Raw genomic sequence first — 71,206 nt, 5'->3', positions numbered from 1 at the left:
ATCCAAATAGGGCTTACTTTCAAAATGTAAGCCCCCACAAGACCTTTGAACCCCCTGGGTTGCATTATTGGGGATGCTCATACTTAGTAGTATAGGAGAATCATCGAGAAGCATTAAGTGAGCCAGCTTTGCAACCGAAGTGCCACTGGTTCAATGGTGTTCATTTTGCCCTCGATGACTATCCTACCCCTTTAAATTTTCTTATCATTGGCATGTTTTGTAACTTTTTTTCAAGCAATAGAGAATCGCAATCTTTTTGCCAAACTTTGTATTTTACTTATCTTTGTTTTGTCGCAATCCAAAACAGGTGCATCACTTGTGAAGTGAATGGCTAACTTAACTTTGCAACTTGAAAGTTGAGTGCTTTGCAGTCTATGTCCAGACGATCTCTCTAATTTAAATCCCTCTCTTATTTGAACTTTTCACAATGATAAACTATTCAGTAAAATAGATCGCTCCTAATTGATTGTCCTCAACTCAACATGGATCACTCGAAGAAGGTATTAGACATTTACACTATGATTTAAGCTCCTATGCTGTTTCAGTACAAGTAGATAATCTCCCAGCAATGGGCATAAAAAAGCTCTCCTCAAATTTAGTAGTAAATAAGCTCATTAAGAAACGTAGAACTCTCAAATAATTAATCTTTAATCTCTCTTGAGTTCTCTGCCTTAATCTGACCCCTGGTATCATTTAATAAGTGTAACAAAACATCCTTGATTCGTTCTAGGAGAATCCCAAAAGAAATTATTTGAAATAGCTTTGAAATTTTTATCTTTGATTAACCTGTTGGATGCACACCCAACCTATAGAATTGAAAGCATGTTGTTTTGACTTAATTTATCTTTTGTACATCAATCTTCTTTGCACGAGCATTCTTCCACAGGTTATTTGTCTTAATCTAATATTAAAATAAGATTGCATAATATATTTTTTAAAAATATTTTATTACCTCTTAATAGATCTATTTTACTTAAAATGACAAAAAACAATGAAATTATGAAACACAAGGCACAATTAAACACCACAATTTTAATGTGAAAAAACCTTTCAACAAGGGTAAAAAATCACGGATCTCTTCTATGAGATCAAACCAAGCACTATAAAAATAACGGTTACAAAACACTTATAACCCGATTGTTATTTCCAACAATACTCTTGATGATATTTTGCTTTACTCCTCCTCAATACACTGCTTTTCATGCTTGATACCCAATCTTGATGACTCTTAAGATTGTTGGCTTGCCTCTATAATCCTTGAGATAATGTCGAATTGAATCTTCAATATAGTAGAATTCCAACAAGATCAACTCCCCCTTTGAATGATCTCTAAAGAGATTTTTTTGTCTTTAGGAGTTCTGCATTTTTCTTCAAGACTTTTCCTTTTATAGCCCCCAAAAGGTATACTTTTCAGACTAAAAAGGTGAACATTTCCCGACACGTTCGAACAGGTTTGAACAAACCCATTGAAAGCTACTTTAAATGACTTATAAAGCTTAGGCAAATCTTGTTCGAAGTTTGTTCGAACAATTTCGAACAATTAAAGTTTGTTCAAACAACTTTAAACAAACATCTCAACATTATTTCTCTACAAACAATCGAAGTTTGCTCGAACAAACTTTAAACAAAATAAATACTTAGTTTTATCTTCTAGAGCTCTCGAGTAAGATTTGTTGGAAGTCGTTCGAACTTCAAACAGATTTCAAACAAGCTTCAAACGACCTTCAAATGAACTTCAATCTTTACCGCACTAGCTCCATTTATCTTCCAAACTTCATAGGGTGTTATGCCACAGCTCATATAATAAAAATTAAAGAGTACAATATGACTAACTTTGTCTAATCACCAATTTGCCAATTACAAAATCTAACATTTTTAAATGTTTCATGTCTATGAACTTACCATTACATAAATTTGCACTTACATTTCTATGGAGCAGATTCACCATGGTGAAGAGAAGGCTCGCTAGGAGACTCTTTTGCATGATATTTATTTCTTTACGCAACAGCATTTTCCCTCTACTTAGGATTTTCTTTTTGACAATTTTAGACAAAGATGGGGAAGTAGTTTGGTTGCATTTTGAACTTATTGATTGTGCACTTCATGCTGTCCTATATTGCTACATGTAGTGTGAAATCTATATTTGAGATGCTTATTATGCCTACATGCTTGACTATATTCATATGCATGTCTTGGTTTTAGTATATTACAACATCATTGGATTTATCACATCTTCCATTCTTATGTGGACTTGATATAGAATGTCTATGTTTCATATTCTACATGTTTTTTTGAAGAATATCATTAGGCTCAGCTCTATTAAGGGAATGTATTATTAGAAATTATTATTTTTAAGAAAATTTTGATTTTTGTTACAAAATTGTCAAAATGGAGCTTGTGAGTCATGACGTAATTTTACTTAATTTACTATATATGAGCTGTGACATAATTTTCTATAGAGAATGAAAAATATAAGTAGTTACGACAAAGATTGAAGGAAGCTTCTGACCTTAGAAGTTGTTCAAATGAACTTTGAAAGTTCAAAGCTTGTTTGGACATCTTTGAACAACTTTCTCCGGTATGCCCCAAATTAAATTCAAGACAGCATTGTTCGAACAAATTTGAACGACTTTCTCCCTAGTGTACTTCAAATTTAATTAAGACAACATGAGAAGATCAGGTTTAGAAGCATGGGCAAAAGTTGCCCTTTTCTAGTCCGAGTAGTTTTCACATTAAGGTTTTTATAGCCTACCGTTTTAGGACCGTAAAAGGGAAGTCTTGATGTAAATAGAGCACCACTCCCAGTCTGACAGAGGAGGTGGAGGAAAGTACCGACGAAGATGAAGGTGAAGGAGGGGCAGAGCGACGTACCGATAGAGTTGGAGGCGTAAGAGGGCCGGAGTCAAAGGAGAAATCGATGACGAGGCTTGGCCTAGGCGGCTTGTCTCCACACCCACGCACCTGGCCGCACAAGGGCTGGCAAGCCTTGAGACCAGCGAGGAAGGGGAGAAGAAGAAGAAGAAGAAGAAGAAGAAGAAGAAGAAGAGCCCCTCCCCTCTCCTAGCACCCGGCTAGAGGAGGGGAGGGAGTGAAGGCCGATTTGAAAACCCCTCTCTCGAGGGGGAGAAGGCGGCAATCAAACCCTAGCAGAGAGCTAGGGCCGACGCCGAGGAAAAAAAAACCTTAAAGAAAATGTCAAATAACTGTTATCGGGCATAGGTAACGACGTGATTGCTAGTTTTGGATAATTGGCAATTTACTAGCCTGCCAAATAACTAATTAAGAGTTACTGTTTTTATTTTATTTTTTTCTATTTTTTTAACAGCGGGGTATGATTGCAGAGCCCATTGGTGTTTCACAAGTTAAAAAGATTACCTTGCTGAAGGTCAACTCCCGATTCTGTTGGCTGGAGCCGTAAGAATTGGATTAAGCGTGGCAAATAACAATCAGCTGGCATGGGTGCCAACTTGTCATTTCAATAGCTTTTGAGGTCCAATCTTGCAAATAAATAAATAATATTCACTTATCATCACCAATCGATGATGCTTGCATATCATTAATCATCAATCGACGTAGTTGACTAATTTTTCTTCAACCACCTTAAGTGTTTGGTACCATCGTTTGTCTCTCTTCTGATCACCCTGTCTTTCTGATTCTCTCTTTTTGGTTTCAGTTTGCGCTCGCCGGGAAGAAGATGGAGTTTGTTGCTGTGTTTGCACCTTTTGTCGTGAAGGAGTTGGCGAATAGAGCTCGCTCCTTTCTCGGAGGGCAGCACGAGCTGCGGTCTGATGTCAAAGACAAGCTGAAAACGTTGTCGAAATTTCTCCTAAAACTCCAATGCGTTGTCGAAGTAACTGAGGGAAAGACAAATGAAAGCCAATTTATGGTTCAATGGCTGAAGGAGTTCAAGAAGTTGGTGTACGAGGTGGAAGATCTCCTCGACACCTTTGCATACCGAGAGCTTGAACGCAAATCTTCTTCCACAATAAAGAGAGGTCTTCGTAAGGTTAGCAATGTTGTGAGACACAAACCCGGGGAGCTCAGTGATCTGAGTAGTTATATTAAGAAGTTAGAACGACTTGATGCTGATGTGAGGGATCTCGTTGACATAATAAAGTTAAATGGAAAGTCCAAGAAGCTTAGTCTCAATTGCGAGCTTCCCACTGGCACACCAAAGAAGAACAAACAAAGTTTTGTTGGGCGGGAGGAGGAGAAGGAAGCGATCATCAACTTCTTGCTGAATACGGAATCGTACGGTACCGCAAATGTACCCATCCTTCCAATTCTCGGTGCCGGAGGCATCGGGAAGACTGCTCTTGCCCAGGAAGTCTACAATGACGAGAAGGTGAAGAGACACTTCTCCCTCAGGATGTGGGTATGTGTCTCTAATAACTTTAATGTAGGCAGGCTTATAAGAGAAATGTTAGATCATTTGCACTGTCATGACGATCACATTGATGTCGAAGATTTAGATGAATTACAAGAAATTCTAAAGAAGAAGCTAAGCTTAGAGAAATTATTACTCGTGCTCGACAATGTATGGAAGGAGACTCTTAGAAAAGTATGCGATATGCTTGAAGATTGCGCTCCACTATGCCATCGAAATGAAGGAAGCAAGATCTTGTTAACCAGCAGGCTAGAGCGTGCTGCAGAGTGGATGAAAATTAAGCACCCTATCAAATTGAAGGGTTTACCAGAGCATGACTATCAATCCTTTTTCTCTAAGTGTGCATTTGGTGATGCAGACCCCGACAGACATCAGAGACTAGCAGAAATTGGGCAAGAAATAGCTTTCAAGTTGAAGGGGTCACCGTTGGCTGCGATGACCGTGGGTGAATTGTTGAAAGATAAGCTAAAAGAGGATCACTGGGAAAGCATTCTTAATAGTGACATATGGGAACAAGAGCAGGGCCATCATGACATAATGCCAGCTCTCACACTGAGTTACCTCCATTTACCCTGCCATCTAAAGCAGTGCTTTTCATATTTAAGTGTAACTCCTAAAGTTTGGGAGTTGTTCTATAATAAAGTGATCGGTATGTGGATGGCACATGGTATGTACTATCATCATGACAGGGAGAAGAGAATCGAGGATATTGTAAAAGGCTACTTTGATGCATTGATATCCAAGTCATTCTTCCAGTCGACTATGAAGGAGGATGTATATAGTTTACATGATCTACTGCATGATTTGGCGGAAAATACTTACAAGAGTTGCAGTCTCAGAATAGAACATGATGAGGTCAAAGAAATCCCAAGTACTGTGCAGCATTTATCTATATCAACTAATACTCTCGTCGGACTTCAGAAGAATGCATCTGTGCTGAAAAATCTACGCACCTTGCTTTTTCTTCACACTTACAGTGTCAATTTTGATGATGCTAATCTCCACGATGTCCTCAAACAGCTACGAAGCGTCCGGGTGCTCAGTTTAAGTTACTGTCGCATGGAAAAGCTACCCGGCAACCTGAGTGACCTTATTCATCTACGCTACTTGGATCTCTCACAAAGTGGTATTAAAGAATTGTCAGACGGAGTAACCAAGCTTTACCATCTACAAATATTAAATCTTTCCCAGCTGGAGTTTGATCAGGTACCTGCAAAGATGAACAGACTGATTAATTTGCGAAGCTTGATTTGTTCCGCTGGAGTATTTTCAAAGGTAAGAGGGATAGCGAAAATGAATCAGCTTCAGGAATTAATGTGCCCTTTCTCCGTGCAAAATGATCCTGAATTTGATATTGGACAGTTAGGAGACTTGAAAGAGCTTCGAGGATGTCTTTGTATCAGGAATCTTGAAAATGTGGATAGTAAAAAACAAGCTGGAGAAGCTAGATTATGTGAGAAAGATAAACTTGTCGAGCTGGTATTACATTGGGAGTATGTTGAATGGGACACCAAACTTGAGGTGGAGAATGAAATATTAGACGGCCTCAAACCACATGGAGAACTTAAAAAGCTCTGTATCGATGGTTATAAAGGTAATATTTCTCCAAGTTGGATGGTTTGTAATTATGGACTCGATAATTTGGTAAGTCTTAAGCTAATTGATTGCAAAGCTTGGGAAAACCTTCCACCTCTTGGACAGCTTCTCCAACTTCAGGTTCTTGAAGTAAGTGGGATGCATGCAATAAAAGAAGTTGGGTGTGGATTCCATGGTTCTAGCTCTGTAAAGGGGTTTCCTTCGTTGCGAGAGTTGATATTTGATCGATTACCTGAGTGGAAAATGTGGTCTGCAGATGATATTGAAGTCGACTTGTTTCCTCGCCTCCAGAATCTCCGAATATCAGAGTGCCCCAAACTAACAACAATTCCTCCACTCCCTGCTACTCTCCAAAGACTTCAACTTTTCAATTTGGGATTGATTGAGTTCCCAAAATTGCTGGCAAGGACGTCATCCTCCTCATTATCATCATCTTTAGCCATTTTGACCATCAAAGGGTGTCAACAGCTGCAGTATCCTAGTAAATGGTTAATAGAACAGCATGAGTGTTTAAGAAACTTAAAAGAGTTGACTGTTTTTCCCTGCAATAAGCTTGATGGTTCTTTGGTGAAAAACAGTAATAAGTTCAGTGGTCTTAAGAAACTGTGCTTGGTGCATCAGTCGTCTATGGAGGAGGAAAATTGCCCCAGCTTGAATACTAAAAAATATGAAAATCTCTAGTTGTGGTTGTTACAGACAAAATATTCTTGAAGCATCTCCAAGGCTTTTCCTTTTATTCTATCATTGAAGGTGGACAGTTGCCCATCTATGTGGACCCTTCGATTGCACAGGAGCAGCAACATTTGACAACCCTTTTCACTGCTCTTTTTCTATTTATGCCAGTACGCAAGTAAATACAATCTCAATTTCAGTGCTCTGTTTCCTGTCTGCTTGTGTAGTGTTTGCTATTTGCAGTACTTCTCAGTTTCATCTATTGTTGATTTACCTTGTAGGATGCGTCGAAACCCATATTGTTTAAAACCTTTCATTTTGAAATTGTTGCAATTGACTGTAGCCTTGAATACTGCAGAGATTGTTCATTGCTTTGTTTTACTCTTAGATATTAATTTTGCATGCAAAGAAAGATATACCCCTCCATTATATTTCAGGCTAAAATGGATGTGATGCAGCAATTTTCTGAGTTATTTCAAGTGGGGATGAGATGCCGAACTTACCACACAAAAAAAAGAACTTGACAATACTATATTGGACATGCTGATAATGCCTTGTTTGATGCTATGATATTGGGCAAGAGCATTGAAGCCCTCGTGCAGGAACTGTGGGAGGACACCATCGGAGGGGTCTTGCCGTTGCCGGTGACACCTCTCCCTCCCCTGCTACGGGTGGGGAGAGAGGTCTTCTCCCCTCGTGGTTTTTTTCCCTTTCTTCCTTCTTCCATCTTGTTTTCATCTCTTTTTCCTTTTCTTCCCCTTCTTCATCGTTGGGGTTGGGCTCATTTTGTACTTGGGGCAACCAACGTGTCGTCATACCAATTCTATTTTTCATTTTGGGCCCTATAATTTGCTAAATTAAATATTCTTGAGTTGGTAGTAATGCAATCACCCTAGAACTAGCAGACTAGATTTAGGGTATGACCTCCTTGTTACCAAAAAAATTAGCGATTATGAGGCAAGTGGGCTATCCCCTTTATTCGAGGCAAGTGGGTAGGGATGTCAAAATAAACGAGCAGCTCGAGCTCGGGCTCGGCTCGTCTTAAGCCGGGCCGAGTCTGAGCCTAAATTTTAGGCTTGAAATTCATTTCGAACCGAGCCTGAGTTTGAGTCGGCTCACTCAGGCTCAACACAATAGGCTCGATATAAAACCCAACTGTAAATCCCTAAACCTTTCCCCAGATTCTCAAAATCTCAATTCTCATAGTCGCTCTCCTCAAATCACTAGCAAGCCTCCTCCGATCCTTCTCCTCCATCGGCCTCCTTCGGTTCTCCTCCTCCATCGACTTCCTCTAGTCCTCCTCCTCCATTGACCTTCTTTGATCCTCCTCCAACTGTTGGCAAGCCTCCTCCTCCACCGTCGGCAGGCTCGGCCTCCTCCGGTCCTCCTTCTCCTCCAACCGTCGGCAAGCCTTCTACTCTTCCTTCTCCATTATTGGCAAGCTCGACCTCCTTCGGTCCTTCTCCTCCTCCTCATCCTCCACAGTCAGCAAGCTCGCCTCCTCCTCCTCCTCCAACCATCGGCAAGCTCAGCAAGCCTTCTCCTCCTCCTTCTCCACCATCGTCGGCAAGCTTGGCCTCCGGTCCTCCTCCTCCGCCAATCGTCGATAAGCCTCCTCCATTGGAACCCTTAATTTGATTGGCTTTTGTTCTAATTACATGGGTTAAAATGTTAAACGTCAACATAATATGTTGTGGCTCGGCTCGGACTTGATTCACATGGCTCAGCTTGAATACAGCTCGATAATAGGCTCATTTCATGCTTGGGCTAGGTCTGGCTCGGCTCTGATACGATCTCCCATTTAGGCTAAGGTTCGATCTCTCCCAATTTTCAGATTTGACACGAAACTTTTGATATGTTGCAGCCCCGAAAAAGAGATTTCCAACAAATTAAGTTTCAGGCGAATCAGATGGTGGGATCTCGAGATATCGTCCGATTAGTAGACAAACGTCTAGGGTCCATCTTAGGATCCGTGGATGGAGGCACGAGATCCTTGGTGTTGGTAAAGGTTGGTGGGCCGGCGCTAATGGGGTGGCACCGGTGAGTTCGTGGAGATGGAAGGGTTATGGGTGATGGAAGGGTTAGGGCAAAGTGATAGATAGATTGGAAGAAGGGGGACTAAGGAACTAGGGTGATTGGCCAGTCATGAGAGGCTAGAAGCGGCGACGCTGGGAAACGAGAGAACGGGAGAGAAGAAGACGAAGGAGACAAGGCAAAACTCAATTCATTCAATAATGATTCCATGGTTGTCAACCACACCTTTAGAGGCTAATCAAATAATTCAAAAATGGCAATTATTAACCCTAAAACAGTAGATTTGCGCCGACTATGTTCGAACGCTCCTGATCATGTTTGAATGCAGATTTTGCGTTCTCTATATATTGGAACGCGATACAGGCGTTCGCAGGCACATTCGAACGTGGCATTAGAACATAGATTTTGCACTCTCTAGATGTGTGAACCTAATACATGCGTTCACAAATGCATTTGAACGCACTCCATCAGCGTTCAAACGCGAAATACAGAAAACTTATTTTTTTAAGAGTTAAATACTAAAACAAAAAATAAAGACACCCCTAAAGTGTATCCATGCTCGAGACGACACCGGTGAAGTCTGAATCGTATCAGGCTCGAGTTGAACTGAGCCAAGCCTGATTACAATTAGAAGGCTCGAAATTAATTTTGAGCCGAGCCTGAGCTAGAGCCAGCTTGCTCAGGCTCGGCTCAAATACACCCCTTCAAGTGGGCTATCCCCCTTACTAATAATTAATAATAAAGTGCGGCAACAAAAGTACATTAGTAAGAATCCTAGGTACCGTATGGTAGAATTATCTAGTGGCATAGAATGTTTCTACAATAACGTACATAATTATACTATGATCATGATATCTTTAGTGTGGGTGTTAATTGTCATGTGATGCGACCGGATTAGCTCGGATCACATCAAGAGGATATTGGACTCGATGGATTGAGTCTATTTATTTTATCTGCTTTTATAGTTTAATTAGAGTCTTAATAAGTTAGAATTTATTTAAGGAATAATTCCCTTTTCACCCCTTGAATTATCATTATTTTCTATCAATGGCTCCCTGAACTTTTTTTCTACATAATGACCGCCTAAACTTTTATTTTTAGTATATAATAACCCCCTAATGGAAGGGGTCAAGTGATGTATTTTTTGATAGTTCAGGGGGTCATTATGTACCAAAAAGAGTTCAAGGGTCGCTATGGGAAAATGTGAAAGTTCAGGGGTGAAAATGAAATTATCCCTTTATTTAATTAGCTAAGTTCAGTTTAATTAAATTTTGCATAATTTTGGGAAATAATCTGCAGATATTCATCAGTCTTTCAAATATTATGAAACAACTTGGAAAATATCGGTGATGTCATGTTCATATTCAGTGTTTCCTCCAATTCGGACTCTATCTGTGGTAGAATGAAAAACTAATTTGAGCTAGATAAGGAAGACTGATTTGCTGATTCATATTTATCTCTAATGTAAGCTCTTAAGGTAAATTCTAGTTTGAGTCAATTTAGAACTAGCATCTATCTATATGTAGAGTGCAGGCCTAATTTAATCAATGAATGCATGAATTAATGAATAATTAATTGGCTTGTCGCCCCCTATCTTCTCTCTCCTTCTCTTGGCTGCTAGCCACAAATCTCTACACCTCCAACCGAGCGACCTTCAACCATTGGCAAGATTCTTGACGAGCTTCTAAACCCCTTCTTCCCTTCTTAATCTCCTCTTCAATCTCTACTCTCTAAAATGCAATCAAGAGCACTTCAAATTCCACCATCCACATTCATCCCATCTCTGCTGACCTACGGTCGTTGTATCCATTATATCTTTTGATCTACCTATCGATCGACAATAATTCAGTTGCATCAGATTCCTTACTTCTCAAAGAACAATATATCTAAATCTCAATCTATTCCAACGGTTAGATCAACTAGAATTGCCTTCAAAAGTTTCTTGTCCAGAACCATTATAAATCGAGTCAAGCTGGTTCATAACATCATGTTAATACATTGCTTATATAGCATGTTTACAATACAATATATAATTATTTTAGGATGATGATGCCCCTTCGGTGTGGATAGTAATTGTTATGTTCATCTGTTGCTTATATAGCATGTTTACAATCATTATTCTATGATGATGATCTCCCCTAAGTGTGGGTGTCAATTGTTATGTTAATACATTACTTGTATAGCATGTTTACAATTCAACACCTTATTATGTGATGATGATGTCCCCCAGTGTGGTGTTAATTGTCATGTTAATATTTTACTTTTATAGCATGTTTATAATACAACACCTAATTATTTTATGATGATGATGTTCTCAATTATGCTTGTCGATTATGGTGTTGATATTTGGCTTACATAAAAGTATGCCACTAACACATATGTACTACTTGAGAGATATGATTCATTCATCTCAATAGCACCCCACACCTTCTCAACTAGAGTAAAGGGCGAGGGGAATTATACTAAAGTATTATATAGTAATGCCTACACTTAAGGTCTGAGTCTATGAATCCCATATGATCAAGTTGTCGATTGTTTGGCGATGAGCAATTATACTATAGAATGATAAGGGTAAAACCCCTTAGAATATTAAGGTGGCACTAGGAAAGTAGGATGGTGTGGGCCTAGCGATACCCGATATCATTGGGTCAAGATGTTCTTATGCGGCGACTCATAATTTCTACACAGGTAGTGCAATGATGTTGAGTCAAGGGCTTGGGTAGGTTAGCATCAAGACGTGGTGTTGATTGTGATAGTGGGCCTACGATTGAGCTCTTTAATTTGCAGTGGTAGAAAATCAATTAATTGTTCACTAGGTAATAAGTAGATGATCTTATCGCTAGGGTTTATCCTTCCTCTTAAGAACGTTTATTTGGGGCTAGTAAATGTGCCAGCCGATAGGCCTAGTGTTGACTGCAGTGCAGGGGTTAGTCGATAGGCTTAATTATATGGTCAGTCAAGTGGAGTGGTGAGTTTAGTGAATGTTAGCATGTGCAGGAATTGAATCGTGCTAACTAGTATAACTTAATATTTGTCTTATGTCGTACATAGAAATGATTAAAGATGAAATTTAGATTGCTTGACATTATATTTTCTTTGATTATTAATATATTTATTATGTTAGGTGTAAATGTATAAACTTTGTCATGTTATGAAATTTCTTATTTATTATTATGCTGGCAATAATGTCACTTATGGATTATTATACTCATCCATATTTGGCATGTGATAAATATTGACTACAATCATTGCGGGAGCTTTTGTAGCAACTACTTTGTAGGCTATTACGATTCTTTTTTGCTTAATTTATAGTAGCATTATAAAAGGGTGTTAGGTTTTATTTGTACTAATGTAATTGGGAAATTATGTTTAAAAATATTTTTTTTATATTTTGTAATGTTATGACAAGTTATGAGATGTTTGAAGTAGAAGATTGAATTTAAAGTCAAAGTATTCAAAACGGTTTTGGAATCGTCATTGAAGTGCTCAAACGGTGTCATGATGGTTAAAGTAGTATAAAAAGATACCCAAAGGCACATGAACAACAACGCTGCATTCAACAGTCTGCTCAGCCATTCGAACGAACAATCAGGCGTTTGAACGTGTTTTCCCAAGAAAGAAGAAAATAATAGAAATTTGAGCCAGTTCGAATGGGCCTCGTGAGCGTTCGAACGACCTTAGCTAATTTGACTTAGATTTAGGTCTAACTCTATTTATCTTATCTCTAAAAAAATCTATGAAGAATATTTGAAGAGATATTTATCTCATATCTAAGAGATACTTATCTTATCTCTAAGATATATGTATTTTATCTCTAAGAAAGATAATAAGAAATATTTATCTTATCTTTAAAAGATATTTACCTTATCTCTAAGAATATAAAATGGTTTAACCTAAACTTCGAAGGGAGAACAAGTATTAAATTGGAGATAATCTTTTAGAGGCCATTGAAAATCAATTCTCAATTTTAGATAGAAGTGTTGAATCGTTCTCAACTTTATGCATCTACATCATATCTAGAAAAACTACATCTCAAGGGTCGCTGAGACGGAAGGATCAACCTCGAGGGTTACTCTTATTTTTAACTTTTAGATTTTTTTTTTGGATTGGTTGATAATTTGTGCGTTTTAGGATTTTTTTTTTGTCTATGGTTTCTCAGTTTTGTTTTTATCTTGGATTATAGTTGGCTTTTTTTCTAAAAACAAACAAATTAAAAAATTTGATGCACTTATTGAATATGAGTGACTCTTATGACATGAAGTAGTCCTATTATAGTCACTTATGTTAACATTTGGTATATTATCACTGAGTGTATTATTTACTCTTGGATATTCTTTATCATATTATATGCACATCTATTGTAGTTATTATGATTTAATCTTTATATGAGCATTATCTCATACGGTGTTCTTTAGATATCTTACGCATTAAAGTGATATTGAATGTTTGACCTTTTTGATTTAGTTTTACCCTCCTAATATTTCTTCTTATTAAGAGATCAATGAAAAGAGTTACCATGTGATTAGTGTCAAAGTCATCTTGAAAGTGTCCACGTGCAACTCTATATCATTCATGAGTTATCTTTATTTTTTAATATGGCGCATCGTAAGAAAAGGGCTACCTAACTCGTGTATAAAAGCCGTTATTGCACCAAAATGGTTATTTGATATGAAAAAATGAGAGAAAAAGTGAAAAGTGAAAAAAAAAATATTGTTCTTAAATTGAAAGGGGGAGAATGTGAACTAAGTTTGGTTTGGCTTCAATTTAGTGTTTTCTTTTGATGTTTGATGTCTTAGAATTGCCATATATTTTTGTACTTTACTAGAGTGATCAAACTGCTTAGTTTCTAATATGCTAATATAAACATTTATGCATCTATTACCTCTTGACTTTATAATGAGTCTGACTTTTTTCATATTTCAATTTGAAATTCTTGAGTGCATCAAGCAAAAAATACTTGAATATGATGTGTAAACTCAAATGTTAACTCTTTTAATTTGTGAATCATTTTTGACTTTAAATATTTGAAAATTGGATTTGAGACTTATAATATTTTCAAGGAAATATGATTGCATTCTTCGTCAATAGCTATATAATGGAGTTAGTCATTTCGGTTTGGTTTGCTACGAATTGCTTAATTTATTTTTATAGTCTCACATGCATTTCACTTGGTATGAATATTGAAGTTGTGCAGGATTTTTGATAGCAAATAAAACTTGCTCGATGTATAGATTGTTATGGGTAGACATTTTGTATTTAGGAAATTATATTTTATCACAAATTGCCAAAGGGGGATTGTTAGGTTTTATTTGTACTAATGTGATTGTGTTTCAAAATATAATTTTTATTTTATATAATATGTTTAGATTTTTTCTGTATGAGCATATGCACAAGTTATGAGGTTTGAAGTGGAACTATTCAAAACGGTTTTGAAATCGTATAGTATAAAAAAAGAATATCTAAAGGCACATGAACAACAACTCTGCATTCAATAGTCTGGAGTCATAGTGGTCAAAGTAGTATAAAAAAATACCCAAGGGCACATAAACAACAACTCTGCATTCAACATCAGCTTAGCCGTTCGAACACGTTTTCCCGAGAAAGAAGAAAATAATAGACATTCGAGCCCGTTCGAATGGGTCTTGCGGTACTTAGCTAATTTGACTTAGATTTTGGTCTATCTCTATATATCTTATCTCTAAGAAAATATATAGAGAATATTTGAAGAGATACGTAGAAATATATCTCTAAGAGATATTATCTTATATCTAATAATATAAAATGGTTTAATCTAAATCTTGACCAGAGAATTATCAAGTATTAAATTGGAGATCATCGTTTGGAGACAAATCAATTCTCAACTTTAGATAAAAGTGTTGAATCGTTCTTGACTTTATGTATCTATATCAAATCTGGAAGAACTATATCTCGAGGGTCACTAAGACGGAATGATCAACCTCGAGGGTCGCTGAGGTTTGGAAACCTATCACGGATCGGGAAGTGATGAATCGTGGGTTCTAGCGAGCAAGATTAAGACAAACAAAGTTGTGGGAATCGACAGGTTGTTTGTTAAGTCATCTTGTAACTGTTACAAGTTTAGTAATTAGTTTTTATCCGAGTTTGGATCCGTAATTTTTTAGCCGGTTTTGGGTTTTTCTACGTAAAAACTTTTGTGTTTGTGATTTTCTTTTTCACGCTTTATTTTCCCATATTATTATTGATAGCATGTGATAGATCTTATCTCCTAGGGTATTTCTTACGTTTTTCAATAGATATAATAGTATATCTAAATATTCACATAAGTTTCAATTTTTTTTTCAAAGGGTATGATCTCCTCTTATTGTGGATTAATTCATCATGTACTCATGTATTTGGTTCTGCTTTATTATCATTTTCACTATTTTAGTTTTATTCGATAATGATGCATACGTTGCTAGTTTTTTTTAACCGGCACATGCACTTACAAAGGCAGGGCAACCTCGTGCGAGGGCATACGGCGGGTCGGGATGTTTCAAAACTGACATAAGGGGGTGTTTATTATAAATCCATAGTTTACAGATGACATTATAATGAACAAAAATTCAGAAATATTTGTGAAATATGACAACAGTTTATCAAGTGTAAGTATAATTAACTATTAACAAATTTGTGATGAGTCTACAAGTCAATTTCTAAGGAGATAGAAAGGATAAGGAGGTGGACTTTTTTTACAAATGTCATTGGTCAAACATTTCTACTAAAATTTAATTGAGGTCATGGATTTAGAACAAGATCCAGATCTGCACTTAGGCTTTGACCATCCATTTCGGGGCTTGGATAAAGCTATGCTTGCTCGTTTGTAGCAGTACCCATCAAGCTAAATTTAAATAATTCAAGTCAACTTCACAATTCTAAGCTTCACATTTAAATAAATTGAGATCCCCAGGGCTATCAACCTCCTCATGCTTCTTCCTCCTATGGGATTATTTGGGGCAGTTGTCATCTTACTGCTATGCACAACTGCAGCATCTGCAGGTAGATCTCAATCATTTCCTCCATCTATCACTAGTTTTCTAGTAATGCAAAGTTTAGAATATCATAATCATACCAACATTCTTCATGGTCCAATCATAGAGGAATAGAAAGATAGTGCCACCCCTTTTGCTTGCATTTGTCAAAAGTACCACCTAAAATTTAAACTTAAATAGTATTCATTTAAACCTTTGTATCTTTTTGGTGGCATTTTTGATAGATATATCAGAGTTTCTTGGAGAAATGTATACTGTTATTTGAAACCAGAAATCACAAGATCATTTAAAATTTTCAGTACATGCAGCTGTGTTACAGAATGGAGATTTTGAATCCCCACCATCAAACATAAAACCGAACTCCACCGCTCCAATCCTGCTATCTAAGAACAACACCATCCCTGGCTGGAGCTTCAATGGAACAGTGTACTATCTCACTGGAGGCCCTAACATCTCATTGCCAGGAAAAGGCCATGGCATTCTTTTAGGACAAAATGGAGTTATAAGACAGACCATCAAAGCTACTTCATGGTATGCAGAGTACATCCTGACCTTCACAATTGCTCCAATGGGGGATAATTGCAGTGCCTCGACAGCAGTTAATGTGTCAATTCTACAACCACGGCAACCCACTTGCTCGGTATTGCTTGTCGGAAGGCGGAAGACGGAATCTTGGGAGACCCATGCTTGCTTCCTTGGAACTTGGTTAGACGACGACAAGCCAGTAGTCCTCGAGATCCGTAGCGAACCAGCAAAAACTGACCCTAATGTCACCTGCGGACCTATCTTGGATACATTAATTCTTAAGAGGATTGGCATGCCTAGATATTACGGTATGATATTTCTCTGTCCTTCATCATTTTCTTATCAAATCAAAAGAACAACCATATGGTTTTAGGACTGTTAAATGATGTACTTTCAAATATAAATTGGATAGGGCAAAAATAACTATGTTAGAAACTAATTTGAACAGGTAAACAATTTAAGAAATCACAAGTTTGTTATACCATGAAGCAAGTCTTGTATTTCTGTTCAGAAAGAGAGAATTGGAAAGACTGACTGCAGTATAGGATTCAGAGATTCAGAAAAACACTTTAGGAATTTGTGATAACTCTTCCAACTCCTGAATGTTTTATTATATATCGTATATGGAGAAGAATTGAAATCTAAATTCATATAAGTACTTCTGATCATGGCATGCAATGCTTATAACTTCCACTAGTTATTTCAATTCTAGAGGAGTTCATCACTAGAAGCAGCCTTTTCTTGCTGATGTATTAGGTTGAATTACAAAGAAAATTGTACTGCTTAACATCATTTGAAATACTGTTTGCAACTTATTACATGAATCTGCCAATGTGATGGTGTTCAGATGATTAAAAGGCCTTACAGAGTATGAATGTACCTGGATTTAAATCTCAGCAGCACCATTAAATTTCCACTTCTCTCAGAAAAAGAAAAAGAAAGAATTTATTACATGGATCTACTTGTGTTGTAAAGTTTTGCTTCTCTCCACTTAATTTGATCGCCTGTATCTTGGATTGAAGCCAACAACATGCTTTCAAATGGCGGCTTCGAGACTGGACCAGCCTTCGTGAGCAACTCTTCTTCTGGAGTCATACTTGAACAAATTTATAATCCAAGTGACCATTTTCCAAATTCACCCCTCCAGGAATGGAATCCTACAGGCATAGTGAACTACATAGATGCCAAGCACTTCTATGTTCCTGAAGGTAATGCTGCAACTGAGCTCATCTCCGACTTCGCCGGGATTGAAATGAAGCTTGTATTGCGAGAAGGTCCAACGTATCATTTGACATTCGTCGCAGGCGATGCTAATAATTCATGCATTGGAGAATTTATTTTAGCAGGCTATGCAGGATCAAAAACTCAAAACTTCACTTTTCATAGCCATGGCAATGGATCTGCTCACAATTTCTCAATGAACTTCAAGGCAGATCCAGATTTTATATCCAACTTCTATCCAGTTACATCCGTTGGTTTTATCAGCTATAAAGGCAGTCAGGCAGAAGATGGCACGAGCTGCGGTCCGATGATCGATAATGTGGTCATGCTCGACTCTTCCCGTGGATTGAAAGCAAGGTTGCAGACGGGGATTATGTTCTCTTCTCTGGCTCTCCTGGCAGTGCTTCTCAACAATGTGAAGTAAACTCGATGTTTGAAGCTGATATTTCAATAACTATGGAGATTCTTTTGAATACAACTTACTTATCATAATATCTAGTTTGATTAATGTGACTACACATTTGTTACTTGCAAGTTTGTCTTATTTGTCTTTTAACTTCTTTTATTTTATTTTATTTTAGTGGGTTGGGTCATTTGTAGTAAAAATCATTTTAGTTTTCTAATAAGCAAAAATAGGCACCCGTTGCCTATTATCAAATTACAATTTCAAATTTTTTTACTGATTTAGCCCTAACACTGTCGGGTCTTAAAAAAATATCACGCATCACTTATATAATTTATACGTATCGCTTATATAAAATGTACACTCTAATTTTTAACAATATGCGTATTGAGATTTTAGAAAAAAGATCATACATCACTTATGTAATTTATATGTATTCTATATAAAATATACATTGCAATTTTTATGAAAAACAACATCACGCGTTACCTATATAATTTATACACATCGCCTATATAAAATATATGCTCTAATTTTTAATAATATGCACATTAAATTTTTTTTTTTAAAAAAAGCGTTACGCACTACCTATGAAATTTATATGCATCGCCTATACAAAATGTACACTCTAATTTTTAATAATATGCATATCAAGATTTTTAAAAAATATATATATCATGCATCACTTATATAATATATACACATCGTCTATGCAAAATGGACGCTGTAATTTTTAACAATATGAGCATTAAGATTAAAAAAAAAACAAAAAAACATCATACATCATCTATATAATTTATACGTATTACTTATACAAAAGATATACTCTAATTTTTAAACAATTTGGTTGGGTTAGAAAAAAATGTAAATTAGTCTAAATCAGTAAAAAAAAAATATCTAAATTTACAATTCAATAATAAGGAAGCCTATTTCTGCCAATTTAAAAGGTGAAATGATTTTTGCTACAAATTGTCTGTCTATAACTTCTTCAACAATAACAGTATTACAAGTTTGAGATAACTTGATTATAGATAATAATCATACATGTGAGCACTATTTCATTTAGCAAAAGTGCTCCCATAATCTACAACAGTGGGTATATATTCAGTAGATGCACAGTATATCACAACTGGTTTCATTTCCAGTAATCACACCAATGGACAATAAGCCATGTCAAAAATTATACAGCTTACACTAATTTAGATTTCGGCAAAAGAGCTAACTGTCTCGAATCCATGGTTTTGAGGGAGATTAGTACCTCAAAACCTGGAAATATAACAGGATACTTGTTTTACAAGAACATTAGCAAAACAATATAAGATTAACTTGCAGCACCTATTCTGACTTTAAAATGATCTTACAAGAACATGAATGGAAAGTACACATAATAAGGGAAATGTACTAAGTATCGGATAATAAATACTGCCGACTTTGTCTTCCTTCAGTTGAAAGCTAATTATAATAAAAGGGAATAACGGCAAATGCAAACCGAACAATTATCCAATATTTTCTTGGATTAATCGACTGAGTCTTGCACAGAGACTAGACTATATTGGTTTTGCACAAGGGAGATAGAGAACCAAAACCAAGAAAATATTGGGGAATGATAAGGCATTAAGAGATTGAATTTTCCGGTCAAATCATTGGGGAATGATATCGTTCTAACCCTATACTCTTTTCCTAGAAAACACTCTCCTACTCTCCACTTCAATCTCATGCCATCATCTTTCTTTCTCCTCTTCTTCTTTTTCTTCCTTCTTACCTCGTCAAAGTCATCATTATTGGATTTGGTCGTCGGAGCATCGCCGAAGCAATTTCTTAAAGTTACTACTCATCTTTATCGAGCCTTTAGCTTGCATTTACTATTTTTACTAGTTCGACTTTCGTCCGATCGACGACTTCGTGTCAATGCCGTACCAGTTCAGGAAGCTTCACGTCAATGGCTTCAAAACTAAACTTTCAGTTGTTATTCACCTCCCAAATAGAAGCTAGCGTACCCTTCTATAGAGAAAGTAGTAAACCCAAATAGATAAGGGCTAGGACTGTACATGATGGCAAAGCATCTATCTTAAATAAAAGGAAAATATTAAAATAGAATAGGAAATCAAAACATTGATTTGACTCAATCTTAATACTAAAATGAACCCAATAGATAAAAGGAATTAGATTAAAAGGAATCTTAACACTAAAATTATCCCAATAGGAAAGCACAAACCGCCGGTGATCTTCTACCCTCTCGAAGTTAATTTCATCTTTATCAAGCCATTAGCATGCTTTTAATATATTTACTTGTTGAGCTTCCTCGAAATAATTGGCCGACCAACGATTTCATAAGATGTTGCGCCAGTCTTAGCAGCTTCGTGTCAATGGCCTCACAAATAGATCGGTGTAACTCAGATCCAAAAAAATGACTTGATGAGATTCTAGTGGAGAAATTATCTCCGGCTAATAATGGAGGTCATTATTTTTAGATCATCATTATAAACCTTTCAGAGATATTTAACAAAATTATGATGGGTGATTAAGGATTGCAGATAACTAACTGTCAACTAAGATATTTATTGAATTCCAGATAAACACCATGGCGGACGTCCATCAGAGAGGTGTAGAGACACTTGCTATCAGCGATGAGTAATATGTGTGGCATTTGCCAAGGAAGAAGATGTAACAAGAGGGAGAGGCCATGGTAGAGGAAAATGTACATGATTATGATATTCTCCAATCATAGTTGATACAAGGTATCTTACATTATCTTACTTGTTATGCATTTACATATGTTAATTTTGCTACTCTTGATTGATATGTATAGCAGAGAGAGGGGCCGTGGGAGAGAGGGAGAGGACATGACACTTACATTCGTGTCATTTAAATCCTCTATAGTTCTAATCTATATACAATTACTTGATAATATATTAACTGAAATATAAATAAACCAAAAGATTGCTTTTGTTTTACAATAACTCTAAAAAAGAAAGTTAACTAGGACTTGAAAAATAAATCTGACTAGGACTTAGAAAATAAATCCGACTTGACAAAGTACTGCATCATATCCATTTTAACTTTTAACCTGGAATATCTCATTAATGGGGAGATGGTCCCCTTCTTTGCATGCAAAATCGATATCTAAGTAAAACAAAACAATAACGATTACTGCAGTATTCAAGGTTTACAGTCAACTGCAACAATTGCAAAATGAAAGGTTTTGAACAATTTGGGTGCCGAAGCATCCTACAAGTTAATTGTGCAAAAGAAAAAACTGACAAGCGCTGCAAATTGCAAACACTACCCAAGCAGAAAGAGGAAACAGAGCGTAGAAAATGAGATTGTAGATACTTGCATACTAGCGTAAAGAAAAAATGTTGTCCAATGTTGCTGCCCCTGTGCAATTGGAAGAGACAATAGATGGGCACCTGTCCAACTTCAATGGTAGGAAAAAAAGAAGGCCATGGAGATCCTTCAAGAATATTATTTTGTCTGCAACAACCACAGCTAGAGATTTCCAGGTTTTTCTAGGATTCAAGCAGGAGGCCGCCGTCATCCACAGAGAATTTCTTGAGACCAGTGAGCATGCCAATTGTTTCCACCAATTCAGGAGCAAACTCATCACAGTAATCAACAGTCAATTCTTCTAAGTTTCTTAAACTCTCATGCTGTTCTATTAACCATTCACTAGGATACTGCAGCTGTTGACACCCTTTGATAGTCAAAATAACTAAAGATGATGGTAATGAGGAGGAGGAAGGTAAATTCCATGCCTTTGTTAGCAATTTTGGGAACTTGCCCAATCCCACATTGAGAAGCTCAAGTCTTTGGAGGGTAGGAGGAAGTGGTGGAATTCTTCGTAGTTTTGGGCACCCTGAGATTCGGAGAATCTGGAGGCAAGGAAACAAATGGACTTCATCATCGGCAGACCATACTTTCCACTCAGGCAAGCTATCAAATATCAGTTCTTGCAACGATGGAAACCTCTTTAAGATGCTTGAACCATGGATTCCATGATGAATTTTTTTTATTGCATGCATCCTACTTATTTCAAGAACTTGAAGCTGGAGAAGCTGTCCAAGAGGTGGAAGGTTTTCCCAAGCTTTGCAATCAATTAGCTTAAGACTTACCAAATTAGTGAGTCCTTTGATATCAACCATCCAACTTGGCGACCGGGTACCTTTATAGCCATCGATACAGAGCTTTTTGAGTTCTCCAGGTGGTTTGAGGCCTTCTAATATTTCATTCTGCACCTCAGGGTTGGTGTTCCTTTCAACAGGTCCCCAATGTAACTCCAGCTCGACAAGATTCTTTTTCTTACATAATTTAGCTTCTTTGGCTTGTTTTCCACTGTCCACATTTTCAAGATTCCTGATAGAAAGACATCCTCGAAGTTCTTCTAGGTCTCCCAACTGTCCAATATCAAATCTAGGAACAACTTGCACGGAGAAAGGGCACTTCAATTCCTGAAGCCGAGCCATTTTTCCTATCCCTGCTACCATTGACAATATTTTTCCAGAACAAATCAAGCTTCGTAAATTAATCAGTTTGTTCATCTTTGCAGGTACCTGATCAAGGTCCAGTTGGGAAAGATCTAATATCTGTAGAAGGTAAAGCTTAGTTACTCCGTCTGGCAATTGTTTAATACCACTGTGTGACAGATCCAAGTAGCGCAGATGAATAAGGCCACTTAGATTGCCGCGTTTCCTTTCCATGCGACAGTAACTTAAACTGAGCACCCGAATGCTTTTTAGCTTGCTGAGGACATCATGGAGATTAGCATCATCAAGATTGACATTGTAATTGTGAAGAAAAAACAATGTGCGTAGATTATTCAGCACAGATGCATTCTCCTGAAGTATGACAAGACCATTAGTTGATACAGATAAATGCTGTACAGTCCTTGGGATTTGTTCGACCTCGTCATCTTCAATTCTAAAGCTGTAACCTTTGTAAGTATTTTCTGCCAAATCATGCAGTAGATCATGTAAAATATATACATCCTCTTTCGTAGTTTCCTGGAAGAATGACTTGGATATCAACATTTTAAAGTAATCCTCCCCAACATCCTCGACTCTCTTCCCATGATCATCATGATAGACCATACTATGTGCCATCCACATGCTTATCACTTTATTTTGGAACAACTTCCAGGCTTTAGGAGTTACACATAAGTACGAAAAACACTGCTTTAGTTGGAAGGGTAAGTATAGATAACTCAGTCTGAGAGCTGGCATTATGTCGTGATTGTCCTGTTTTTGTTCCAATATGTCACTATTAAGAATGTTTCTCCAGTGATCCTCTCTTAGCTTATCTTTCAACAATTCACCCACTGTCTTTGCAGCCAGCGGCGAGCCGTTCAGCTTGCAAGCTATTTGTTTTCCAATTGCTTCTAATTTCGGATGCTCGCTGAGGTTTGCATCGCCAAATGCACACTTCAAGAAAAAGGAGCGGTACTCATCATCTCGTAGACCCTTCAATTTAATAATCTCCTCATGTTTTGTCAGTCCCGCAATCTCCTCTTCCCTGCTGGTAAACAAGATCTTGCTCCCTTCATTTTGATGGCATAGTGGAGCGCATGCTCGAACCATATCGGATACTTCTATAAGAGTCTCGCTCCATACATTATCGAGCACGAGTAAAAATTTATCTGAGCTTAGCTGCATCTTTAGATTTTCTTTTAGTTTAACTAAATCATTAACATCAATATAATCACAAGAACAGTTTAACTGATTTAGCATTTCTCTTGTAAGCCTGCCTAGATCAAAGTTTTTAGAGACACATACCCACATCTTGAGGGAGAAGTGTCTCTTCACATTCTCGTCATTGTAGACTTCCTGGGCAAGAGCAGTCTTCCCGATGCCTCCAGCGCCGAGAATCGGAAGGATCGGAACATTTGTGGTACTGTGCGACTCCGTATTCAGCAAGAAGTTGATGATCTTTTCCTTCTCCTCCTTCCGCCCAACAAAACTATGTTCGTTATTCCTCGGTGTGCCAGTGGGAAGCTGGGGGGTGATGCTACGCTGCGGCGACTGCTGATGCAAAACTACCAATTCAACGAAATACTTCATCGGCGAATAAAGTTCTTCCAACTTATTCACGACTTTCTTCAGCTCACTGAACTCTAGTTTGGGCATCACAACATTTCCAATCTTACGAAGACCTTTTACCGTTCGGGAAGAAGACTTCCATTCAAGCTCTCGGTATTCGAAGGTGTCGAGGAGATTGTCTATCTGGTACGCCAACGTCTTGAACTCCTTCAGCCGTTGACCAATCGCTGGGTTTTGAATCCCCATTCCCTCGGTTACTTGGATAACACATTGAAGGTCTAGGAGAAGTTGCCCCAGCCTTTCCAGCTTGTCTTTGACATCAGAGTGCAGCTCGTGCTGCCCTCCGAGGAAGGAGCGAGCTTTCTTCACCAACTCGCTGATCAAAATATGTCCAACCATGCCTCCGATCGACTCCATATCCTTCCCGGCGAGCACAAAGTGAAACAAGAAAATCACAGAGAGAGAGAGAGAGAGAGAGAGAGAGAGAGAGAGAGAGAGAGAGAGATCAGAAGAGAAGCGGATGCATCCACGAGTCAACGATTGATGTTGGGAGTTTTTTTAAATGGCAATTTGGCAGCTATGCCAGCTAATAGATATTTTAAAAATGGCTTCCATGCTGGGTACAGATCCAATTCTCACCACTCATCAGCCACTCGAATCGGGAGTTCCGACTTCCTTCGCTTGCTTGGGCACGCCATAGTTGACCTTGACTAATGGAAATCATTTAAATTATCGAACACCAATTGGCTACCAAATCAAATCCATCTGTTAAAAAATATGAGTTTTTTTTTACATAATTACCGTCTTCTAAAAGCTTTCAATAAAAATTACCATTACATTCTTCAAAATAACATAATTGTTATTATTATTATTTTTATTTCATAGTTGTTATGGTTAGTTTTTTTATGAAATATTTCTAACATATTATTGTTACACTTAAAAAAAAAACTAAAAAACAAGGTCAAAATAGTGGCAGTTTAATATTTGATAATAAAATTATGAAATAAAAAATATAATTGTTCAATAACTATGCCTAATAAACTTACGAAACTTGTAAAAATATAAATATTCAATAACTACGAATTTCATAATAAAATCATAAAACAGAAATAAAAATGTTTCAATAACTATTAATTACGTAAAAAAAATATAAATATTTAATAACTACGAAATCCATAATAGAACTGTGCATTAGTTTTTTATTCAAAGTTATCAAGTGCGAATGCTTCAACTACTAGTTTCATCCCATCATAGTAAAAGAGTATTTTTGGAAAGAAAAATAGGAACAGGCTTCACTTAGAAAGGAAAATCAAAATAGGCTTAAGTGATAAAACTTAAGCGAGAGGGAGATACTCCACCTGGGACGTAACGTTTCTTTTGACCATTCACCACTAAGGACCAGTTCATGGTCCTTAGTGCATCTTGTATAAAAAAAAATAACTATTAATTATATATAGTGCATCTTGTATAAAAAAAAATAAGCGGATTCAATTTCAAGAGCTCAAATCTTGCTAATACCAAAACCTAAGAACTTTTCTGCAAAATAGCCTGCGATCAGAGATACTCCACCTGGATAAAAAAAAATCATATTCAGCAATTAAAAAATTGAGAAAGAAACAAATCTCTAATAATAGATTTGGCAGCCTACTGCAGAGAAAGGTTTAATATGATATAGATGGTATTTGTATATAAGCTTAGCATAGTTGTAGCAATTGTATATTTGTTTTATTATGTATTAGAAAAAATTCGATTATGATGGTGTACATAGGTTATTGTTCATATATTGTATAAGTTATAAACTTGATGATTTATTTTTTATCTCTGTGGGTTTTGTCAGATCTGATTTTTGTTTAGTATTGCTTTGATATATATATATATAGATGAGTACAAGTTTGTTAAAATGACTAATATCAACCTTAGTGGTCATGTGCATCATGTGTGTAGTATGGGCACGTGAATTACGAGTGGCTTAGGAGAGGGTGGCATTAGAGCCTAGGTTTATAAATGATCTAGCAAACAATAAGTTGTACATATCACATGTGTAGGATTTTGACATTTTGACAATATATAACAAGTTCTTAGAAATATTACATTCTTGATGATTGGATTTTAGTATATCCTAAATATCACAAAGATCTTATGTTGATTATTCAGCTAAGGAAAACTATGTAGAGAGCAGAGGAATCAATCTGCAAGCAACATAATGACGTTGGGTAGGGTTGTCAGGCTTGATGAGCAGCTCGGGCTCGGCTCGGGTGAAGCTCGAGTCCGACTCAGCTCGATCAGAGCTGAGCCGAGCCCGAGCCATCATAATAGACTCGAAATTAATATCGAGCTGAGCCTGAGCTGGAGCCGGCTCACTCAGGCTCGGCTCGATAGGCTCGATAGCCTGACTCCCTATAACTAAGGACACGTGGCATAAAGAAATATTGCCATGTGTCCCTTACTAACCCATCCTCACCCGTAACACATTCAACATTCATCACCCTCACTTACCCCACCCTCACCTACCCTCACCTACCCCACCCTCATTAATCACTTCACCTTGCCCATCATCACATCACCTTCCCCATCCTCAATTCCCCTACTCACCCCACCCTCACCTTCACCCTCACTCTCACCCTCACCCTCACCCTCACCCTCACCCTCACCCTCATCCACCCGATCACCACTCCTAACCTCACCCCACGCGCCGCCACCTCCTCCCTCCCCGTCGGCCTCCATCGGCAACGACGGCAAGCCACCACCACGGCGCCACGCCTTCCTCTCCGTCGGCCTCCTCCTCCTCCTCATCCGTCGTTGGCCTCCTCCTCGTCCACTCCGTCGGCTTCCTCCTTCTCCTTCATTCACCATCTCCTCGTCGTCGCCTCCTCCTCCATCCGTCTCCGACTCCTTCGGCAAGTCGCTGTCCATGTCGCCACCGCCCACGCCGCCACTGCCTCATCCTCTAATCGAGCCTGAGCAACATTATGAGGCTCGAAAGTAATTTCGAGCCAAGCCTGAGCCTGAGCCGGCTCGCTCAGGCTCGACTCGTTTACACCCCTAACGTTGGGAGGTCGTTCTTCCTAGTGGTTAGAATCCTTATGGATAGCCTAAATTCCTTCAAGAATATGAAGGAATTTTTTTACAGGATAGGAAACTTTTCCTAAGTGGGTGCTCTGTAGCCCAAGCCCGGTTTGGGCCTAGCTCGACTCGAGCTTGAGATAGCAATGGACAGCAAGCTTTTGCTAGCTCGGCCCAGCTCGACAACCCAACCTACTATGCACGCCCATGGTCCAACCTATTATGCATGCCTATTATCATATGAAAAAACCCCTAGACACAAGTATGTATCTAAATACTAGGCAATGATATCACTCGTTCGTTTAAGTAAAAGTCCGTAGAAATATTAAGAATGAAAGCAGATGAACGCCAAGATTTTAACGTGGAAAAACCCAAACGGGAAAAAACCACGGATCCAAACTTTGATCAAAACCAATCACTAGAATAGTAGCAGTTATAAGGCTGACTCTCAAAACAACCCGTCGAACCAAACGACTTTGTTCCTCTCAGTCTTGCTCGCTAGAACCCACGATTCACCGCTTCTCGTGATTGAAGTCCAATCTCAGTAACCCTCGAGATTGATCTTTCGTCTAGATAGCCCTTAAAACGAAAGATTAAGATTTGTAGATGAGAAGAGCCTTGTTAGTTGAAGAACCGATATAGCCTCAAGAAGTCTCCTTCAATAATGCTTCTTCAACTACCCTAGAGATAGGGTTTCACAATCCTTATATATGATCTCCAAAATAGAGCCAAATCCAAATCTTATCTGTACTCACGAAAGTACAAGATAGAGTCAAATCTTAATCTTATCCGTACTCACGAAAGTACAAGATAGAGCCAAATCCAAATCTTATCCGTACTCACGATCTTCAAGATAGAGCCAAATCTAAATCTTATCCGTACTCACGATCTTCAAAATAGAGCCAAATCCAAATCTTATCCGCACTTATGAAAGTACAAGATAGAGTCAAATCATAATCTTAACCGTACTCACAAAAGTACAATATTCTTAAACTTTGTTGGTGCGTTCGAACGGGCTCGAGTGCGTTCGAACGGGCTCGAGTGCGTTCGAACGCGACAGCTTGAATTCTTCAGGTTGCGTTCGAACGCGTTTATGAACGCAGCTCTCGGTCTGTGTGAACACAGTACCCGTTCGAACGCGTTTGTGAACGCGGCTCTCTGTCTGTGTGAACGCAGTATCCGCGTTCGAACGCGTTTGTGAACGCGGTGTGAACTCGACGGCTTTTCTCCAATAATCTTGCAATTCTTCAAACCAGAGATATTCTAGACTTGTGTAAAGCTCATATACATGAAAAAATATACTTAGAATATTTTGTACACAATTGCCAACAAATAAAAACCTAACATCATAGTTTTCCAGTCCCACACCGGATATTTAGTAAACTAGATGTTAGTATCTAAGTATGTTCACATGAAAGATAATTAATATATTTTCATGGAGGCCCAATAAGGTATAATATTTTTTTAATTCGGTTTGTTACGCTAGACCCATTATGCCCGATCCAAACTCGATATCTCATGGGGTATTGAGCGATGACGAGTGATTAATGAGTTGGGTCGTACATATATTTAAGCCCTGTCAGCTCGAACTCGGCCCAACCTGCCCAATGATAACTTATGGCAATTAGATAAACATTTTGAAGATTTCCTACACTCCCTTACTCTCTTCTTTCATCCATTCCTCCTCATCCCATACCATCACCACTCTTTATCTTCCTCCACCTACCATTGCCTCCTCCCACCACCACCTCCAGTCCTACTACCACCACAACCCACCAAATTATGCACCACCTTCTCCGCCCAGCACCAACTTTTCCTTCTCCTCCTCCTACTGTAACATCCCATACCATTTTAAAATAATAATAATAATAATACATAATAAAAATAATCATAATAATAATACATAAATAAATAAATAGAATAATAATGATGATGATGTTGATGCACGTGAGGGGCACATACGCTGCCATAAGGCGCGCACGTGGGGGGCACGTGCCCCATCCCCTACCCCCCACCCCCCACCCCCCCACGTCGCCTTCCTTCTCCCTCTCTTCTCTTTTCCTCTCTTTTCTCTCCCGTAACCACAGCCATAACCTTCCTTCTCTCTCTCACCGTGCTAGAGAGCTGTCGAAGGACGCCGACCCCGTGGAACGATGCGTCAAAACGTCCTCTTCAACCAAATATAAGTAATTTTGTGTTTAATAAAGTTTTCAAGTTTTTCTCTCGTTTTTCTTTTCTCTTGGTTTCGCCGAAAAATCGGCAAGCCAGTGGCCTTATGCCTCCTGCCACCGTTCCCAATTGTTCCCTCTCACCGCCCTCTTGTTGGTGATGCCCTAGGTGGGCCGTTCTATTCCCTAGTGGAGGCTACACGTGGTAGCCTTTCCTCGTCGGCTTCCAGCCATTCTTTCCGGCCATCGCCACCGATTTTCCCTCTCCTTGGCCATTCAGGAAGCTTTCCCTTCACAAGGGGAAGCCGATGGCACGTTGCTTCGAGGCCCTTGTTACCCGAGCAATGGTGTAGGCCAACTCCATGGTCGTCGGCCATAAAGGAGCTTCCTCCCTCATCACCAGCCACCTTGGCCGGCTACTTGTAGGCAATGCACACTCCCTCGACCTGAGAGAAAAGGGCGGGCATGTGTTGGTCGACTACCAAGGGTGGTGTTCACCAACAGCTACTCCCTTCCTCCTTGGCGTACTTTGGGTGAGGAATGGGGTGTTGCATGGTTGGGCTAGGTTGGGTGCGGCCTAGCCCAGCACGGGTTTGGTTGGGTTGGGCTGCGTGCAACCCACCCCAAGTTAAGGGTTGGACTGCAGCCCAGCCCAATTCTTTGGTGGGTTGGGCTATGGCGTAGCCCAATTCCACAGTGGGTTCGGCTGCAGGCAGCCCAGCCCAATTTTATTGTGGGTTAAGCTGTGACCCAACCCATATCTGTTGTGGGTTGGGCTGTAGCCCAGTCCAAGTGGCAATGTTAACTAGTTTGAGCTTCGAGCTCAACCTCTGGGTTAGTCACAACATAATCCATCACTTTGGGCCTTGGGCTAGCCAAATAGATTAGTTGATATTTAATTTATTTTAATATAAATTATTTATTTTATTTAATTATCTTTGTCAATCTGAATCTCAACTATTAATCATTTTTTTAGAGGATAGTTTTGATTAGTTATAATGACTATTGTAAATCAATATTAATAAATGATAATCATATTAATTATGCTTTAATATTCAATAAGTAAGTTAATTAAATGCAGTCTATTTTTAATTTACTTTCAATCAACAATTATTAGGGAATAATGATCATGATGATAATTGCATTTAATAACCTTAATAGTGCGTCATACTATCAAAATTGATATACCAACCGTACCTGATTAATAAATGTAAGAATTTTTAGGTGAGCATACCCCAAACTCGTACTAACTATTTGAATTAATTAATTAATTAATTTAGGTAGCCTTGTGCTTATGTATATTATTTTTATTAACGAGGTAGATTCATTATCGTGCGAGAATGATCCGTGACGCAGTTGGAGTTGATTAACTTGGAAACGATGACAGGCAAGTGAATTCTCTATAGTTTAGGAATAGTGTAATATTGAAGTGATGTTTTACTTTATGAGTTCACCGCACTCATATCATACATAGATAAATACTTATTCACTGTTTATTATAATTATATTTAATTTACTACTTCATAGTTATTCATGGATTATTAGAGCATTTCTAATTATGATATCTTCGATGTGCATGTCTTATGATTGATGATGTTAATTACTGCACTACCTGCACGTATCACCCTATAATTAAGTTTTATCTCAGTAGTGCTCATTTACCCGCTCAGCCTAGGGTTAGGGGGCAAAATGTATATTTATTATCTATATTTATATCGGTCAATGCGTAAGGTTATGAAGTCAGGAGAGGACTATTAGTGTAACACCCATTAAAAAAAATATTTAGCGCACGCGCCATGCGCTTGCACCCTAACCGCAGTGCACGCGCTTGGCACGTGCGCTGACTCCTTCTTCCCCCTCCCCCACCTCTCGCAGTCAGTTGCGAGAGGTGGGAGAGAAGTGCGCCGGAGTGGAGTTAACTCCACTCTGTTGCCCTCTCCACCTCTTCTCTATTTAATCAACACTCCTTCCCCTCGAGTTTCCTTCTTTCGCAATTTCCTCTTCTTCTCTCTTCCCTTCTCTTTTTTCTCTCTCGAGTCGTCGAAGTTTTCATCATGGGCAGCGAGTCACCGGAACGCCGGCAGCCAAGCAAAACCCCTCACCTCAATCCTCGAGTTAGTCTCCATCCCCTCTTTAGTTTAATTTGAAAATAGCCTAGAAAATCATGTGTAATTAGAAATTTATTTATGTCTGCCTTCACCGGAGAAATTCGCCGGTCGGCGACCTCGAGTCGACAACTCACCGGTCTGGGAAGTTTCCCCGCTTCAACCCCTTACTGTGGATACCCAAATTGGGTACCCACGGGGCGCGAGGGAGGCGATGCCATGTCGCCTCCCACCGCCAGGTTTCTTTGGCACAAGCAGCCACCATCGGCGGTGGTGGCCTCGCTCATCAACCTCGACTGACCCACCTCTTCACTTAGAAGAGATAGGTACCCGAGATGAGGGCTTCGAGCCCACCTAGCACTGAGTCGGGAAGCTCCATGGCCGCCGGCCATGGAGTTCCTCAACTCTCACCCTCCGGCCGCACTGGCCGGAGGTTCTAATCGCTCCTGCACCTAAGTCAACTTGGGGAGAAGTTGCCAGAGCCGGGGGCTGCCAGTGATGAGGATCACCGGCAGCATCATCTATTTCTCCTCTGTTTCTCCTTCTCTGACAAGGAGACGAAGAGAATGTGGGGGTTGGGCCAACCCCCACCGCTCTCTCTCTCTCTCTGGGCTGTGGCGTAGGCTGCGCTGCAGCCCAGGTCCTTAGACCCTCTTCTCTAAGGTCTCGGTGGACTGGGCTCTGGAGCCCAATCCACCCCCTTAGTTTCTGGTGGGCTATGGTAGGCTCCGCAACCCACCTCCTCATTTTGTCAGACTAGGCTCTAGAGCCCAGTCCACCATCTCACCCTACTGGACTGGGCTCTTGAGCCAGTCTAGAGCACATTCGAACCTGGAGCCCGCAGCCCACCTCCTCATTTTGTTGGACTGGGCTCTTGAGCCCAATCCACTATCTCTGGTCCAGTGGGCTGCAGGTAGGTCTGCAGCCCACTCTCCCTCTCTCACTCTCACCTAATTTGCTGGGCCTTGAGCCCAGCCCAACCTTTAACATTTTAACCCTAGACTAATTTATTATGAGTCTATTATTTTTCTTAAATTCTGTGAGCTACCTAAATTGTAATTATTATAATTTTCTCAACCATGTTATTAATAAAATTAGGATCTATACAAAATCAAAATAGGTATTTGAATTCATTAGTCTTTTCAATTATCTTCACACTTAAAATGTGAACGACTCTAAATGACCATTATTATTTTTAATTAAGACAAATAATATCTCGGACCTAGAGAATCAAACTTAAATTTATACAACAAGATGGTTAGTTTATAAGTCCATTAATTTTATGTTTATTTTATTTATAAATTATTAGATTCATTATTGTGCGGGAAGGATCTTGAAATTCAAGAAGAGCCGACTGATTAGGAGAGTAAGACGGATTCCAGAAATATCCCAAGCGAGTAGAATTCTATAATAGTCTATGAAAAATGCATACTTATGTCATTTCTTACCTGTGATAATTATATATCGTTTTCTTACTTGTGAAACTTATATGACATTTCATATCTGCATTTAATTACATGTCAATTCTTACTTGCATTATTTATCACTTAATGCACATGTATGATAGACTCTATGCTTGTTTATAATATCTGTTATTATGATGATTATGTTAAATAAATAATAGAGGTCATGACACCACGTGCACGTATCACTATTAGTCAAGTCCCAGTTAGGCAGTGCCCTTTTACCCACTCAACCCAGGGTTAAGGCTAGAGTGTATATTATGTAGTATTATATTAGCGGTCCACACCTGAGGTCGGTAGCTGGTGGAGCATTCAGGTGATTACATTGTCCTAGTTGGAGACTAGACTAGTATGATATTAGAAAAGATGATTGAGAGGTAGGGATTGTAGTTCTAACGGTACCCGAGGATGTAGGGTTAGAGCGTCTTTTGAGCTGTGTACTCTTATCAGCCATATGTGATGATTTCGCTTTGTGCGATGATTACTAGAACGGTGCTGATGGGCCTACGACTGGGGTCCTTAGTCTGATGGCCACAGACAACCGATCATATGCAGCGTCGCTAGGCATGTATGGGCGATAATACCGCTAGTTGACTAGTCCCCCTCGATTTTTATGGTGCTTTGTGAGATATGTTATTGTGACTCGACTCCTGTGTGGATTTCTATGTAAAATGAGCTATAATGATGAAAGCTATTAAAAGTCATAATGTACATTTTTTCCCTGACATGTTATGAGTTGCATTTTTATTTATCATGTAATATTCTTAGATTATTATTAGATTTTACTTGCTGGGCCTCGTGCTCACCACCATTTTTTGTGGAAATATTTCGGAGCTGATTATAGAGGATGTGGACATCGAGGAGTAGCAGATTCATTCCTTTATTTTAGCATTTGTTTATTCTATTATTTCAGTTGGACTTAGCCCCTGCGAGGGTATTTATGTTTTAACAAATTTCTTGTTGAGGCCTGTGATATTATAATTCTGGATTATTTGTTGGATTAGTATAGTATTTCTTGACTTATTCAGATACTTTGTGAGATTATTTCACTGACAGGTCACGTAGGAATCACGTGAACATGCTCCACGTGAGGAACACATAAATTTTGGAAGTAGGTGTTTCAATTAGGCACCGCGTGCACCTATTTGAGCAAGCGTAACACTGCTGAGTACTGAGACTAAACACTAGGTGATATGAAATTATGATTGAGAGATAGGAGTTATAGATCTAGCAGTACCATATAACGCAAGATTAGGGTGTCTATTGAGCTGTGAACTTTTTCCCGCTGTATGCGATGATTCTGCTATGTGTGATGATTTAGATACAAGTAATGATTCTGCTCTACGCGATGATTTACTAGAGCAGTGAAGATGTTGATGATGATAGGTTTACAACTAGGGTCCTTAGTCTAGTGGCCACAGAGAACCAGTCATATGCAACGTGGCCAGGCATGTAAGGGCGACATTATCGCTAGTTGTCTATCCCTTCTTGATGTTTGAGATGATGGGTGAGCCTATGTTTATATATAGTGGATAGCTTTTTGAACATGTTATGATAATTATGGTTATGGCTCAATGTGAGCTTGATATAAATAATTTGTAAGCTTGATATAAATGATTTGATAATTTAAATGATACATATCATGTGTTCTTTATTTAATACATGTGAACTATTGATATGAATATGTTGCATAGATGCATTACTATAATCATATTGACATACATATGTGCCATGTGACATCCTTACTTATCCTATTTTTAAACTGTAGAGATGTATACTTATTGGGCTTTATGCTCACCACCTTTGGGAGGAAATATTTTTTTCAGATCGGTAGATAACCCCGAGTCTCTGGAGGAGCTGATGAAAATCTGATTATACTTTTTTTTATTTGTTTTAGTATTGTAAAATAAGTTATATGAATTATAGCCCCTGCGTGGGCATTCGTCTTAATGAGGTGTATAGATACGTATTTCGGAGCTTATTGTGGCCTATGATAATTTAAACTCCATTTAGCTTGTTTTTTATTTGTGAAAATATTAAATTTTATCCTGTATATTATATACAAATATTGACCATTAGATCACGTGAAAACAATGTGGGTTCTACTTACATGAAGAGCACATGTATTTGGAGGTGAGTGTTTCACCTTCCAGCGCCACAGGCTAGGGGAGAGGAGCAAATCCCCTTTCCCTTTCACTTCCCCTCTCTCTCTCTCTTTCCTTTCTCCCTCAAAATCGATTGTTTTGTAGCTCCATCACTCCTCCCCAAAGTCATCTCTCTTTCCCTTCTTCTCCCCCAATATCTATTGTTTTGTAGCTCCATCCCTCCTCATCTGTTGTTTTGTATCTCCATCCCTCCTTGTGGTGCTACTTAAATTTGGCCGAGGCTTGTTTCCAGGACGAATGTCTTATTTCCTCTGTTTTCCTACATGATTGCTCGGATTATTTTCAAAGCTTGATAATGTGCTTACTTGTTTGGTTAATCTGTTTGTCAGTCAACTTGTAGGGCTTGTTAAAGGATTGATGTCCTAGTTTCCTTCTTTGTATCTTTGTATCAAGTTGTAACAATTTGCAAGATGAATGAAGCATTAGTCTACGGACTTTATTTTAAAAAGAAAAAAAAAAGGTAAGTGCTAGGATTATATTTGGAGCAAGTTGCTTCTTGTGGTGATTTGAAGATGTAGATGACAAAAATGGTCATCATTTTAGAAATTGATGGAGCTGTACTGGGGAATAGTCTATTTGGGCAATGAAAGTATTATTGAAATGCTACACCAGAAAGCAAGCAGTCCTTCGACCATTATGTGATTTAGTTTAAAGTTAAATAGCGCGATATTAAGTATTAAACTATATCACGGTTGAAATTAAGTCTTATGCATACTTCAGGCAGAAAAGTTATCACTCAGGGCTTCTAGTTGAGGTTCGAAGTTTGCATTAGCTTTTGTGGTTGGAATTCTACGATGGAGTGGATTCTCTTAATCTCTAATATTTCTTTAAGGAGTTCTGATTTGTTAAGGTGAAATTCTTGTACTCGATTGTGCGAATGAAAGTTCTTCAGCTACGGATCGGATTGATTTACCCAAAGTTTGAATCAGTATACTATATTTTTTACTTAATTAATTTTTCTCTATTGTCCCATTGTTTCTATCTATTGAGACGATTATCTACGTAAATATTTGTGTCTTGCAATATTATTGTAGTTTTATTTATTTATTTTCCTGTTTGACGAACAAAAACGCTTCCAATAATTGGTATTAGATGGTACACAATAGAATTATTAGCAGAAAAATTCAAACAATTAAAATCAAGAGGATCATGATAAAAAAACAACGTTCAGAACACAAATTAATCTCTCCATCATCCTAAGAACAACGGTTATTTCAAGTGATACAATAAATGATACACCAAAGAGCAAAGAATGATGCAGGATGGACTGTCATCAGTAGCAAGCTAAAACCAGAAGGAGAAGAAACTTTACAGTATTCCTGGCTTTTCCCTACCAACTTTTCTGCAGTTAACTTTCATAATTTGAAACTGAGAACAAAAATCGACTATTAACATAGTACAAGCTCATCCTACAAGTGTATTATGGGAGAACTGGCAAGATGTACAAATTTAAACACTGCATAAATACACACAGAGAAAACAGAGCACATGACAGAACCTAATAGCATTTGTGCGTGAATTAGGATACGCGAGAAATGAAAACAATAAAAATACGAAGTTCTTCAACCACGTCAATCCTTATACTCAGGGTGGCATCGGCGTACTGATAAATGTGTCAAAAGCGGTGGCCGGCCCTTCTCGCTAGGCAGTGATCGGAAGTTCCTGCAATCCTTTATCTCTAATTTCTCGAGCAAGCGCAGGTTCTTCAACGAAGGCAAGGTCTTTAGATTGTGGCAAGCTTCAAAACGTAGAGATTGGAGGGATCTGAGATGGTGAAACACCTCCTTCTCGATTTCCTGTTGATCAGAGAAAATGATTTCCAATTGTTTGAGGGAGCGAAGGCTTTTCCTGCTAAGCAACACTTCGAGCAGTAAGGTGTTGTCAATGCAGAGAGCTGATAAGCCAACTTTCTTGTCAATGAAGAGAGTGGAAAGTGTTGACAAGCCAACTTTCTCCAGAGCTGCATATATCTTGTTTGACCCTGAGCATGGCAAAGGAGTTAGCTTTGGACAACCAACAACTTTCAAATAGTGAAGGGAACAGAGAGCTCCAAGGCCCACAAGTGACTGAAGCCCTCTACAGTTTGTAATCTCCAACCGAACGAGTTGTGTCAACTTTTGCTGCCCCTTCTCAAAGGAAAGGGTTGTTATAACTGAGCACCAGTCTATCCTCAATGACTCAAGAGCAGAAAGACCTTGAAGAGACTTCGACAGTATATTGTCTGCAACATCACAATTGATTATTTTTAGGCTTTTCAAAGAATCAAGCAGGAGGCCACTATCCTCCTCCTCCTTGTACTTAACGTCCTCCTCCTCCTTGTACTTCTCGTCGTCCCCTTCCTCGTCTTCCTCCTCTTCCTCCCCAAGGTTCTGATCAGACGGCCAGTTGTCAATACACAGTTTTCTGAGCCGAGTGAACTTGTTAATTGCTTTCACTAATAAAGGATCAAGCTCACCGCAGGGATCAACAGTCAACTCTCCCAAGTATCTTAACTTTCCATGCTGTTCTAGCAACCATTCACCTGGTGACTGCAATTTTGGACACCCTTTGATGGACAAAGTGACTGCCAATGGTGAACCCCATGCCTCTGTCAGCGATTCTGGGAACTCGTTCAATCCCACATTGAAAAGTTCAAGCCTTTCGATCATATCAGGAAGTGGAGGCATTGTTGTTAGTTGTGGGCAATCTGAGATTCGGAGAATACGTAACCGCGGAAATAATTCGACTCCCTCGACTGTGGACCACACTTCACAATTACGCAAGTCATCAAATGCCAACTCTCGCAATGATGGAAAGCGAGAATCATGGAATTCGAGTTTTCTTACTGCATGCATCTCACTTAGTTCAAGAACCTCAAGAAAGTCATAATGTCCGAGAGGAGGGAGACCCTCCCAGGATCTGCAATCAGTTAGCTTGAGACTTTTTAAATACTTGAATTGATTCATCCAACTTGGAGATTGGGTACCTATATAGCCGTCGATGTGAAGCTTTCGGAGATGTGGATGGGGTTGGAGGCCATCCAATATTCTTTTCTCCACCTTGGGATTGGTTGTCCTTTCAACATATCCCCAATGTAACACCAGCTCGACAAGATTCTCTTTCTCACACAGTCTAGCTCCTTTGGCTTCTTCTTCACTGCTCACGTTTTCAAGACCCATAATACTAAGACGTCCTCCAAGCTTTCTTAGCTTCCCTAACTGTCCAATATCAAATCCAGGAACATTTTGCACGTAGAAGGGGCACGGTAAATCCTGAAGACTAGTCAATTTTCCTATCCCCGCTATCATTGACAGTAAACTGTCGGAGCAATTCAAGCTGTGTAAATTAATCAGTTTGTTCATACTTGGATGTATACTATCACACTCCAGCTGGAAAAGATTTAGAGTCTGTAAATGGTAAAGCTTGGCTAGTTCATCCGACAGTTTTTTTATTTTTCCATTTCCAGAGAGATCTAAGTAGCGCAGATGTGTAAGACTACTAAGATTGTCGGGACACCTTTCCAAGTTGCAATTCTTCAGAGTCAGCATGCGGATGCTTTTTAGCTGTACAATGACTTCTTGGAGATGATCAGCATCATTAGGATGGACAGAGAAATCGCCCTGCAAAATCAAGGTGCGCAGCTTATTCAACACAGAAGCTTTCTTCTTTAGGCGGGCCAGATGTTTTGTGTTCAGAAACAAATGACGAACGGTGGTTGGGATGGTCCTGAACTCATCACCGTCGACTCTAAAGCAGTCATCCTTGGAAACATATTCTGCCAAATCATATTGTAGATTAGCTATGATGTAATGATCATCATAATAACGAAAGAATGACTCGGATACCAATTTTATAAAATAGTCCTCTCCAATATCCTTGATTAATCCTATTTCCCCGTACTCTCGACCAATCATACCCTGTGCCATCCACATTTGTATCACATCTTCAGGTTTGAATCTCCATTCCTTAGGATATATGCTTAAATACGCAAAGCATTGCTGAATACGGGCAGGTAACTGCAGGTATTTCTGTCTCATTCGATGACCTTCATTTTGACGCACTGGGGTCATATATGAATAACCTTCTAATGCAAATGTGTCACTAGTCGACGACATTTGCCAAGGAGTGGAATGCTTCTCTTTTTGACGCACTGGGGTCAGCATTGGGGTCATATCTGCATAATCTTCTAATGCAAATGTGTCACTAGTCGACGACTTTTGCCGAAGAGTGTGTTGCTTCTCTTTTTGACGCACTAAGGTCATATCTGCATAATCTTCTAATGCAAATATGTCACTAGTCGACGAACTTTGCCGAAGAGTGGGTTGCTTCTCTTTTTGACGCACTGGGGTCATATCTGCATAATCTTCTAATGTAAATGTGTCACTAGTCGGCGACCATTGCCAAATAGTGGATTGCTTCTCTTTTTGATGCACTAGGGTCATATCTGTATAATCTTCTAATGCAAATGTGTCACTAGTCGACATTTGCCAAGGAGTGGAATGCTTCTCTTTTTGACGCACTGAGGTCATATCTGCATAATCTTCTAATGCAAATGTGTCGCTAGTCGACGACCATTGCCAAATGGTGGATTGCTTCTCTTTTTAACGCATTGGGGTCATATCTGAATAACCTTCTAATGCAAATGTGTCACTAGTCGACGACATTTGCCAAGGAGTGGAATGCTTCTCTTTTTGACGCACTGGGATTATATCAGCATAATCTTCTAATGCAAATGTGTCACTAGTCGACCTTTGCCAAGGAGTGGGTTGCTTCTCTTTTTGACGCACTGGGGTCATATCTGCATAATCTTCTAATGCAAATGTGTCACTAGTCGACGACCTTTGCCAAGGAGTGGAATGCTTCTCTTTTTGACGACTTGGGGTCATATCTGCATCATCGGACATATCTTCTTCATCTTCTAATACAAATGTGTCACTAGTCAACGTACGGCACTGTTTCAAAAATGCAAACTCTTCTTCCATGATTGATATTCTCGGGGGAAAAGGCTGTGGCGTATTAAGTGAACAAAGTTCCGTAACTTTAGAACTAACGATTTCTAACCTCTCCACAAGGCTGCTAAACTTTTCGATTCCTAACCTCTCCTCTTGACCCACTGGCCGACTCTGTTATTAATGTAAAATTCAACCAAAAAAATATTGAAATTAATAAATAAATAAAAAATTAAAGCACATCAGTTACAAGAGTTTTCACTTTTCAGCTCATTGACATCCTCGCGACGGAAAAGCAAGACATAACTTCTAGGAACAGTATCGGATGCATTTAGAAGATGAGAAAAAAGAAAGGAACTTACCGCGTCATCGTTGGCCTCCTTTTCCAGAAGTTGATATTCGAAGTCGTCGACCACGTCGTCTGCCTCGTACACGACGTCCTTGACCTTCATCCACCATTGCAACAACAACTTGTTCTCGATCCCCTCCTCCGCCGCTGCTTCAACGTTTTGCTTGATTTGTATAACTGATCTTCTCAGCTTTTCCAGTTGGTCTAGGACAAGGTAGTCCAAACCATACCGCCAATACAATGAGGTGATTCTGTCCACCAAATCATCCGCAGCAGCAGATCCAACGATCGGTACTATTGAAATTGCACGGCCGGCCATCTCGATCTCCTCCTCTTCAAGCACAAGGTGAAACCGCAAAGATCGTGAGATCAAAGAGGAAGAAGATACGGCACCGAGCACTTTTGATGAAGGTTGGGAAAAGATTAGTCAACTACGTCCCAACCAACCGATTGTTGATCGATGCGATGCATCCACGCATCAACGATCGATGATGAGAGTCTACACATCAAAATCTATTATAGTGGCAAGTTGGCACCTATACCAGCTGACAGTTATTATGTAATTAGTTTCCTTTCTCATGGTTGCACGTCTTAGCGTTGACCTTGATTAATACTATCGATGGAGATCATTTTAACTTGGTAAACACCAATAATGATAGAGCACTAAGTTAACACGTCCACTCTTGGAGAGTTTTGTTTTGTTTTTCAAATTGCACTCTTATTTAGTTGATTCAATTTCCTATTGTATAGATTTGTGGGATTGATCTCTCTCCTACTCAGTTGATTAATAAAATAATACAACAACCATCAAAAGCTTTTATGGTATCACCAGCATACTTAGATCCTTGCCCATCTTTTTAACAACCCAAAATTTAGAAAAATAAATAAATAAGAAATTAGAGATGATTATTTAGATAATGAAACATTTAGTTTAATTCTTGATAATTTAGGATTCGGATTAAATTGAATTAATATTTTTATTAGGTATATCAGTAAGAAAGAATATTAGAATCTTTATCCTACTAGGACTTTTATATATTTTACCTAGGGAGGAGGCTTAGAAAATAAAATAAAACCTTAAGCTTTATGGTGGCCATATTATTATAGCAGTGCTACAATAGTAAGTGGAAAAAAAATGGAAAAAAAACGAAGAACAAATCATACCAAAGGAAGGGAAAGAAGAGAAAGGGAAGGAGAAGAAAATAAATTAATGGGCATCTCTTATCTTGATAATATAAAATTAATGAAATGTTCTTTTATTGGAAAGTATTCTTTTATATTTATTTATCATGTTCAATTTTATAAGATGAGAAAATTATTAATTATGCTACGTGCATGAGAAATTAAGAAATTTATTATTTTAAGTATTTTTATTGAAGAATTAGAGATGCCAAAATTATTTATATTTTATAGAAAATTCAGATTTACTCTATTTTCAGAATAAAAAGGGATTGTGATGTTATATTTCTAATGGATTAGAAATATTTCAGTTTAAAAAAAAAATCGGATTTGTAAGAATATTAATATTATATATCAAAGTAAGATATGAGAGGAAATCTTTATTCTTTATCTTATAACAGACCATCAAAGCTACTTCATGGAATGCAGACTACATCCTGACCTTCACGGTTGCTCCAATGGGGGATAATTACAGTGCCTCCACAACAGTTAATGAATCAATTCTGCAACCATGGCAAGCCACTTGCTCGGTGTTCTTCGTCGAAAGGCAACAGATGAAATGCTTGCTACCATGGAACTTGGTTGTGTTAAAAATTGGCTCAAATTAAGTTTCAGCAAAATTCAGCATGTATCAGCATTTTTGTGCCGCGCGTTCGAACGGGCCTTAGGGGCGTTCGAATGGGTCTTGGGGGTGTTCGAATGTAGGCTCCAGACAGAGAGCAGTCTATGATGCAGACGTTCGAACGGTCCAGCCATGTTTGAACGCGAGCTAACCCGAGCGCAAACTTTCTGTAGGCATTCAAATGACCCCAGCTGCATTCGAACGTAAGCCAACCCGAGAGCAGACTTTCTGCAGGCGTTCGAACGGCCGTAGCCGCGTTCGAATATGGGCCAACTCGAGAATAATTATTTTTGCAAGCGTTAAAACGGGCCCCTCCTGCGTTCAAACGCTCCTTTGGTTCTGCTGTATTGACATTGGGAGCGTTCGAACACAACACGAAAAATCCCCAAATTTGAACCTGATTATAAATACTAAAGAGGGTTTTTTAGGATTAGTAGTTGAAAGAACATTTATAAGGGGGTTGAGCCACCATTGTATTGAGAGTGATTTGAGTTGTTAAACTCTTTATAAGTGAGGGATTTGCATAGTAAAGAAGATTGCTCCGCTCGTGGACGTAGGCATATCGCCGAATCATGTAAATCTTGTCTCTCTCTCTCTCTATTGTCTTCATTGTTTCCATTATTGGTGATTGCTTGCAATAGGGTGTTAATCCGTGATTAGAATTTGCTTAGGGCTTTTCTATCACCATTAACATCTCTTTGAAGGTTTTTCAAATATTACATTGGCTTTTTTTCACTATTCCCATTTGAGCTATTTGGGAGTGGAGGTCTTGTTTCTGCTTCCTTCACTCATTTGAGTATTTTGCACAACAGGTTGGGCGAGGGCAATCCAGTAGTCCTCGAGATCCATAGCCAACCAGACTGCAGTATTAGGATTCAGAGAATCAAAAAAACACTTTAGGATTTTGTGGTAACTCTTCCAACTCCTAATATTTTGCTATATATCGTATATGGAGAAGAATTGAAATGTAAATTGATACAAGTACTTCTGATCATGACATGGAATGCTTATAACTTCCGCTAGTTATTTTAATTCTAGAGGAGTTCATCATTATAAACAGTCTTTTCTTGCTGATGTATCCAGGATGAGTTACAAAGAAAAATAGTACTGCTTAACATCATTTAAAATACTATTTGCAACTTATTACATGAATCTGCCAATGTGATAGAGCTCAGATGATTAAAGGGCCTTATAGTGTATGAATGTACCTGGATTTAAATCTCAGCAGCACTGTTAAGTTTCCACTTCTCTCTGGAAAAGGAAAAAGGAAAGAATTTATTACATGGATCTACTTAATCTGATCACCTGTATCTTGGATTGAAGACGGCAACATGCTTTCAAATGGCTGCTTCGAGGCTAGACCAGCCTTTGTGAGCAACTCTTCTGAAGGAGTCATACTTGAATCAAATGATAATCGAAGTGAAGATTATCCAAAATCACCCTTCCAGGAATGGAGTCCTACATGCATAGTGAATTACATAGATGCTAAGCAGTTCTATGTTCTTGAAGGTAATGCTGCGATCGAGCTCATCTCCGACTTCGCCAGGATTGAAATGAAGCTCATATTGTGAGAAGGTCCAACGTATCATTTGGCATTTGTCGCAGGAGATGCTAATAATTCATGCACTGGAGAATTTATTTTAGTAGGCTATGCAGGATCAATTAACTCAAAACTTCACTTTTCATAGCAAAGGCAGTGGATCTGCACACAATTTCTCACTGAACTTCAAGGCAGACCCAGATTCTGTATCCACCTTCAATCCAGCTACATCCTTTGGTTTTATCAGCCATAAAGGCAGTCAGACGAAAGATGGCACGAGCTGCGGCCCAACGATCGATAACGTGGTCTTTCTCACTTCTCCCTGTGGATTGAAGGTAAGATTGCACAGAGGGATTCTGTTCTCTTCTCTAGCCCTCCTGGCAGTGCTTCTCAACAATGTGAAGTAAACTCAATGTTTGAAGCTGATATTTCACTAATTATGGAGATTCTTTTGAATACAACTTACTTATCACAATATCTAGTTTGATTAATGTGACTATATATTTGTTACTTGCAAGTTCTTCTTATTTGTCATTAACTTCTTTTATTTTATTTTATTTTATTTTATTTTATTTTGGTGAGTCTATAATAGGTCATTTGCAGAAAAAAAGAAAAATCTTTTAACTACAATTTCAGACTTTTTTTTACTGATTTAGCCCTAACAAATCCCAAAAAGATTATTGTATCATAAAAAATGTCATGCATCAACTATGTAATTTATACACATCGCATATGCCAAAATATACACTCTAATTTTAAACTGTGTCTCGAGATTTCAAAAAAAAAATCACACATCATTTATGTAGTTTATATGCATTGTCTATGCAAAAGATATACTTTAATTTAAAAAAAAAACACAACGCATCACCTATGTAATTTATACGTATTACTTATATAAAATGTATGCTCTAATTTTTAACAATATACACATCGAGATTTAAAAAAAAACAGCACGCATCACTAATGTAATTCATACGCATCGCCTATGCAAAATGTACGCTCTAATTTTCAACAATATACATATCGAGATTTTTGAAAAAAAAAAGCATCAATCAGCACTATGTAATATATACGCATCACTTATACAAAATGTACGATGTAATTTTCAACGATGTGCGCATCGAGATTTTAAAAAAACTTCATGTATCACCTATATAATTTATATACATCGCTTATACAAAAAATTATGCAAAAAATACGCTCTAATTTTTAACAATATGCGCATCGAAATTAAATGGTTTGATTGGGTTAGAGAAATGTTAAATTAGTTTAAATCAATAAAAAAATCTGAATTTGCAATTCGATAATAGAGGGTCCTTCTGCCAATTAAAAAACTAAATGGCTTTTTGCTGCAAATTGTCCATCTATAACTTCTACAATAATAACAATATTACAAGTTTGAGAGGACTTGATAATAGATAATTGTACATATGAGCACTATTTCGTTTAGCAAAAGTGCCCCCATAATTTGCAACAATAGGTATATATTCAGTAGATGCACAGTTTGTCACAACTGGTTTCATTTCCAGTAATTACACCCATGGACAATAAGCCATGTCGAAAATTATACAGCTTACACTAATTTAGATTTCGGCAAAAGAGCTAACTGTCTTGAATCCGTGGTTTTCAGGAAGAGGTGCATTTCCAGGGCGGACGGAGATTAGTACCTCAAGACCTGGAAAAATGATAGGAAACTTGTTTTACAAGAATATGAATGGGCTTACATAAGTAAAACTAAATCACAGAAACATTAGAAAAATAATATAAGATAACTTGCAGCACCTATTTTGATTTTAAAATGATCTTACAAGAACATGTGCCTACTTTGTCTTTCTTCAGTTGAGAGCTAATTATAATAAAAGGGAATAATGTCAAATGCAAACCGAATAATTATTCAATATTTTCTTGGATTAATCGAACGAGTCTTGCACAGAGACTAGACTATATTGCTTTTGCACAAGAGATAGAGAACCAAAACTAAGAAAAGTGATGCTACAAATGAACCCTGAGATAGAGTAGTATTGTAGTAATACAGAACTCTAGGTGGTCAGTTAAAGATGGTAATTGAAATGGTATCTCTGTTTGGTGTCTTCATCCTCTAGCAGGTCATATGCAAGTAAGAACTAAAAACAAGCATGTAAAAGAGAATTCCGACATATTATACATATTGAAATTTAAAAATGAATTTTTTTTATATTTCTCAGAGAGGAAAATTTTAACTAGTACATTCAAACAAAACATGAGAGATCAAATTGCCAAATTTGTAAGAAGTTGTTCTTAGCTAGCAACAAAAGATTTGCTAAAGGAATGTACAATTGAAACCTAATTAACTTACCTGCAGCCTTTGCAGCCACAGCTTCTTGAAAGACATCAGTTACAAACAAGATTTGAGATGGTTTGTCCACCCCCACTGATTGTGAGATTTCAAAGTAACTCTTTGCTTCTCTTTTGTTCCTACATATTGAGCAGGAAAATAGATTTTCTTAAGTTTGAAGATACGTTATTAGACATTACAAGAATAATACTTCATAAATAACATAACAGAAACCTACCCCACTGTTGTATCAAAATATCCACATAGGTACTTCCTCAGGTCCCCAAAAGGAGTATTTCCAAATATGAGTCTCTGGGCCTCTCTGCTACCACTTGAATAAATATAAACCTGTATGTTTATCATTTCAATTATTTTCACTGAAATATATTGAAGTGGGCATCTAAGGTAATACCAGCGAAGACGAATAAATGAATAGAATGGCACTAAAAATCGTTTCAACAACTGCGACGAAGATAATATCAATTATAAAGCAAGAAGCCTCAAAATTTATGTTTTTATTGTGATCGCAGCATTAAAAATAATCTGAATTTTCCACGGAAGCCGGCTCAAAATATTTGATCTTAGGTGCATTTCCCTCTGGAATATTATTGTTCGGGTGCGACCCGACGGTGGTGAGAAGGCAGCCACGGAAGCCCTCCTCCTCCTGCAGTAGCAGTGCCGTGGCTGCCGCCTCCTCCTTCGGCAGCGGTAAGCCGCCGCAATGCCCCGCCAGCCCGCCTCCTCCTCCTCCTTCTTCTTCTTCTTCTTCTTCTTCTTCTTCTTTGGCTCGGCTTGGGCTCGATTTGGCTTGGTCTGGCTCGACTTGAATGAGACTTAATAATAGACTCATTTCAGGCTCGAGCTCGGTCTGGCCCGGCTCGAGCTCCGCTCAAGTTGAGTTGAGCCGAGCCTGAGCCCAATTCTAAGGCTCGAAACTAATTTCGAGCTAAACCTGAGCCGAAGCCGGCTCACTCAGGCGTGGCTCGTTTACACCCCTATACGCACATGCGTGTACGCAGTATAGTACAGCTTAGACTCATTCTGATAATGGATCGAAAGATTGTAGTTCAAATAAATCAGTTTGTGCTAATCCATTGTGTTCGGATGAGTTTGGAATAACAAAAGGAATTTCTAGCAGGACAAACTGTTAACAGGAAACTACTAATGTATCTTATAGCATGAACGCTACGAGGGTTTCAATTCCTGAGTCTTTGACAGGAAATTTAGGTATCATTAGTCTGTTTGTAAGTCATTGCCTGATTCTACAGACTTTGGTTTACTAATCTAAGTCCTAATAGCTGATAAATTAGAAGGCATATGGCCAATTTATTGAATATACATCTTATGCTATGATAGCTGGTTTTGACTGGTTACTGACTATTTGGGTTGGATGGGTTGACTTGGTAGGAGACATTGGATGCAGTGTCTTTCTAAGGGACGCCAGAGGAGAAAGGGTTTGTATACAATCAGAGCTCAAGTAGTTATTGCTTGCAATATAATGACATAGACATGCAACCAGCAAAGCCATCGATAAGCAGTCTCTACAATTAATAAGGAAGTGCACATAAACCTGTATCACCTGAAAGGTGAGAGGCATGCATAAGTCATATAAGAAGAAACTTAGATACAAATAGACCTGTTACGGTTGATTGATGATGTCTACTGAAATGCTCTGAGAACTAATTTTCCCATGAATTTGCCATGTAGCATTCAAAAACAAGTTAGAAGTTATAGTATCTGATTGTAGAAATCATGGAACAGAACTAATATGAATTACATATTTTTGTATGGAAGGTTGAGAGAAAATTGCAGTTTAGGATATTTAATAAAGTGAAAATACTTTAAATTTCAAGTTTTAAAATCTCAAACTAGCACGAAATTTATTTGACTGCTTCATGAATATTTTTCAATAAAACAATTAAATAAATGACCTTTATGTCATTAGCATGCCACTTCTTAAGAGCCTCAGGAACATCCTCATAAACAATTCCCTGCAGTTCTTTGTTTTCATATCCAGTTCTCCATATATGCCCCTGCATGTAAGGAAGCAGACAAGAAACAACAAAGTCATCATTCTGGTGGCAATAATTGTGCACTTGGCTCATACGCACATGCACTTAATGATAAAAGTAGAACCAATTATACTACCTGTAATTGTTTAAGAGAGGTAATCTTTCTGTCTGCTTTTATCATTGCTTCAATATTAGCTACTAGGGAATCAATGACTTCCTCCTTTCCAGCACCATCAGGTGGAATTGGTACAGCCCCCACAACCCCTTGTTTCAAGTCATCCTCGACCTGTCAGAACATTGTTCTCAAATGTTAACTGTTGCACGAATATAAGTCAAATATACAATTTAGACATATGTAGGCCATCAATCTCAGGTCATAAGGCATAAAGTAAGACCTATTAAAGGGTCCTTTTGATGCGGAATTGTGACCAAACTAGAAAATGGGGAAAAAAATGCTGGGCTCTAGAATGCTAAACCTGACAAGGTTTAGGTGGCATGAACAGGAGAAGAGTATAGGCCATTAAAGGAATCTATGACAGGAAAATAGTCATCATATTGACAACACAATCAAATAGCATGCACGTACAATTATAAAAGGCATATTCTCGCAAGCCTACCAAGATTGTCTAATTCTATTTTCAAATTGCAAGAGATACAAATTAAGACACCACTTTTTTTCAACATAATGCTTCTAAATCCTGATTTTGTGATAACCAGTTGGCGTAAGGATCTATTTGCTAAAACGAATCATAGCATTCAGCACTTACATAGCTTAAATATATCAAGAACATAATTACTCAAAAAGCTTTAAGCTATTAGAGAATGGTGGTTCTTATTTTTTATTTTCTAACAATAACTCGCTTTTGAGTTGGGATATTTTAATAGACCCAAGAATTTGACTTGATTTAAATGAGTAGAGGTTGTATATTTTAAATGACAGATGAGTCTGACATGATTTGAAATTAAGACCTCTACTCGAATATTATGATAAGTCACCAACTACTATAAAAACTTAAGTTATAAGAAAACGGTAGTTTTTATATTTTATATTCTAATAAAAAAGATCTAGTTAAAGTAACTAAGTTGTGATAATCCCATCAAAAGTTCAAAACAACACCATATTAATGGTGTTGCCTTAGCTACGAAGCACTTCTCAAAGTTCAGAATTATATTCTCTCATGTTCTTGAGAAATTCCATTTCACTTAGTAGATATGCCAAGAATCTTGAGAAAAACTTTTATAAAGTAGTTTGTATCTTGAAACTACAAGACAAATAAACAAAAAAGGGTCTAGTTTGGGTCTCAAGAATATCATACCGAAGAAAACCATGTTCACTGGTTAATCCTCATATAATGAGGAGGAACGAAGACAAAAGTTATGGTTTACTGACCAACAAGTCTCCATCTAAAATGGTGATTTTTCTTTAATAAATTTTTTATCTCCTAAAATATAACACCTTAATATTTGATATACCTTAATTGATAAACCATGTTCACAGCAACTTATTTGCATTCTAGACAGCATCTGCAACTTAGATGATAACATCTTTTTAAAAAAGATAATAAAATTAGATTACTTAATATTTGATATACCTTTAGTCCTTTAATTAAAATACTAATTAATTAATATTTATATATATCAGATATGGACGAGTTCTGAATGCAAAATGGTGATGTTTGATAAACTCCCTTATTTTACATTTATGCAGTTGAAACTATTGCATTTGACACATGTCATTGCACCTTTCAGAATATTATTAATTTCATCAAAATCATAAAATTATTATGCCTATCCATTGGCTAGTTCTAAGATAGAGTTTCTCTTGACATCTTGGTAATGTGGGCCTTGGAGGGTTATAAGTTTCATCAAAATCTTAGAACTGTCATATCTAACTTCTCTTGACAACCTTGGCTCATACTGGCTCATACAGGCCATGAAGATGAAGCCAAAGCATTAACCAAAGTTTTAATCTTCCATCATCATCTAAGCTAATCCCCTGCCTTAAGGGACTTCTCCAGGGTCCCAAATAAGAAATGAAATTGCAACTGGTACTGTACATAACTAAGTTTCATCGCAAGTCAATTTACTTAAGCCATGAAGACAATGACCTCTAGAGAGTTGAGGTCAGGTTGATAACCAATCATGAAACTCTATCAATTCTTTGGAGACATCTCATCTGTGGATGGCCGTGCCACAGGCACGGCACGGCCGTGCTGCAAGAGAGGGAGAGAAAAAGAGGCCACTTACCTTTATCTTCGACCTCGTCGTTGTCATCGCCATCGCCACCGATCCGGATCCGAAACTTACATTTTTATTCACCCGCCCGAGGTCATCTTCCTTCTCGAGAGCTAGGGCATCCACGTCGGTCGATCGGTGCCTCCATCGACAAGCTTCGATACCGCAAACGATAGTGACAACGAGGTCGGCAGCAAGGGAAAGCTCGACGACGAGGTCGGCGACAAGCAGATCATTGCTAAGAGGGGTGTCGTGCGGCACCCCTCGTGCCACGCGTCAGTATTGTCAGAATTAGAAGAAAAAAAATTAATTAGGGGTTGAGAGAGGAGGGTGCACGTGCAGCCCCTCCCCTCTTCCTCTCCGGCACGCGACGAGGCGCAGAGAGAAATCGCGCCTAATCCGGATCGGATTAGATCTGAATTTTTCTTAATTTATAAATTAAAACCCTAATCCTCTCTTTCTCCCCTTAATCCCCTCAGCCCCCTCCCTCTCCTCTCTTCTTCCCCTCCTTCATTTTCTTTTTTTCTTCACCGTCGAGTCGTCGCTGTGGAATCGGATCGTCGAAGCGTCGCCGGAGCAATCAAAGACCACCATACGACTCGTTGGTGGTGATTTTTAGTACGTGAGCTAGAGATTTGAGGTTTCGGTTGTCTTGCCTAGACTCAGGTGAGTGGTTTCACTTACATATTTATTTTATTATATTTCATACCTGTCAAACCAAGTAAATTTTTTGTGTGCAAATTATTTATTTCACCCTTATGCGCAAAATTTAATTGTTATATTTTCTGTGTGCATTTCATCATTATATTCAGTGCATCACCATACTTTGTGCAAATATTAAATTTAGTGAAAAGAAAAGTGAGACTAGTATTGGTACAACTTAGAGAACAGTCCCGGTATAAATCGCTTGCGATTTTCTGTGGTGACTCAAGTCTATCTGAAAATCCAGGGGAAAGTCCTAAATCAGATCACTGCGGTGACTTTCTTAGGTGACTCTGGCGGGATTAGGAAACAGACCTAGGATGAATGAAAAATTTTCTATGAAGAAAAGACAGAGTGTGTTGATCACATGATGATACCATCTAATGACCCTAACCGGATCAGCTATGAAGAAAAGTCCCGAGCGTCATCTCGAGGTGACTTCTAGTTGATGTAGATCCACAGGATTTAGACTCATTGAGACATATGACAATATAAATATTGAAAAGATGTTAATATGTTGAAACCGTGCAAGGTTACAAGTTGTGACTCTCTCTATTATTATCATTGTTATTATTTAAATAGCATGCATATTGCATATTGTTATGGATATTATTGCTTATAGTTTAATTTTATTCAGCATTAATATGATTTAAAATTTATTTCGTTTTCGAGTAGATTCCACTCACTGAGCTATAGTTGTTGGCTCATGGATTCTCTTTTTTTTTTTTTATTTATCTATCTCAGGTAATAGTCAGCGGAGCGACTGAGCGAGATGTACCCGGACTCCACTTCCACTTAGGATTCACCTATTTACTTTTCCGCTCTTTTGGATTTTATGCTTTAGATTAGAAGCTTTATTTATTTCGTTAGAGACTCAAAAATAATAATATTATTTTATGTTTATTGCAATTAGTATGAAATTTAATAAAGCAATTTTTCATTTTATTTATTTATTTGTTATCGTACTCGTAGAAAGTATTATTAAAGCTTCGTGTATCTCAAGCATATTGAGATGCATGGCCGATCATGATTCTTATTTCGGGTCGTGACAAGTATGTCGTCGGCACGACCATCGTTAGTCTCATCCTTCAGTTGTCTTGTGCGCAATCTTGCTTGACTAAAATAATGGGTGTAGTATACACTAACTTGGAAAATAAAGAATAGGAGAAGGTTATTACATCCATCTCCTACCATTCAAGTGAAGAGAATGAGCATACTATATTATCAGTGATCAGAAATCAAGAATGTTATTGAATAATCATGTTCATTGTCATTCAACAGAACATATTCGCTATCATACCAAAGCTGCAGCTTGTAAAGGTAGCACAGATTTCAAGGAAACCAAAAAGTTCTGAAAAAGTGAAAATCCTTTGCATTTACATAAATACATCGCCAAGTATAGTGAATAAGCTCGTGAGAGATTGAATGACATTTAGACCATACACCTAATGTATTAGCTCGGACCAGTCATTCTAATTATCCAAGATATCAATATGAAATTTTGGAAAATTGTAAGGCATCAAAAACTTACTTGGGCACGCAATAACTTAACATCATCTTTGGTTTCCTCACTATCATATGTGGAAGTCAAATGTTTCCGCACATTATCACGAGCATAGGGGAAAAGAACATCTGTAACAAATGATATTGGAGTTGTTGTTCCTTCAATGTCAAGAACAATACATTTCTGCAGAGCATCCAAAGTAGTTATTTGAAGGTAAGTGAAATATATGAAAATGAACAGAAGATATAATGTAGTTGACGAAATAGATCGAAGCACACACATGCTCAGACAGGCACATCCCTAATGCACAGAAAAAACACCCAAACCAACCCACAGACTGAAATATGCAGGCAAGATCTAAAACAAGGAACTGACCAACCCACAGACTGAAATATGCAAGCAAGATCTAAAATAAGGAACTGACTCTTGATGGTTCAAGGATATGATTGCCATTTTGAAGCCCCGCTCTCACAGCACTAAGACGATCTTTGCCTTGTAACTCTTTTCCAGTGCTTATAGGACCATGGCTTGCAGTAGTCCAGTCAATGCCCAATTGATAGAGCTTGATGGCAGCATCAAAAAGATAATGATAGCACTCAGCCTAAAATTTGCATCAGAAGCAAGAATAACATCATATGTGTGCTCTATTATAGCAGACAAACAATTAATAAAACCAAACATCTGTTAGAAGAAGTAGAAGAACATAATAGAAAATGTAAAGCTTGCAACACAGAAAATTGCTTCCATCTGTAAATTTAAAAAAAAAATTTGTTGATAATGACTAAATAACATTTTAGCAAGCTACTGGAAAGAAACAAGTACTCCACTGCAAGCCACTAGGAAAACTATTAAACTTCTCTCAATCAAATTTGTATTGTAAATTTTGTAAAGAGAGATGATCAGGCGAGCATATAGTGGTTTTTTATAAACTTTGGAAAAAAAGAACAAATGGACCCGAAAAGAAACTATACTAAATGGAATTTAAACTAACGCAACATAAATAATAGGAATTGCATTTTCCATCAACTGCAGGTATAAGGTTATAATATTTATTAGCAGCTCGCCATTGCTAATTATCAGCATAATCATAATATGATTTCAGAAGTAGAACTCCTGCTTCCCCTAAGTTTGCATCTTGGGGAGGAAAGTTCTTCCTCACCAACCAGCTGAATGTTGCATTCTAACCTTCAAAAACTAAAAACAATGTAAAACATAATTCGGATATAGATAAAAGACAAGTTTAGCCCAATATGTTTCAACCCAAATTTCTTCAATCTATAAGATTTTACCAATAAATGCAAGTCTTACGAAATTGAATTTGAAGATACAAAGTTACCTTTTAGGCTTAGTGTCTTAGGTACTGAATCCTAGATACTATATTTCTTGCTATTTGCTTCCAACAGCTGAAAGCAAGAAGATTATTAAAATCAACAGAGGTACCAACTACCAACAACAAATTAGTCACTGTAAATGCTAAAAGTAAAGATTAGTATGGCACTTTAAATAGCGTGAGCTAGATCTGGGCCATTATTATTTCCGTAGAGTGTTCATTTTAAAAAGCAGTTTGATTCCAAAATATGGCATTCTGCGGCCTAGACCTAAATAATCAATCTCCAATTAATCAGATATTGCAGTTTGCCAACAAGACAGCAACAAAGTTCTATAGAATGCACATAAAAGCAAAAATAAAAAAGGAAAAAAGAAGGCCATGTAATTGCTCCCTTGAAGAGAAACGATCATGAATGACCTCATCTTCAAGAAAACAAGAAAAGGAGACGAGTAAAAGGGCAGTAACAGCAAAACAAACCAGTTAACCAAGCAAATACACGAAAATAAATAATCAAACTAAGAAAAGAAATTACAGAGGTAAGTCGAACAAATCATGATTGGTATGAAGGAGTGAAATTTACAGTACAATAGAGATCTATAAGTCAGCAGAACATGCAAGAAGCACAAATATTTAATTTAGCAGCAATTATTCACATTCACAGAAAATAAAACAAACCTGTGTCTTCGCACTGATCCAAGTGTCACCCCATACATAAATTCCATGGTTCCGCACAAGCACTGCAGTTGCTTTTGGGTATGCTGCCATCTGTAAGTGTTACCTCAGAAAAATCACCAAAGATATCCAAATGATATTCAATAATTAACACTGTCATTAATAGAGTATCATAGATTGCTTTTAATTCTTTAGGCATGATGAGTAAAAAAAATGTTCCCTGCATGATTTATTATAGCTTTCTATTTTCTTCGGTGGTAGGAAACTTCTACTCAACGTCAAGCCATGACATGATACACAAGAACTCATTCAACTGCTGATAAGTGATATTTCCTTGTTAGTTAATTCACAATTATCATAATGTTCTATAATCTATATGGATGCACAATTTACATGTGAATGCCGTACATATTTGGAAGAGTATAAAAAAGGGGAAATGAGACAGATCTGTTTGTTAATTGTAGCTTTTGTAAGATTAATACTCTGCCATAGCTACTAAACAGAAGCACTAAATTTGTACTAAGTGGGTTCATCAGTCATTGACACAGAAATTGTGCCCTGCCATAATGTCTCATCAAGTAGAACATCAAACATGACATCTGATGTCATGGCATGCTCCTCTATCACTGGCAATAATCAGCAGCATACAGCAAATTACGTGTAGGCAATAATATATATATATATATAAACTTAACAGCTTAGACAATATATTTCAGGCGACAAATTCCCCAGAAGTCTTTGAATTGATGTACTACAGTTGTTGAAAAACCCAAAAAACTATAAAAGGATGCATGACTCCAAATCTATCAGGGAAGTCCATCATAAACAGATTTGAAGAAGAAACTATAGACAAGTTGCAGTTCAGACTGTGTACAAAGATAACATATTAGAAGATGATAACGTACCGCTTCACTAAGAGAATCTGTTAGCTCGGACTCATAAGGAGTATTCTCAATTATTGGAACTACCAGCTCGTCGTGGTAACCATGTCCTTGAATTCCTTTAATCATCTCCATATGAGTTATCTAAGAAAATTAAAAATAATAAAATGCACTCAATAGCTGAAATAAAGATGGATATGATATGAAAACAAACAGATTAGATAGTTTGTGACTTTTGGTTTAGTTAAGTATATAAGAAGAAATTTTGACCAGAAAATATATGTATAAAGGTGACAATGCAAAAACTATATCTAAGATACAGAGATATTACAAATTCACAACCATGTATAAGATTATATTGCCAAAAATTTGCAGAAAGAGAATAGGAAGGAGAAATGATGTTTGAAGTTTGAAATTGTTGGATTGCAGTATGGTAGGCCTTCCTAATCTCCTCCACCATGTTCAATAAGAAAGCTTTATTGTCTCTTTCCTTGTTGGAACAGGAAATATATGTATGAATAGTTGAATAAGGCAGACATGGCCAGTTCTTCTAAACAATAAATACTTCGACACAAGCTTTGAGGCCTCCCTTCTACTAGGAAACCCTAGTAGAAGGCAATGCCCTAGGTCATCTAAGAATAAGGTCGGAACTGATCTTAGTATCTTACAGTGTCTTGACCGAGAAACTAAGGCAAGCGAAGCCGAATATATATATATAATAGAAATGATGCATAGGAGTTATAGATTCCAAAAACATAAGTTGGGGACTTGAGGGTCCAAGAACAAAGAGCTGGCTTGTGACAACAAAAGACAGGTTTACTATGCACAAAACAATCAATATTCACTATCATGAGAACTCATGCTAAATACTCAATTTAAGCTACAGAACAAAGAGCTGCCTTATAACTTTTCATTTATATATATAATGAAAACATTACCCTGAACTCCTTCGAAAAGGGATGGATCATGGTTACAATACAAGACTCCATCCCATGACTGTGAATAACAGCCCCAGCATTACGCGTTTGATAAGCCTACAAAACCCATTGAAAGAAAAGGTAACAGCAAGCTTGTACAACAAAAATAGTATAAATGCTTATAAGATATTACAGAAACTCTTATCAAAATTGCATCTTTGTTCATTTTCACTAAAGGATACAACTTAAAACGATAGAGAATGTTGAAGTTTCACTCAAATCAAACGTTCCATCTTGCTATACCGAATGCGTTCGGACGAGCCCTGGGGGCGTTCGAACAAAGAAACTCGAGAGAATTTGCGCTCTGCAGGCATTTTCACTAAAGGATACAACTTAAAACGATAGAGAATGTTGAAGTTTCACTCAAATCAAACGTTCCATCTTGCTATGCCGGATGCGTTCGGACGAGCCCTGGGGGCGTTCGAACAAAGAAACTCAAGAGAATTTGTGCTCTGCAGGCGTTCGAACGCTCTTCTACGTTCCAGCTTTGAATTCCGGGGCCGTTCGAATGGGCTTACGGGCGTTCGAACGGTCCGCGGGGTAAGGGCGTTCAAACGGTCCGCGGGATTTTCCCATCTTAAGTCAGCCCTATAAATTATGAATAGGGGCTTTTATACTTAAGAGAAACATTAAGAGAACTGGCCATCATTGTATTGAGGGAGATTAGAGATGAGAAACTCTTTGTAATTGGAGATTTGCATAATGAAAAAAGATTGCTCCGCTCGTGGATGTAGGCACATCGCTAAACCACGTAAACCTTCTCTCTCTGTTTATTGTCTCTATTGCTTTTATTCTTGAGATTACTTGCATTAGGGTGTCTAATATATGATTAGAAGTTGTTTATTGCTATTCCATCACTATTAGCATCATATCAGAGTTTTTCCCAAATTGTTTAGTTTTGCCATTACTATTCCATTGGTTACATTTGGGGGTGAAGGTTTTGCTTCCGCTTTCATCACCCATTTGGCGTTTGGCACAACAATTGGTATCAAAGCTTCAAGGTTTCAAATCTAGGCTATTGGATTTAGGAATAGTGTGAATTTGGGAAATTTTGTTAAAATATCGGAATCATCCAAATCGGAAAAAAATGTCTCAAATGCAAAATTTGAAGTAGAAAAGTTTAATGGCACCAATAACTTTGGAATGTGGCAATGTGAAGTGATAGACATCTTGTTCCAACAAGAACTAGACATCACCTTGGAAAAGAAGCCTAAAGAAGTATCAAAAAAGGAATAGGAGAAGATGAACCGGCAAGCATATAGCACCATTCGGCTTTGTTTAGCAAAATATCAAAAGTATTTTATAATGAAGAAAAAATCAGTGAAGAACTTGTGGAATAAACTTGAGGACATATTCATACCCAAGAGCATTGAAAACTAGCTCTATTTGAAGTAGTTTTTCATATTTCAGTACAAGATTGGAACACTTATGGCTGAGCATTTGAACTCCTTCAACAAACTACCTGCGGATTTGCAATATTTGAATGTGGAGATTTCAGATGAAGACAAAGCATTGGTACTTTTAAGCTCTTTGTCAAATACCTAGGACCATCTCACTACTACCTTACTATACGGAAAGGACTCTATACATTACGATGATGTTGCAAATACACTTATTAACAACGAGTATCGAAAATTGGATAAGCTACTCATGAGTCATCATCAGATGCTTTGACGATGAGGGGTAGATCGGAAAATTGGAAATTTGTGAAGAAAGGTAAATCTTTCTCAAAATCAAGGAGTGCATCTTAAGATAGAAAAATGATTGCAAAAAACCAATGCTCTTATTGCTGAAATAAAGGGCATTGGAAGAAGGATTGCCCCGTATTGAAGAACAAGGACAAGAAACCTCAAAAGAGAAATGTGGCACATTCAGATGATGAGAATTCAGAGAATGCCCTGATAGACTCGGCTCTTGCTTGTGACACGGACAAGTGGATTGGATTCTGAGTGCATATACTATGTGTCCCAACCGGAATTGGTTTTTCACCTTTGATAAAATTTCAGGTGTAGTATTTATGGGCAATGATAGCCCGTGTAAAGCTGAAAGCATTGGCACCATCCGCTTAAAGCTACTTGATGGGTCCGTGAAAGAACTAACTAAAGTTCGGTACGCACCAGAATTGAAGAACCTCATTTCTCTTGGTGTTTTGGAATCAAAGGGTTTCACCATTACTTTGAGAGGTGGAGTATTAAAAGTTTCCTTAAGCATTAGTTATAATGAAGAGTATAAGAAGAAGAAATATGTACTTCTTCTATGAATCTACAGATATTGGGAGTGTAGCTGCAGCTTCAAGCAATTCGGTTGATGCGGCTAACACTACTAGATTATGGCACATGAGGTTAGGTCATCCAGGCAAGAAAGCATTGCAAGGCTTGTCAAGTCAAAGATTGTTAAAGGGTGTGAAGACTCTCAAATTAGAAGTTTGTAAACACTGTGTTTTGGACAAGCAAACAAGGGTCAAGTTTGCTACAAGAGTTTATCGAACCAAGGGTATCTTGGATTATATTTATACAGATGTTTGGAGACCTACCCGAAAAGCTTTCTTAGACGAAAAGCATTAGTTTGTGACCTTTGTAGATGACTATTCTAGAAGGTCTTGGGTGTACACTATGCATCATAAGCATCAAGTGCTAAAAATATTTCAGAATTGAAAAAAGATGATTGAAAATCAAACTAACAAGAAGATAAAGAAGCTCCAATTAGATAACGGTGGAGAATACACATCGGATCCTTTTATAAAGTTATGAAAAATAGAAGAAATTGAACGGCACTTCACTGTTAGAGAAACGCCTCAACAAAATAGCGTGGCTGAGCATCTAAACCATACCTTACTAGAGAAGGTGCGGTGCATATTGTCCAATGCTGGCTTGGGCAAGGAGTTTTGGGCTGATGCCGTGAATTTATGCATGTCAACTCATCAACCGCCTACCTTTATCTGCAAAGAATGGGAAGAGCCCATTGGAGGCATGGTCTGGCAAACCAGTTTCAGATTATAATTCCTTACATATTTTTTGTTGTCCTGCATACTACCATGTCAGAGAGAGCAAGTTAGATCATAGAGCCAAAAAGGGCATTTTCTTGAGCTTTAGCACTGGTGTAAAGGGATTTCAAGTTTGAAGGCTGGAATTGAAGAAATTGATTATCAGCATGGATATTACATTTGATGAATCATCCATGCTAAAGCAGAGTCAAGAGTCAGATAGCATGATTGAGGACAGTGCTGGAGATGTTCCACAATAGGTGGAGTTTGAGGCAGATTCGAGTCCACTACAAGATATATCTTCAGAAGAGGTAAATGGAGAAGAAGAATAAAATTTGCAAGAGAATGACACTTTGAAGCCAAAAACAGATGAGCCTATGCACTTTCAATGTTTGATGAAGACTTTCTCACTACCTTCAAAGAGGCCATAAGGAATACCGAAAGGGCAAATTGGAAAGTGGCAATGAATGATGACATGAAAGCTCTTGATAAGAAAAAGACTTAAAATTTGGTGGAGCTCCCTAAAGGGAAGAGAGCAATTAAATGCAAATGGATATATACTATGAAGGAAGATCCTCAATCGAGAGGCGGAGTTAGATTCAAAGCTAGATTGTGATATGCACAAAAGAAGGGAATTGATTATAATTAAGTGTTTTCTCCAGTAGTAAAACATTCGTCCATTCGAATTTTACTAGCTTTGATAGCTCAATTTGATATATAGTTAACTCAAATGGGCGCAAAGACCGCATTTTTACATGGTGATTTGGAGGAGGACATTTATATGACCCAGCCAAAAGGATTCAAAGTCAATAGGAAAGAAAATTTGGTTTGCAAATTAAAGAAGTCCTTACATGGCCTAAAGCAATCTCCAAGGCAATGATATAAATGTTTTAATCAGTTTATACGTAGGCAAAAATACAAGAGAATCCACCATGACCACTATGTCTATTTTAGAAATCTTCAAGATTAATTATTTATCTACTTGCTCTTATATGTTGATGATATATTGATAGCATCTAAGAGCAAGATGGAGATTAATAAATGGAAGCTCCAAATGTATAAAGAATTTGAAAAAAATGATCTAGGAGAAACTAAGAAAATACTCGTCATGAAAATCAGAAGATAGAAGAAAAAGAACAGTATGCTTGACATAGGAGCAGCATTTGAAGAAAGTATTACAGCGGTTTGGTATTAATAGCAAAACAAAATCAGTGAGTACATCATTGGCACTTCATTTTAGACTTAGTGCAATTATATCACTGAGTACAGATGTTGAGAGAGATTTCATGTCCGAGGTACCATATGCAAGCGCAGTTAGAAGCCTGAGACCAAATATTTCACAAGCCATCAGTATTGTCATGCATACTCGGGAAAAAGAGCATTAGCAGGCGGTGAAGTGGATTTTGAGATATATTCATAGTACTTCGAAAATTGGACTGAAATTTGTGAAAAATAATAAACTTGGTCTACATCTTATTGGATATGTGGATTCGAACTATGCAGGTGATTTGGACAAGCACAAATCTACCACAGGATATGTATTCACACTTGCTAGATGGCCGGTGTGTTGGGGTTATACTTTGCAGTCAACAGTTGCCTTATCTACCACAAAAGCTGAGTATATGACAGGACAGAGGCTATAAAGGAGGCTATTTGGTTGATCGACTTGATGGATGACTTGGGCGTATACCAAGAGCAAGCGGAGGTACATTGTGATAGTCAAATTGCAATTTGTTTGGTGAAGAACCAAGTTCATCATACTAGGACAAAACACATCAATGTCCAATTTGATTTTATGAGGGCAATCTTGGAAGGAGATATTTCCCTTTGTAAGATTGGGGCTACAAATAATTATGTAGATATGTTAACGAAAGTAGTGACAAAGATCAAGTTCCAACGTTGTTTGGATTTGATCAATGTCACTCACATTTAACTAACTTTGAATTTGGCATCTTAGGATGCGAATTTGCAGGCGGTGCGTTTTGAGAGTTTTCGGTCACTTTGCAGTGGTGAAGAGTAATTTGTTAAAGTCTTGAGATTTTCGCCAAGGTGGAGAATTGTTGAAGTTTGGCTCAAATCAAGCATTCCATCTTGCTGCGCCGGATGCGTTCGAACGGGCCCTGAAGGCGTTCAAACGCAAAAATCCGAGGGAATTTGCACTCTGCAGGCATTCGAATAGCCCCACAAGCGTTCAAACACTCTTCTGCATTGAATTTCAGAGCCGTTCAAACAGGCCTACGGGCGTTTGAACGGCCCGCAAGATTTTCCCATCTTAAATCAGCCCTATAAATTTTGAAGAGGGGATTTTAGGACTTTTATGCTTAAGAGAAATATCAAGAGAGCTAGTCACCATTGTATTGAGAAAGATTAGAATTGAGGAACTCTTTGTAATTAGAGATTTGCATTATAAAGGACGATTGCTCCGCCGTGAATGCAAGCACATTACTGAACCATGTAAATCTTGTCTCTCTCTCTATTATCTCTATTATTTCTATTCTAAAGATTACTTGCATTAGGATGTATACGTGATTATAAATTATTTATTGCTATTCCATCACTATTAGCACTATATCATAGTTTTTTCCAAATTGTTTGATTTTGCCGTTACTATTCCATTGGTTACATTTGGAGGTAAAGGTTTTGTTTCCGCTTCCATCACCTATTTTGCGTTTGGCACAGCAGAGAAGTCCAATGAAGACCTAAAAATAGCAAAAGAGAAAAAAGGAAAATATAATTTCACTAAAAACAACAAGAGAAAGGGATTGCCTTCATAAAGAGAGGGGCACAATCAGTACACTTCGGGGGCTTATTCGGGTAGGGCTTCGGCGACGGCACTGAGAGCACGGCGCCGGCCCCGGAGAGCACGTACATGTCCTCCGGCACCATCCGCTCCTTCTGAACCCCTAGATCGACGGAACTTCAAAGCATCAATCAACATACCAATCGATCAATTGAAGAAGCAAACAAAGGACGAGGAGGAGATAGAGGAGGAGACCGGAAGGGGACATGACGATGAGTTGGTGGGGTTTCGGGACGGCGTCGTCGTGGACCTTTATGGTGATGCTGCCGCCGGTGCCGGTAACCCATCCCTGGGAGTAGAAGTGGCGGCAGAGGTCGGAGACCAAGGCGCGGGTCTCGCGCACCGCTTTCCCTTCCAAGTACGCCTGAGATGAGACCATGGAAGCAGCGGCCATGGACGCCATTACCTCGATCTCTCGCTCTCGATTGCTTGGAGCTTATAAAAAAAAGTTTCTATATTTGCTGTTTGTGTACCTGAGACGAGGATGGGACTTGTGGGACCGTGACTAAGGAATAAGAACAAGAGGTATGGGAACGGATCGGATGCACATAGCACTTGTGATAAATATTTTTTGGATTAAATATATTTTATTATTACGTACTTATTATATTCAAAATTATTTTATCTCATATATTTTCAAAAGCCATTGTACTTTTAAAAGCTATTGGGGTCCCAAAGAGCCTTGTGGCGACGGGCTTCATTCTGCACTCCCCTATAGGCTCTCCGACTAAGAGAGGCTCTCATATGCAGTTATGCATCCAACCCCGCCGCATCACCCACCTTCAAATCGAAATTGACTCACTATTTCTCATCAATATCATTAATGATGTTCGTTCGTCCAGCTCCCTGGACTCTCGCATCAATCATTGAAGACTGCAAACATTTTTTTTTTTTTACCCATTTTTATATGTTTACCATATCTACTGCGAAGATAATAAGTCTATGGACCGACTCGCAAACTCCGATAAAATAATAGGCTTCAGTGTTACCTGAGAAGGATCCTTTTCTGCTCCTTTGGTTACTCTTTTAGCTGCTGACATTAGTAGCACTATTTATATCAGTGCCGGTTAGATCAATATAGTAGTGTAGTTTTTTTTTCTTTTAAAAGAAACAATATATATATATATACACATGGGTTTGGGCCATTCTCTTGTACAATTTTTTATGCTAACAGAGCATTTTATAATCGCAGTGAATATTTAATACATCTATTTTTCTTAAAAATGGTTTCAAGTTTACATACCCAACTATCTTTAGATATAGATTACAATGCCCAGATGAACTTCATCATCTATATTTTGTTCAATTTATAATACTTACATAAACTCTTCTCTACACTAGTTGTTGTCGGAATAAATTATACTCATGTTGAGTTTTATAGCATCTAATATTTTGCCACTAAATTAATATAATTACATTAGAAATAAAGTGAAGCAACCTGGAGATGTGTATAATTTCATATAAAAAAATTATTAAAAAAGGTGTAATAATTTGAAGGCATACATAGTGTTATGTATAATTGAATTGTCTTAACAGATACTTCCTATCTCCCCTTATAAATGTTGTATATGTAAATAAATAAGATTGTATTGTAGGGATATATATATATTATGTTATGTTATATTTGTACTATTAATTTCTGCTTAGAAGTATCACATTTAACTTGATTAATTTGAGTGTCAAAATGGGTGAAACTCAAGCAAATTGTGTTAGGCTCAGCTATGCTCGAATTGATTAAAAGTGAAGCTCCAGTATTGCTGGAGCTTGAATGGAGCCTGAAAAAGATCTATATCTGGTCATGCACACCTTAATATCAAACTGCTAATGCTCATATGGTTAAAAAGTGCTGATGCTTTATGAGTATTGGCAATCTCAGTAGTGCCCTTTTTTCAATAAGACACCATTTAATTCCCATTTCTCTTTAAGTAATTATATCAAGTTGTCTTGATGTCAAGTTATGTGAAAAGAACATAAATCCTAAGTCATCAACTTTTTAAGAAATAAGAAATAAGAAATAAAAATAAACTAGGGTTAAACTGCTCATACACCAAAGAGCTTATTTGACTAAAAATACCTTTAAAAAAAAATTAAAAGCCCCAAAGTTAGACATGGAGTGAACAGAGAATCAATTTTCCTTAGATGGGAAAAAACAATGCAATAGTCTAAATGGAATTGATGAGAAATATTCTTCAAAGCCGAGTAGAATAGAGGCGATTTAGACAAGGTTGATGATTTCATTTCTAATTCTGAGTGAGACTAGTCAATATGACATGCCAATAAAGTCAATAGTGTATGTTTGATTAGGACGCAAATTTAGATATAGATATTAGACAAATAATAAATTTTAAAATAATATTTTAATTAAACGGATACTAATAATTTTTGGATAGATGATCAGATTTAAATAAATACGAATCAAAATTTAAAAGAATTGTGACCTTTTATTTAGAGGCAATTAATGCAAAAATATTAAGAGTTTTAAAAAACAAATCTTGCATGTCAAATACATATGAAACTAGTAAAATTAATTTCTACGAATAATATAAAACATATCATTATTAACAACATTAATATTCATCATTTAAATAAGCAAACTAAAAATTATAAATTCGTATTTAGTTCTTTTTACAAAAATCATATATGTATCCGAATTTGGTCACGTAGCAAGTGGGGTCCAACTTAATCTGGCCTATTTTTCACCTAAACACGTCGCCTCTTTGTAAAAAATACCTCATTGCATGTAGATCCGGAGATTACTACTTCCTTCTAGCTCTAGTTACAGAGATACTTAGGTTCTATCAAACTTCAATTGACATATTAATCAATCTAATTTAGACTTCAAATTATGCTTAATATTTTATATAACTGATAGACAAAAATAAGACCAAGTTATTGGGCCGGACTTGGGCCTACCTTGTGGCCCAGCCCATAATATTCCCAGGCTTTACCTCTCGTCACCACAGGAGAGCGCGAGAACCCGGCAGTTATGGCGCCAAACTTTCCCGCCAAAACCTCACCTCCTCTCTCCTAACAAAAGAAGCCAGATATTGTTTCACGAACTCCACTTGGAAGGCAAGAACGAGGAGGAGAAAGCAAAGAGGAAGAGAAAGAGAAACAAAACCCTAATCGATGCCGGTAAGCTTCGCAAATCCCTTCCTCTTCCATTTCTCTCCTCTCATCTCCAAATTTTGCCCATTTAACTCTCTCTCTCTCTCCCTCTCTCTCTTGTTCTCTAGGGTGATTCAGAGAACCCTCCATCAACACCCGGATCGCCGACCTCGGCGGGGTTCAGCACAGATAGGCTTCCGCCGAATACGAGCCGGACCACTGACTCCTTCTCCGAAGATGGCGATGAGGCTGCCGTCGATCCCCATGTCATCCCGGAAGACGACGACGCCGGCGGCGATATGGGGGCTGAGGAGGAGGAGGAAGGAGAGGATCTTTTCCATGATAACTACTTGGAGTGAGCACCACTGAAACCCTAGCACTTTTTCTTTTTGTATGTCGTCTTAGTGTTTGTGCTGATGTTATGTGGTGGTGGAAATTTGGGGTAGTGATTACCGGCAGATGGACGAGCACGACCAGTACGAGTCGCTGGGGCTCGACGATTCAATGGAGGATGAGAGAGATCTGGATCAGATCATGGCTGATCGAAGAGCCGCGGAGGTCGAGCTTGATGCGAGGGATACACGCACCGGTGATCGCAAGCTGCCTCGCCTGCTTCACGATCAGGGTAATTGTTCTTCCCCTTTTATAAAAATGGTACTTCGATCTGATCACGGTTGGATAGTTACTTGCGGAAGAAACCATTTTATAAAGAAGGAATAATTGACAACAAAAAAGTGATGATATTAAAAAAATGAATCTTGTTTGAAGAACTTAGAGGATAGATTAAGAGGCAGCTGATATGATGAATGTTTACCTTTCTTTTAATTAATCTGTGTAAAGAGTTCACCCAATGACCCAATGATGACAATTTTGTTTGTGTATTTGATGAGTGTTGCTGGCATCTAAATGAGGTCATTGTATAGACTTTCTTTAGTATTTCATTTTGTCATTTAAAATATAGACTTGCTTTAGTATTTCAATTTATTGACATTTTAAGTATAGATATTCTTTAGTATTTCAGTTTGTTGACATAGAAAATCTTGATTTTTTTAAAAATTTAACTTGGAAAGCCAAAGCTTGCCAGAAGAGAATGGTCTTTGGGAGATTTAAGCTGCAGTGGTAACTTAATTTCTTGGTGATATAGCTGCAATACATGAACTTTTTTTAGGGGTTGTTGCATTAGTGATTTTAGTTACTCTGCTTCTTGTTGGGTGTGTTTTACAAGAAATGATGTTCTGATACCTTATGGTCTTCTTGTAATATCTTGTCTTCTATAGTATCTTCCAATTGATCTTTTGTTTATTTCCCGATGCACTGTTGGTCTGATGAGGTTCTTAGTACTGTGTCTATCAGTATATAACATAGGAATCAAGATTCCTGTCTCTTGAGATTAAGGTTTTGGCATTTAAATCTTTTGTAAGTTACTATGACTCACATTCTTTTGCATATGGAAGTCATAGCAAGTGAGCTGTCTGATTGCAGATACAGATGAGGATATGAACTTTAGGCGCCCTAAACGGCATAGAGCTGATTTTAGGCCACCAAGTGGAGCAAGAAGTGATGATGATGGTGATGCCGCCATGTCAGGTGCACCAGGAAGATCTCCACCAAATACTGATCAGACATATGACGACCCATATGAGGTAATGATTATCTTATTGGGAGTGGTGAACTTTGAGGTTAAAGGCATGTTTGAATCTGCTCATACACATCACCTTAATTTGGTCAACCTACATTTTATAGGATGAGTATGATGATGAAGCTGAGATGAATATGTACCATGTCCAAGGAACACTGAGAGAGTGGGTTACAAGAAATGAAGTACGTCGATTTATAGCCAAGAAATTCAAGGAATTTCTGCTTACATATGTGAACCCCAAGAATGAACAAGGAGATTTTGAATATGTTCGACTGATTAATGAGATGGTCCTTGGTATTGCCTAACTCTCTGTCTATCTTTTTTGTGTTTGAGATAAGGAAGGCTCTTTAATATGATAATAACTTAGTAGCACTCTATATGTTGTGGCAATCCTGATCACTTCTCTGATTTTCTTTTTTTACCTTTCTGTGCAGCTAATAAATGTAGTTTAGAGATAGATTACAAGCAATTTATTTACATTCATCCAAACATTGCTATCTGGCTTGCTGATGCACCTCAGTCAGTGCTTGAAGTTATGGAAGAAGTTGCAAGGAATGTTGTTTTTGATTTTCACAAGAATTACAAGAACATTCATCAAAAGATCTACGTCCGCATCACTAATTTACCTGTTTATGATCAGATACGTAATATCAGGTAACAACAATAATTTTAATATGTATCATGATCTTTTCAGAGATTTTATTTCTCTTCATGGTGAATATCCTTTTGATGCATCTATACTTCGGACACCTCAGGCAGATACATCTGAACACAATGATCTGTATAGGAGGTGTTGTTACTCGACGCTCTGGGGTTTTCCCCCAGCTGCAGCAGGTCAAGTATGATTGCAACAAATGTGGAACTATTCTTGGCCCTTTCTTCCAGAACTCTTACTCAGAAGTAAAGGTTGGATCTTGTCCAGAATGCCAATCCAAAGGACCATTCACTATCAATGTTGAGCAAGTGAGTTACAGTCAATTCCTTATTCAGCATAGCAGAGACAATATAATAGTTTCCATGACTTTAACTTCATAGCAGATAGTATGTAGGTGAAGGTCTAAGCAGCACATTTCATTACTATGCATTTAGGAGCATTCCTTTTCATAATCAATCTAACAATGCCTTGATGCAGACAATATACAGGAACTATCAGAAACTCACCCTTCAGGAGAGTCCCGGAATTGTGCCTGCTGGTAGACTTCCAAGATACAAGGAAGTGATACTTCTGAATGATCTGATTGACTGTGCTCGTCCAGGAGAAGAAATTGTAATTTCTCACACGTAACATATATTTTAGTTCATAGTACTGGAACTAGTAGTCATGAACTGCCCCATTTGTCCTTTTTCAGGAGGTCACAGGTATATACACCAATAACTTTGACTTATCATTGAACACAAAAAATGGGTTTCCTGTGTTTGCCACAGTAGTTGAGGCAAACCATATCGCAAAAAAACAGGACCTCTTCTCTGCATACAAACTTACTGATGAGGACAAGGCAGAGATTGAGAAGCTGTCCAAAGATCCAAGGATTGGAGAAAGGGTTTGTTGGTCAAAACTTTCTGTTGCTTCATGTTCTCCATTATTTCAATGAAACACGCATTGATTAAAAGATGTAAAACTGAACACAGATTATCAAATCTATTGCCCCATCAATCTATGGTCATGAAGATATTAAGACAGCAATTGCCCTTGCCATGTTTGGCGGGCAGGAGAAGAATGTAAAGGGGAAACATCGACTAAGAGGGGATATAAATTGCCTCCTCCTTGGTGATCCAGGCACTGCGAAATCTCAATTCCTCAAGTAAGAGCAGCATGACACAGGGAAGATGATAATTTACTTGCTTTCTGGAGATAAACCAATGTTCTTATCTTTTGTTTCATAGGTATGTTGAAAAGACTGGCCATAGGGCTGTTTATACAACAGGTAAAGGGGCTTCTGCTGTTGGACTCACGGCAGCAGTGCACAAGGATCCTGTGACAAGGGAATGGACCCTCGAAGGAGGTGCACTTGTTCTAGCAGACAGAGGAATCTGCTTAATAGATGAATTTGACAAAATGAATGATCAGGACAGGTTAAATACTCTTATTTGAAAGATCATTCACTATGGACCTATTTGCTTTCCACTTACTCTCGATTAGCTTTTACTAATTGCAGGGTCAGTATTCATGAAGCCATGGAACAGCAGAGTATCAGTATATCAAAGGCAGGAATTGTTACATCTCTCCAGGCCCGCTGTAGTGTCATTGCTGCTGCAAATCCTGTAGGAGGAAGGTACATTGAATTCCCTGGGAAGTTACTTATAGAGTCACCGGTTAAGCATATAGTCTGACATACTTATATGATCAGATATGATTCATCAAAGACATTCTCTCAAAATGTGGAACTGACTGATCCCATCATATCACGATTTGATGTCCTTTGTGTCGTTAAGGTGGAATCTGGTTCTAAATACTTGAAATCATCTGACATGGTGTCTCTATTCATTTCATTCATAACAAAATTTTCTTATTTGAGTGCAGGATATTGTTGATCCAGTTACAGATGAAATGCTGGCAAGATTTGTTGTAGATAGTCATGCAAGATCTCAACCAAAGGGGGCTGTTTTGGAAGACAGGGCTGCAAATGACTCTCAAGATGATCTGACCTCTGCTGCACCCGCTGATCCAGAGGTGTCAATTTGTCTCTTAAGCAAGATAGTGTCCTGAAATTATCCTTCCATATTGTCTAACTATACAGTACATGATCAGATACTTTCCCAAGACATGCTCAAGAAGTATATAATGTACGCCAAGTTGAACGTCTTCCCCAAATTGCATGATGCTGACTTGGATAAACTCACACATGTTTATGCTGAACTTCGGCGCGAGTCATCGGTGAGACTTTTGGTGATCTTTGTCTTTCTCCGCTTCATGAAAAATTATTGGCTTTTCAAAAGCAGCATATCTGTTCTTCAATTATATCTACTCATTGTTGAACTATTTCTGCAGCATGGTCAAGGAGTTCCAATTGCAGTAAGGCATATTGAGTCAATGATTCGGATGTCAGAAGCACATGCAAGAATGCATTTGCGGGGCTATGTGTCACAAGAAGATGTTGACATGGCCATACGTGTCTTGCTTGATTCATTCATCTCAACTCAAAAATTTGGAGTCCAGAAAGCACTACAAAAGGTATGACTGGATGGTCTGTCTTTAGAAAATGAAGTATAGACAGGATCTTAGTTGAGTCTTTGGACGACCCATCAAATTGCTTTTAAAGAAGTTAAGGCAGCTTTTAATCAGTGACACCACGCATTATTATGAGAGTCAATAACTCATGGATCCTTCTATTAAGCTCTGCATCCTTTAATTTTGAGCCCCTGGGCCTCTTCACAGAATTTGAAGTGATACACAAATCAGTTGACCCACTCAACTAAATCCAGTTCCTTATTCCAATCATGATATGTTTCACAGAACAGACTGAGCTTCCATACTCCATTCCACAGTCAATATCTTTGAGTTTATTAACAATAATCTTATAGGAGGTCAAGAACCATCAATGAGAATTGACTCTATTTCTGTATCTTGTATGCAGAGCTTCAGGAAATACATGACATTCAAAAAGGACTTCAACGAGTTGCTTCTGCATCTTCTACGCATCCTTGTGAAGGATGCGCTGCATTTTGAAGAAATTGTTTCAGGATCAACCAGAAACCTCACCCATGTTGAGGTAAAAGTTGAAGAGCTGCAGTCCAAGGTTAGAATGACAAAATTATCCTTGTTCACTGCTGCCATTATACCTTCCTGCCCAGTCCTCTAAGATAGGTTTTTGGTTGATGCAGGCTCAAGAGTATGAAATTTTTGATTTGAGACCGTTCTTCTCTAGCACTCATTTCAGAAATAGCAGCTTTGTTCTGGACGAAGGACGTGGGGTGATCAGACATCCAGTTGCAACATGAGATCTGTGTTGCATTTATTTAATTTGCGAAAGTGAGATATACCTTATATGTGCTTGGTTAAGTTCATACAGTATCTGGATACCTAGCTTTTCTATGAAGCTATTTAATACTGGTTGGCCCAGCTAAATCCATCTTGTAAAGAAAGTAGGATGAATTAAGATGTATTCCATCTAATTCCGTTTTGTAGTTCTTATCCCCTTCACTTTGTATGTTCATGTGAACTAATAATTAGAGTTGTGTGCAACTTAATGTTTTGAACTAGTTTTTATTAGTTCTCATAGCCGAGTGTTCCTGATATGAAGAGATTTGACTCATAGTTCTGTACAGTGATCGAAATGGCTCAATGTAGCTTCTGTTTGAACATACTATAGATTCCTTTTCTTTTCCTTTTTCTTGAGAGAACATCAAGGAACTATAAACTATAAAAGGTGCCTAGTCATGCAGATTTAGCTGTTAAAGCAAATCGCGGTAATGAGTAGGAGATCTTGAGTGAGCTGAAACCAGAAAATCCAGAAAATTTTCTAATGTTTATACTTTTATGTGATTAAAAAAATCCCAGAATGTCAAATTTACCCTCACATTCTTTAGAATATCATATTCCCATCGACTAGTTTGATGACTATTATAAATGCCACTAAAAAGTTATCACAT

The 71,206-nt window shown here is 38.0% G+C and overlaps 6 protein-coding genes and 1 long non-coding RNA gene across 8 annotated transcripts in view; 3 read left to right on the top strand and 4 right to left on the bottom strand.

Moving 5' to 3' along the window:
• The window catches only part of LOC140802362 (uncharacterized), a 9,894-nt gene extending 6,885 nt beyond the window's left edge, over positions 1-3,009 (bottom strand). The window contains exon 1 of the long non-coding RNA XR_012111638.1: positions 2,872-3,009. This is a non-coding gene — a long non-coding RNA (uncharacterized lncRNA). The remainder of the gene's footprint in view (positions 1-2,871) is intronic.
• A 69-nt stretch (positions 3,010-3,078) lies between these two features.
• On the top strand, positions 3,079-6,664 carry LOC140802361 (disease resistance protein RGA2-like). Of its 2 annotated transcripts, none has more exons than XM_073157874.1 (3): positions 3,079-3,219; positions 3,342-3,490; positions 3,674-6,664. In XM_073157874.1, exon 3 carries the CDS (start codon positions 3,695-3,697, stop codon positions 6,662-6,664), a length of 2,970 nt encoding a protein of 989 aa, XP_073013975.1. In that variant the 5' UTR covers positions 3,079-3,219; positions 3,342-3,490; positions 3,674-3,694. The 2 variants fall into 2 exon arrangements, with proteins under 2 accessions (XP_073013975.1, XP_073013974.1); XM_073157873.1 differs by having other exon boundaries at positions 3,085-3,219; positions 3,326-3,490.
• Positions 6,665-15,444: 8,780 nt separating this feature from the next.
• On the top strand, positions 15,445-17,866 carry LOC140802133 (BIIDXI-like protein At5g11420). Its single transcript, XM_073157569.1, has 3 exons — positions 15,445-15,523; positions 15,996-16,529; positions 17,244-17,866. Exons 1-3 carry the CDS (start codon positions 15,445-15,447, stop codon positions 17,864-17,866), a joined length of 1,236 nt encoding a protein of 411 aa, XP_073013670.1.
• A 3,101-nt stretch (positions 17,867-20,967) lies between these two features.
• LOC140802330 (putative disease resistance protein RGA3) lies at positions 20,968-24,451 on the bottom strand. The gene is made up of 2 exons (XM_073157825.1): positions 23,614-24,451; positions 20,968-23,487 (listed from the first exon to the last, which is right to left on the bottom strand). Exons 1-2 carry the CDS (start codon positions 24,292-24,294, stop codon positions 21,355-21,357), a joined length of 2,814 nt encoding a protein of 937 aa, XP_073013926.1. The 5' UTR covers positions 24,295-24,451; the 3' UTR covers positions 20,968-21,354.
• Positions 24,452-36,202: 11,751 nt separating this feature from the next.
• On the bottom strand, positions 36,203-40,610 carry LOC140801662 (putative disease resistance RPP13-like protein 1). Its single transcript, XM_073156883.1, has 3 exons — positions 40,132-40,610; positions 39,882-39,943; positions 36,203-39,772 (listed from the first exon to the last, which is right to left on the bottom strand). Exon 3 carries the CDS (start codon positions 39,347-39,349, stop codon positions 36,413-36,415), a length of 2,937 nt encoding a protein of 978 aa, XP_073012984.1. The 5' UTR covers positions 39,350-39,772; positions 39,882-39,943; positions 40,132-40,610; the 3' UTR covers positions 36,203-36,412.
• A 4,192-nt stretch (positions 40,611-44,802) lies between these two features.
• On the bottom strand, positions 44,803-62,384 carry LOC140801594 (probable bifunctional methylthioribulose-1-phosphate dehydratase/enolase-phosphatase E1 1). The gene is made up of 12 exons (XM_073156770.1): positions 62,065-62,384; positions 61,836-61,972; positions 56,048-56,143; positions 55,134-55,253; positions 54,232-54,321; positions 52,651-52,827; positions 52,254-52,409; positions 47,922-48,071; positions 47,705-47,806; positions 46,012-46,121; positions 45,795-45,913; positions 44,803-45,134 (listed from the first exon to the last, which is right to left on the bottom strand). Exons 1-12 carry the CDS (start codon positions 62,270-62,272, stop codon positions 45,043-45,045), a joined length of 1,557 nt encoding a protein of 518 aa, XP_073012871.1. The 5' UTR covers positions 62,273-62,384; the 3' UTR covers positions 44,803-45,042.
• A 2,528-nt stretch (positions 62,385-64,912) lies between these two features.
• On the top strand, positions 64,913-70,816 carry LOC140801599 (DNA replication licensing factor MCM2). Its single transcript, XM_073156778.1, has 18 exons — positions 64,913-65,004; positions 65,106-65,332; positions 65,424-65,602; positions 66,460-66,620; positions 66,721-66,910; positions 67,051-67,270; positions 67,372-67,579; positions 67,749-67,883; positions 67,966-68,157; positions 68,246-68,418; positions 68,501-68,689; positions 68,773-68,889; positions 68,965-69,049; positions 69,138-69,287; positions 69,366-69,491; positions 69,606-69,788; positions 70,192-70,353; positions 70,439-70,816. Exons 1-18 carry the CDS (start codon positions 64,999-65,001, stop codon positions 70,553-70,555), a joined length of 2,820 nt encoding a protein of 939 aa, XP_073012879.1. The 5' UTR covers positions 64,913-64,998; the 3' UTR covers positions 70,556-70,816.
• The last annotated feature ends 390 nt before the right edge of the window (positions 70,817-71,206 follow it).

Source organism: Typha latifolia, chromosome 15 (assembly GCF_019914945.1).
Source record: "Typha latifolia isolate L0001 chromosome 15, TyphaL0001v2, whole genome shotgun sequence".
Lineage (NCBI taxonomy): Eukaryota > Viridiplantae > Streptophyta > Magnoliopsida > Poales > Typhaceae > Typha > Typha latifolia.
The sequence above is the reverse complement of the archived record's forward strand: the minus strand, read 5'-3'. Positions and strand labels throughout refer to the sequence as shown.

Excerpts from the sequence above, each read along its gene's own strand:
- LOC140802133 (XM_073157569.1), top strand. The coding sequence starts at position 15,445 with ATGGATTTAGAACAAGATCCAGATCTGCACTTAGGCTTTGACCATCCA. Across the intron at positions 15,524-15,995 it reads GGATAAAGCTATGCTTGCTC|TACATGCAGCTGTGTTACAG; the intron begins GTTTGTAGCAGT and ends TAAAATTTTCAG. Across the intron at positions 16,530-17,243 it reads TGGCATGCCTAGATATTACG|CCAACAACATGCTTTCAAAT; the intron begins GTATGATATTTC and ends CTTGGATTGAAG.
- LOC140801599 (XM_073156778.1), top strand. Across the intron at positions 67,271-67,371 it reads GATCAGATACGTAATATCAG|GCAGATACATCTGAACACAA; the intron begins GTAACAACAATA and ends CGGACACCTCAG. Across the intron at positions 68,890-68,964 it reads GCAAATCCTGTAGGAGGAAG|ATATGATTCATCAAAGACAT; the intron begins GTACATTGAATT and ends TTATATGATCAG.
- LOC140801662 (XM_073156883.1), bottom strand. The coding sequence starts at position 39,349 with ATGACCTCAGTGCGTCAAAAAGAGAAGCATTCCACTCCTTGGCAAATG.
- LOC140802330 (XM_073157825.1), bottom strand. The coding sequence starts at position 24,294 with ATGGAGTCGATCGGAGGCATGGTTGGACATATTTTGATCAGCGAGTTG. Across the intron at positions 23,488-23,613 it reads ACTTCTCCCTCAAGATGTGG|CTAAGCTCAGATAAATTTTT; the intron begins GTATGTGTCTCT and ends CTAAAGATGCAG.
- LOC140801594 (XM_073156770.1), bottom strand. The coding sequence starts at position 62,272 with ATGGCGTCCATGGCCGCTGCTTCCATGGTCTCATCTCAGGCGTACTTG. Across the intron at positions 47,807-47,921 it reads CCTCTCTTAAACAATTACAG|GGGCATATATGGAGAACTGG; the intron begins GTAGTATAATTG and ends CCTTACATGCAG. Across the intron at positions 46,122-47,704 it reads GGCATGCTAATGACATAAAG|GTTTATATTTATTCAAGTGG; the intron begins GTCATTTATTTA and ends ATAAACATACAG.
- LOC140802361 (XM_073157874.1), top strand. The coding sequence starts at position 3,695 with ATGGAGTTTGTTGCTGTGTTTGCACCTTTTGTCGTGAAGGAGTTGGCG.